The 61,880-nt window shown below is 40.3% G+C and overlaps 2 protein-coding genes across 2 annotated transcripts; both read left to right on the forward strand.

Moving 5' to 3' along the window:
- The first annotated feature begins 2,880 nt into the window (after positions 1 to 2,880).
- Positions 2,881 to 8,299, forward strand: LOC110530653 (carbonic anhydrase 4). Its single transcript, XM_036986282.1, has 9 exons — positions 2,881 to 2,960; positions 4,809 to 4,875; positions 4,967 to 4,993; positions 5,161 to 5,331; positions 5,490 to 5,638; positions 6,254 to 6,349; positions 6,463 to 6,541; positions 6,703 to 6,866; positions 7,643 to 8,299. The coding sequence occupies exons 2-9, from the start codon at positions 4,809 to 4,811 to the stop codon at positions 7,832 to 7,834; spliced, it is 945 nt and encodes a 314-aa protein (XP_036842177.1). The 5' UTR covers positions 2,881 to 2,960; the 3' UTR covers positions 7,835 to 8,299.
- Positions 8,300 to 46,846: 38,547 nt separating this feature from the next.
- LOC110530652 (carbonic anhydrase 4-like) lies at positions 46,847 to 59,554 on the forward strand. Its single transcript, XM_021613869.2, has 9 exons — positions 46,847 to 46,878; positions 50,613 to 50,679; positions 50,777 to 50,803; positions 51,487 to 51,657; positions 53,514 to 53,662; positions 54,095 to 54,190; positions 54,305 to 54,383; positions 54,548 to 54,711; positions 58,891 to 59,554. Exons 2-9 carry the CDS (start codon positions 50,613 to 50,615, stop codon positions 59,095 to 59,097), a joined length of 960 nt encoding a protein of 319 aa, XP_021469544.2. The 5' UTR covers positions 46,847 to 46,878; the 3' UTR covers positions 59,098 to 59,554.
- The last annotated feature ends 2,326 nt before the right edge of the window (positions 59,555 to 61,880 follow it).

Raw genomic sequence — 61,880 nt, forward strand, 5'->3', positions numbered from 1 at the left:
AATATGCTTTACAGCCAAAGCTAGACAAGCATTTGTGTAAGTTTATCGATAGCCTAGCATAGCATTTCGTCCAGCTAGCAGCAGGTAACTTGGTCACGGAAATCAGAAAAGCAATCAAATTAAATTGTTTACCTTTGATAAGCTTCGGATGTTTTCACTCACGAGACTCCCAATTAGATAGCCAATGTTCCTTTTTTCCAAAAATATAATTTTTGTAGGCGAAATAGCTCCGTTTGTTCTTCACGTTTGGCTGAGAAATCGCCCGGAAATTGCAGTCACGAAAACGCCCAAAAATATTCCAAATTAGCTCCATAATATCGACAGAAACATGGCAAACGTTGTTTATAATCAATCCTCAAGGTGTTTTTCAAATATCTATTTGATAATATATCCACCGGGACAATTGATTTTTCAGTAGGACCGATTGGAATAATGGCTACCTCTGTATTTTACGCGAGAATCACTCTGAGAGCCATCAGGTGACCACTTGCACAATGTAGCCGCTTACGGTATTCTTCAACATAAATGTGTAAAACTAAGTCACAATGCTGTAGACACCTTGGGGAATACGGAGAAAAGGTATTTATGACTGTCATAAACCTACCCCCTCCCAGGCCAATGTCATGACAGAGTGGATTGTTCAGAGTGACATTCTTTCATTTGTTATAGAATAGATGTTTCGGCGGTTGTCGTTCTTAGCGTTCAATGATACTGAATTCCTAGCTGCAGACTAGTAATTAATATCAAATACTTGTTTTATTCTGTCGGTATCAATAGTCTAAGAGTTTAACCACGTGGTATGGTTAAAAGATTCAGCAATGGTCTGCAATCTTTGTCCTCCCGTGATTGAGAGAAACATGGTCTACTGAGAATTTCTCAAAATTGGGGTTTTATTCGGAATTGCAGAAAAGGGCCTGTCCCAGGATGTCCGACCTAACTGGGCTCATGGGCGGTCCTCTGATTTAGTTGAACTCAAAAGGGAATTGGAGTTTCCTTCAATAAACAGTCCAAAATCACATTACACAATTTTACCAACAGTATCATCCTCACTCATTCATCTTATACAATGTCGTGGAATAATCAGAATTTGTTGGTAACATATGTAAGATGTTTTATAGTCATCATATGTTTGTAAGTTACTTCTCATCAATAATGTTATTTTTGTATAATACTGTGGCAGGGTTTGCAGTATCTGTTCTACGTCAAGACTAAGTTGTTTGGGCTAGAGAGAGGGGAGAGGTCAAGCGTGTATCTCTTGGCTCCACAATGTCTGTGTGCCGGTCAGTGTGTCTCTGTGATCTTGTCAAGATAGGATTGGTTGTATTTAGAGTTGGTTGTATCTAAATGACAATTTGATATATGCCTGTTGATATGGAGGATTGGTTTATGGTTCTGAGTTTGAGAAAGGAGACAAAGCTGAACGATGAATTATGCCGATGCTGTCTTATCCTGTGTGTGTCTTTGCTATAAAGGACCTCATTTGAAATGTAGAAGGGGCTCTCAGGGAATTCATTGTTAGACACACTGAATTGTCTGAGAGTCACAGGTTTGTGATAGAGCTCATATAATTAAAGATGGACTTTAAAAACTAACTCTGATTTGTGTTGTGGTTTGCTCCCATGATTTGGTAAATAGAGGAAATGTCCACGACAACAACAATTAGATGTAAACCCCGTATCTGAGGCTATTATATAAACAGCGTTATGGTAATGTGGACGCACCGTCTCCCATGAGCCTCACCAAAATGTAACAAACGGACCAGTTCGTGGCTGGATTCTTCACCAATATTTTATACCTTCCCCTGGAACATTAATGTTGTTCGGACCTCAAGTTCTGTGATGTAGAAGAAATTCCTTTGTTCTCTATGAAAATTCACTCTGTCGTTATACTGTGTGGCCATGAGGAGATCCTCTCCTCAGGAATTTACGACCTCTCCCTGACCACAGCAGTCTGGTTGTAGGAGCAGAGTGCTCGCTGTACCCAAAGAGGGCAACGTCATGACAGTAGGATGGTCATCTGAATCAGGGTTAGTTTGGCAGCTGGGATGAAAGAGGAACGATTACGATAGAGGAAACCAAGTCTAGATGTAACTTTAGCCTGTAACTTTAATATGTGCTGAGAGAAGGACAGTGTACCGTCTAGCCATACTCCCAAGTACATGTATGAGGTGACTAGATGGGCATTAGATGGGCAAGATGGGCATTCTTCTTACCAAACCACATGACCTTGTTTTGGAGGTGTTCAGAACAAGGTTAAGGGTAGAGAAAGCTTGTTGGACACTAAGAAACTTTGTTGTAGAGCAATTAACACATAAACAGGGTTTGAATTTTAGTAAGGTCAGGAAGGCTGGAAAGGAGGAAGGAGGAACACTTCTTTTGGAGCAGGACAATTTTTCTTCTGAGAAGAGCAAACATCCTTCTATTCAAAAGGGAGTCAAGGTGTGTGAAGAGATTCCCCCAATCTATATGTTCATCTATGCAGTTTGTTTCTATGTCAGGTTGCAAATAATGTTCCATTTTGGATGTATTTTGTCTGAAGCTGTTGTATAGTTTAAAACACTATGATGAACTGTAGACCAAATAGCCTACTGTTAAATCATGTCACTTTATCTAGGTTGACTGGTTGTGCTGCTATGAGGACTAGTCTGAAGCCAAGATTTTGGAGTTTGCTAAAGCTGACTGTTTCATTTTTCTTAAGGTCGAATTTAATCTTTCATTATTGTCATTGTCACAGGTACTGCATACATTTTCCTGGCAAAGCTCACCTAACCTTCTGCTTTCCAAATGGGCGTTGTTTTTACAGTATTACACAATTTTGAACACACAACTTGAAACCCACGGCTGAGTTAAAAAAGGAGGTGTGTTTATTATTTCTAGTTGAGGTGTGCCACTGAATATAAAGAGGAAGGATGGGAGGCTGAGCGCACAGGACTGAGAGGTGAAGACAGGTGTGGCTTTAAGGTAAGATGATTCTGGCATTGATGCTAACATACATATACATTTATGGAATAATATGACCGGCTTTTAAGATATGGTATGTTTGAAGTGACACACATCTCATTGACTAGGCTGGGCTAAGAAGTTACAGCTGTTTCACTGCATTTATGCCAAATCATGTGATGGGAAGTCAGTGTTTATTCATTTTTTTTGTTTTCATGCTTCCTAGTAGTTTACCAAGGGATGAATTACAAAGAGTGTGAGGTTGGGGTATCGAAAATACATTGTTTTGGTAATTGTTTCTACGGCCATATTTCAGCCATACATAATCACTTATATATACATGTCAACAAAGAAAGCATTATGTGCATGTTCAAAAGTAACATTTCCAAGTAATATAGGACTTCAGTGTGGAATAAAAGATCGCAGTAGGCCTATGGAATATTTAAAATTGCTCAAATCTGTCACTTGCCCAAAAGCATCAGAACTGGCAGTGGTCATGTGCAAAGTTCTGAAGAACCAACAGAACACTTCAACAACGGTTACAGAAACGTTTTTAAAAATGAGTGTTGGCACTCGGGTGACTGGTTAGGCCAGGGGGACTGGTTAGGCCAGGAGAAGAAATTGATGAACTAATAAGGTTTGGCAGAAGGAAAGTCACAGAGTTGGTTAGTCTCACTGTTGTTGACTTTTAATTGATTCAGAGTGTGCTGGAATGAAAATCTGAGAACAAACAATAATAAATAAAATGCCATAAAGCATAAATCAAACCATAAAGATAGTCACTATTCAATAATGGCAAACAATCAGAATTCATCAAGGTAGTTTCAACATGACATCATTTATTCTAACTCATGTCATAACTCAGACCAGAAATAATTATTTCTAATTAACAGAATGAATTCAAAAATAAAAGAGATAGGAAACGGAGTAATCAGCTCGATACTTTACCCGCCAACATAACAATGGAAAATGTGCTCCGGGAGCCGTATATACATTTACAAACAATCATGAGTCAACTCAAAACAATCACCCGCATCAGTGAAAACAGTCAAACAAAACACGTCTATTTACTCATGTTTGCTTCTTGGATGCACACAAAGTAAACAAAAAAGATTCAGTGTTGCTGGAGAACCTGACAGATGTCCAACAACAGATAAAGGAGGAGTTTTAATGCCAGCCTTTCCCAAAATACATTTTGGTCGCGTTCCCCTGCTTAGATGTTGCATGCATTAACCAATGCCATGTTAAAGACTGTCATCGACTGACGGATTGCTATAACATATGATGTGGTTATTTGGTATGTAAAAATCCTATCTGGGTCAAATTAAGATCTGCAGCCAGGACACCGGGGTTAACACCCCTACTCACTAGGACTGTGATATTGTATGTGGTTGTTTATCTCCCTTAGTTGATTGCACCAACTGTAAGTCACTTTGGATAAGGATCTTCTAAATGACCAATATATAACAATTAACATGTTCAAAGCACACTGGGTATTATACTAATGACCTCCGCCGCCAAACAAGACCAAATTGTTTTGGGTCGGTCTGGACCAAATCTGAACCAATCATAGATGTCCATGTTTCACAAGTTTGGAGAGCACAGTACAGTAGAGCATAGTAGACTACAGTAGTGTCCAAACTTGTGAAATATCAATGCCTATATTTGGGTCAAATCAAGGCCAGTACGGATTCGACCAAATCGGAACCAATCCTAGACATCTACGTTTGTGGACGTTGTGGATGAAGAGAATTAAGACCAGGGCGGACTGACCAAATTTCAACCACTTTTCTAAGTGCATGGATGTCTTGTGTTGGTCGGTGCTTTTAGTGGTCTCTCCATTCATAATTGCCTTTATCTCGCTTTCAGATGAATCAACTTGTGGTTATCGTTGCGACACTCTTTGTCCCCACTACATACGGTGCTGCAGGCGGTTGTAAGTGATTATTCTATTATTTTGTTGGACTGTGACTCTTCTATCAATGTTGTGACTCTGCATAACTTTTTCCCTTCTTCAATTGTAACAGTGTGGTGTTACCATGATCCTAGTTGTGGTAAGTATTGATTTTACCCACTGGTTACAGTGTAATTTCTACTCACAAATTGAAGTGATTGCGATAGCAGTGGATAATACACTAGAGAATTGATTTATTAGCATATTATATGACCCTTATAAAACGATGGTACATTGACACCATGGTATGATTGATTCCATGTTAAGATGACACCACCTGGTCCACCATTGCCAGTGAACATTGCAATGGATCCCGTCAGTCTCCCATCAACATTGTCTCTGCATCAGCAGTGGGCGATGAAACCCTGACTGCCTTCACCTTCACCAAATACGGAGACAATTATACAATGAAGAATATCAAGAACACTGGCAAAACTGGTGAGGAGAATTGCTTTCTCTTGCTTTCTTGCTTTCTTGCTTTCTCAATCCATACACACTAAGTCCCACTTGTGGATAATGTATGAACCAAACCAGGAACCCTTATGTGCAAAATGTAACCAATTCCTCTCCTATTGTTCCTCCTCTCTTTCTTTCAGTCAAAGTGGAACTGACAAGTGGTGTCCAGGTTACAGGTGGGGCACTGTCTGAGGCCTATGACAGCCTGCAGTTTCACCTCCACTGGGGGAATGGTACCTCAGTACCTGGGTCAGAGCACACAGTGGATGGAACCCGCTACCCCATGGAGGTATGAGAAGGTTCAACACAACATTACTGCATTCTTAACCTTTCTCCATTAGTGTCCCCCCCCCCCCCCCCCCACCCCCTTCAAGGATTAGTGCAAGCATGCCTGGAGGTAGTTTCCCACCATATTCCAAGCACTAATCCATTCCTATTAAATTAATGTGTGGAAGTGTATTAGTACACTTTGGGAGAAGGATTAAGATTCTGAATTTAGCCCATTTATCATTGGGTGACACTTCTCATACTGATGCACATATACCACACTGCAATGGATCAATGTCAAGGTCTTCATTTAGCCTTAGTCCAGAATTAATTAATTCCCCCCCAGCTCAACTGCAGCCCCAACACTTGGTTTACTAGAAAGCTGACAGGTGCGGAGATGTAACCAATCTCATATTCATAAATGGTGTAATAATCTGACTGTTGTACTGAGCTCATGAGGCATTTATAAGTTCTATTCCTTAAGAATCAGTGGGCATATATATATCATTCATTTAAATGACCCTTGAACAGCTGTATATATAGCAGATTGTAGTCTACCTTTTTAAATGTATCATTACAACGTTTTAATTTCCCAATGGATTCAGATAACTTTTTACTGTTATGCTCCACCTTTCAGTTGCACATAGTAAATGCCAAGTCTTCGCACGACGGTAACACGACCACGGCCGTTGCAGACAGCACGGGACTCGCTGCTCTTGGCTTCTTCATAGAGGTGAGAGGATGCTTTAACCTTCATAGAAATGGCATCCATTTTTTTACAGTAGATTAGGCATTTACATGTTTTATTGCTGTTTTTTATGACTAAAGTCTTTGTTTTTCAAACAGGCCATGCCAGGTAATGCAACTGGTTCACCAGCAGCCTGGAATACTCTGACATCCTACTTGGCCAACATCACACTAAAAGGTGAGAGGAGAGATTTGACTGGTTCTGACTACTTCCTCAAAATAAAGTTTGGAAGAGGATTTGGCATTAGTTTTCTCTTTGAATTCAAAATTAGTAATTTTCTTGTTCAATTTCAGTAGCATATGATTTTATTTACGTTTTTTCGTTCTCTCTTCCTCAAGATGATATTGTAAACATTACTCATGCTATTTCATTGGATGAGCTCCTGGATGGGGTGGACCGTAGCAAATACTACCGTTACCTTGGCTCCCTGACCACTCCAAATTGCAACGAGGCTGTAGTTTGGACCGTGTTCAAGGACCCTATCAAAGTCAGCCAGGACTTGGTGAGTTTGTGCAACAATTTCCCCAGAACCTGGACACCATTTCTACTTACCAGAAAATATTCATAGCTCCGACAATAAACATGGACTGTATTCAATTATCTTTAAGTGCAGGATCCACCTTTATTTATTCTGCTTATGAAACATTATAAAAGTAATGATTCAAGAATATTACCAAACATGATCTTTCATCTGGGGTGGTCCAACAAAAGAGATTGTGACGTGTTAATTGTCTCTTCAAGAAGTCATGAACATAAAGATCCGATATCTTAATAATTTGAGCCAGTTTCAAACAGCAGGAAATAGACCTGCAGCAAAAGGAAATGTGTATTGTTATGTGGATTATAATTAAAGGACTTTTTTATAGGGGTTGCTACATTTTTTGTTAGGGCAAATCAAGTCGGATAATTTAACGTGGCGATTACAAACTTTAGAAAAAACTGTAATACTCTAAAAGTTAGCATGACATGCTGTGCAGGAAATGTCATGCAACAGGATGTACGGCATATCTACACACATATAATACATTTCTTATTTTAATCACATTTTTAACCGGAATGAAATGACATGCCTTAAAGTTGTTGTTTTTGTGATCTATTTATGTATTTACTTGGAGAGCAATTGCCTCAAAGTTTAGTTGATTTCACGTTATTTGGCAGCTCAATCAAAACTAGATGTTGAACTGACATTTGTGCCCAGTGGGTAAAGCCATTGGGCCAGCTTGATGTCACACTTATGTCTATGATCCTATCTGAAATTAATTAACCTTTTCCCCTCAGATTGATCTCTTCAGTACAACATTGCACATTGACCACAACTCCACCTCTGCCTTGATGACCAACGTCTTCAGGAGCATCCAGCCTGTCAACGACTGGGTGGTGACGACCCAGGGCCGTCCAGCGTCGGGGGCTTCCACAATGTGCTCCTCTCTGGGCCTCATGGCCCTGGCCTGGATGCTGCTGAGGGTTTAGTGACGGCGAAATACTCCTTACCTGAAGTGCATTGCCATATCTCCATGAACCCTCAATCTACCAACATATTTTCCTTATATCGATTACCAACAAGGGTCATCTTGACCCCAAGGAGAAACTATTGGAATAAGCAACAATCATAGCGAAATGTGTTAAACTTATTTATTTTCAAAACATCATTATTTAGAAATGTAATGAATGTTATCTGATATAAAATGACCTAAACAAACAGTTTTTTTTTTCAAAAAGAAAACAAGGGTTTTCCTGTATATAATGTGCAGCTTGAGTACAATCAACCTTAGTACAAACATCATATTTATCATCATTTGATTAAAGTATCATTTCGTTTTCAGAATTTTGCAGTAAATATTAATGTTGTCATGTGAATATTGTAAAAATGACTGCCATTTAAAAAGGTTGTTCAATTCACTTTTAAAAGTGATCCTAAGAGACATTGACACAAAATATGACTCAGTGTTATTTTTTTCCTAACTCCACATGAGCATCGCTGCTGGTGAAACAATGGGAGTGGTAGGGGCTATGGCAACATGCTTCAAAATACATGTCACAATCCTTTAAGTCACTTCCGATCAAAGCGGTATAGCACCTACAATGTTATAAGTTGCACATATATAATACTGAGGAAGAAAGGAATTCAGGTATTCATTTAACATTTTCAGTAGAATAAAAACATCTATGAGAATACACACCAATAGAAACGGTGTACATTCCGAGTATAGCTGGTTTCTGTATTACAGTTCCTCCAAGTACTCAGACCACCGACAGACTTTAATGACTTGGTTTGATTGCAACTAAGCACACATCCAAGGTAGTATTGATTTTGATGGGGATTTTTTATTATTATGCTAATTCAATTTCTAAGGGGCTGCGGAAATCGACTCTAGGGCGTTAAGCAGTATAATCCAGCCAACCACCTGCAGCTGTGTGCAAGGTTCTTTATATCAAGTAGCCAGTAAAGACAGCAACATGTAGGCTATTGACCACACCTGACGTCTTCATAGCGAACTAAATGAGGCATGGTACTGGCAGGTAAACTCATTGCCATATAGAGCTCTCAATAGACCACCGAAGGTCATTATCACTATCAATACATGACCGTCTACTAGGCCTCTGTGTGGAAGCTAACTACATGTAGCATGAGCTAATGTAGCAGTAAGTCAATTTCTCATATTTGTTGTATTTTTTATTTTATTTCACCTTTATTGAACCAGGTAGGCTAGTTGAGAACAAGTTCTCATTTACAACTGCGACCTGGCCAAGATACACATGGCCGGGTACCCTAGATGAGGGAAGATGAGCTGTCATCTTAGTACATCAGAAATATTCTACCTAAATAATTAGGCAACTGTACATAGTGTGAATCCGCTTGCCATGAACCTAGCCAACCGCCGGCATTAAGTTGCACCGCCGAATGGCTTCACTGAGGCACGAAGAGCTGTCATATTGACATATCAGGATATTCTACCTATGCAACATAGCTACTGGACCACTTGGCTGACGCAATCATGATCATACAGCAATACTGCAGGAACTCATGTAGGTTCCACTATCTCAGAATCAATCATATGTAATGTTGTAGCAGCAGAGGATCATTGGCCCATGAGAAGCAGTAGCAGCGCCAATGTCGAATTGGGCAGCCCATAGCTCAGAGCTAGCCCGCAGTGCTGTCGAAGGAACCAGAGCTGTGATTAGTTCCAGTATCTAGTCATTGGTTACCAGCATCAATGTTGAAAAGAGATTCGCCCATGCTCAGCATCCAAGCAGCACAACATGAAAGAGAGGACAAAGCAGTGTTAGTTATGGTGATGACAGCTGATGTTCCATGCAAATTAATTCATCTACGGGTGTATGAGAATATATATTCATTATGGAAACATAACATCATGCAAGACTAAAGGGAAGGAACATTTAGTGTATTTCATACTGAAGAACCCATAAGTATCGCCTCTGGAAAAGCATAATGTTACACAGCGAAGGGTCCTGATGCCCAATATGAACTGCATCACTGCTATTGGAACATGATAAGAAAAGGCTGAATTTTCCTGACTGAAATTGTAATAGAAAAGATATTAATGGTTATATAACAGAAGACATTGTGCAGAGAGAAGAGCAGGCAGTAAATACACTATCCAAACAAATCCCCCAAAACCGCAACTAAACGTTAGCTAGGTAACCACCTAAATAGTCCTACTGATACTGCTCAGCAGCAGCATCTGCAGAGTGCACAGCGTCCACAGTGAGAGTGACATGATCATTTAAAACATACATATAGTCTACCTGAGCTAAATCTTAGGTCTAAAGGTACATGCCGGTATGCCATGAGAGTAGAATAGACTTGACAAATAGACCCCATAGATACTAGAACAAGCCTGCAAATAAGTGTCTGAAATAAGTTCTCTAACAGACATTTCCATTAAAGGCAATGAACACTTGATCAACCATCAGCTGATCGCAATGTGGGTGTTTAGCAAACCCACCGCATTCTAGGTAATGCCAGTATCAACGGCCCATCCAACATGGCTGAAAGATATGTGATAGTCAGTTAAGAAAACATTCTTATTTACAATGACAGCCTAGGAACAATGGATTAACTGCCTTGTTCAGGGGCAGAACAACAGATTTTTTTACCTCATCAGCTCAGGGATTTGATCTAGCAAACTTTCAGTTACTGGCCCAACGCTCTAACCACTAGGGTACCTGCTGGTTACTGGCCCAACGCTCTAACCACTAGGCTACCTGCTGGTTACTGACCCAACACTCTAACCACTACGCTACCTGCTGGTTACTGGCCCAATGCTCTAACCACTAGGCTACCTGCTGGTTACTGGCCCAACACTCTAACCACAAGGCTACCTGCTGGTTACTGGCCCAACGCTCTAACCACTAGGCTACCTGCTGGTTACTGGCCCAACGCTCTAACCACTAGGCTACCTGCTGGTTACTGGCCCAACGCTCTAACCACTAGGCTACCTGCTGGTTACTGGCCCAACGCTGTAACCACTAGGCTACCTGCTGGTTACTGGCCCAACGCTCTAACCACTAGACAACCTGCTGGTTACTGGCCCAACGCTGTAACCACTAGGCTTCCTGCTGGTTACTGGCCCAACGCTCTAACCACTAGGCTACCTGCTGGTTACTGGCCAACGCTGTAACCACTAGGCTACCTGCTGGTTACTGGCCCAATGCTCTAACCACTAGGCTACCTGCTGGTTACTGGCCCAACGCTCTAACCACTAGGCTACCTGCTGGTTACTGGCCCAACGCTCTAACCACTAGGCTACCTGCTGGTTACTGGCCCAATGCTGTAACCACTAGGCTACCTGCTGGTTACTGGCCCAACGCTCTAACCACTAGGCTACCTGCTGGTTACTGGCCCAACGCTCTAACCACTAGGCTACCTGCTGGTTACTGGCCCAACGCTCTAACCACTAGACTACCTGCTGGTTACTGGCCCAAAACTCTAACCACTAGGCTACCTGCTGGTTTACTGGCCCAACGCTCTAACCACTAGGCTACCTGCTGGTTACTGGCCCAACGCTCTAACCACTAGGCTACCTGCTGGTTACTGGACCAAAGCTCTAACCACTAGGCTACCTGCTGGTTACTGGCCCAACGCTCTAACCACTAGGCTACCTGCTGGTTACTGGACCAACGCTCTAACCACTAGGCTACCTGCTGGTTACTGGCCCAAAACTCTAACCACTAGGCTACCTGCTGGTTACTGGCCCAACACTCTAACCACTAGGCTACCTGCTGGTTACTGGACCAAAACTCTAACCACTAGGCTACCTGCTGGTTACTGGCCCAACGCTCTAACCACTAGGCTACCTGCTGGTTACTGGACCAAAACTCTAACCACTAGGCTACCTGCTGGTTACGGGCCCAACGCTCTAACCACTAGGCTACCTGCTGGTTACTGGCCCAACGCTCTAACTACTAGGCTACCTGCTGGTTACTGGCCCAACGCTCTAACCACTAGGCTACCTGCTGGTTACGGGCCCAACGCTCTAACCACTAGGCTACCTGCTGGTTACTGGCCCAACGCTCTAACTACTAGGCTACCTGCTGGTTACTGGCCCAACGCTCTAACCACTAGGCTACCTGCTGGTTACTGGCCCAACGCTCTAACCACTAGGCTACCTGCTGGTTACTGGACCAACGCTCTAACCACTAGGCTACCTGCTGGTTACTGGCCCAACGCTCTAACCACTAGGCTATCTGCTGGTTACTGGCCCAACACTCTAACCACTAGGCTACCTGCTGGTTACTGGCCCAACACTCTAACCACTAGGCTACCTGCTGGTTACTGGCCCAACACTCTAACCACTAGGCTACCTGCTGGTTACTGGCCCAACACTCTAACCACTAGGCTACCTGCTGGTTACTGGCCCAACACTCTAACCACTAGGCTACCTGCTGGTTACTGGCCCAACACTCTAACCACTAGGCTACCTGCTGGTTACTGGCCCAACACTCTAACCACTAGGCTACCTGCTGGTTACTGGCCCAACGCTCTAACCACTAGGCTACCTGCTGGTTACTGGCCCAACACTCTAACCACTAGGCTACCTGCTGGTTACTGGCCCAACACGCTAACCACTAGGCTACCTGCTGGTTACTGGCCCACACTCTAACCACTAGGCTACCTGCTGGTTACTGGCCCAACACTCTAACCACTAGGCTACCTGCTGGTTACTGGCCCACACTCTAACCACTAGGCTACCTGCTGGTTACTGGCCCAACACTCTAACCACTAGGCTACCTGCTGGTTACTGGCCCAACACTCTAACCACTAGGCTACCTGCTGGTTACTGGCCCACACTCTAACCACTAGGCTACCTGCTGGTTACTGGCCCAACACTCTAACCACTAGGCTACCTGCTGGTTACTGGCCCAACACTCTAACCACTAGGCTACCTGCTGGTTACTGGCCCACACTCTAACCACTAGGCTACCTGCTGGTTACTGGCCCAAAACTCTAACCACTAGGCTACCTGCTGGTTACTGGCCCAACACTCTAACCACTAGGCTACCTGCTGGTTACTGGCCCACACTCTAACCACTAGGCTACCTGCTGTATTATTTTGTAAACATTTTCTGTAAATAGTTTACTCAAGTTTATTGCACCATACTGGCCGCCTTCTTGTTGTCTTTCTCCCATCAAATCTAAAGAATTAGCTAAATAGACTTTAAGAAATGTCATATATTTTTGGAGAAATAGCATCGACACACGGGGGCGGCTTCATCTCAATGTACTTTTCAATTTTAGGCTTTTCAAATATATTCCCTTCTCTTTTCTCTTGTTTATAATATGGCTATATTCCCAATAATATTCCTTTATACAATTAAGCTTTTACATGTATATTTCTGTCTTTATTATAATAATAATTATAAATATGTAGAATGCATTTCCCATGCTCAATACACATGTGAAGCTTGTTGTTTCTTGCTTCTGTGCGCAAGTTGTTTGATGGCTGCAGTTTGAGATTATTGATTACATTTTATTTATGGAAAGAAGCAGATACTGGCCTTCATTATTTATGATTTTTTTCAGATGTTTTTAGCTTAATTCAATTGATTTATATTAAGGTGTTTCTGTTCCAAGAAAAAACGAAAATACATTTGACAGCCTATGTAATGGCTAACTAAAACATCCGTTAATACATTTGAAGTCCCTCGAAATGGAAACTATATATCCTAATGTTATATAGTAGAATATAAACTAGAGATAGGCTATTGTAGGTGGGGTAGGCTAAATCATTACAACTGAATAGACCTAATGAAACAATAGTGATAAAGGAAACAAAACATGCTAGGCAGAGCATGTCCAGAGTTTGTGGCTGAGCCGTACCAGAGCAAAATTGCAGTGGGAGAGAAGGCCAACCACATTTTTTTTACGCTCTGCTGTCCTCTCCAAACTCAACCACTTACATGCTCTGCATTCAAAAGCAGCCTTGCTTTAGGCTATAAAGGAAGTGTCAATTAATAATCATATCAATGGATGGAATCCGTGAATGAATGGCTGCAGCAACTATTAAACGGTCTGACAAGCTGCATAACAAATGATGCCTCGTTCTACAAAAGAACAGTTCAGTCGGTCAAACGAGACACAATAATATATCTTTTGAAATACGTAGTAAGTCATTCAAACAAGATACTAAGCTGTTCAAATGAGACCATAAGTTGTTTGAAAAACTTAATTTTTTGTTCATGTAATCCAACAAATGTAAACGCCTGGAGTTGATAAATGGCATTGGCACTTGGATTGGAACCCCACCTAAGGTCATGCCTTTGGTCATGCACACCTGCATTGGGATTTGCATCGAAAGAAAGTTATCTTCCAGCAAAACAATGAAATTAACACCAAAGAAATGATTAATGGACCACAAAATAAAAAAATCTCTGGACTTGAACCCCATTGAAAACCTGTGGTTTGAATTGTAGGTGGCAAACCATGAGCACAGATGAAGGATATCAGGAATCTTGAAAGAGTTTGTATGGAGGAATGGTCTAAGATCCCAATGTGTTCTCCAATCTCATGAAACAATTTAGAAAAAGGCTCAGTGACATTATTATCCTCGCAAGGTGAGGTATTGAAAACACTGGTGCCAATAATTTACCCCTATCTTTCTGAGAAAAAGTATTTATTGTTAATATCCTTATCTCTGAGCAATTGTATTAGTATAAAATTATATGACTTCCCTTTCTTTTTGCATACACTATAGTTCAGTAATTGTGTTATTTATTTTATACAGTCTTTTTTCTTCAACATTATCAAGAGTGACACTTTCAGACCTGAATGACCAGGGGAGCCGCAATCTGTTAGAGCCTGTGACATGGCAGACCAATCAGGACTCATCTCTCGGCATATCCAACCCCTCCATATGCTCAGCCAATCATGGCTAGCCTGGAAGGATCCCGCATTTCTCCCTATATACGGTAGCTCAGTGCCTTGGCTAAACTATTTCACATTTTTATTCATATTTACAGATCACATATGAGTTTGTAATTAAGGCAAATTAAAAATAACATATTCAAGAATACATTTCAGCCCCAAAAACATAATCTTTTGGAACTAGGGCCAAACGCCTAGAATCTTGTAACCAATGACAAATTGGCTAATTTTCAGGTGCTGCATTAAAATGAAAATGAATTTTCAATCAAAGATTTGTGTTCAAATTCACAGTGTCGTGTACACCTTGCTTTTCAACACAAGTAAGCTATGAGTATTCCTCTGAGGTGACCGATCTATCTCCTGCCTTTACATTCCAATCAATGACATTAGTATTTTATCTGGTCCTTGATCTCCTGAGTGTAATCTGTCTTTGTGGTCACGAGTCTCCCTCATGTATACTGTACTCCACCAGCATACTTTTCAGTGGAACACGCGCACAACAGAGATTCATGGCTCTCACAGGTGTCTGTGCACGTGTTCTCTCACTGGGCACACAGTGGCGGTCGGTGCCATTTAAGATGAGGGAGGACTTAAATGTTTTCATGTGGATGGCCTTAGTTCTGTTACAGCAGATTGGATAACTGTAATTTATATTCCATTCACCCAGCTCAATGTAACATCGATAGGTTCAGTTATGTATATCCCCATTTAGGTCCATTTGCTTCAGATTAAGAAAGGTTTTTCAACAGATACGGCGAATGACTACACCCCTGATTACACACACACACAGAATTAACAGCCACATATAAACCGCATGATCACTTTGCTCGTTGTATATATACTGAACAAGAATATCAATGAAACATGAAAAAATGTCAACAATTTTACTGTGTTACAGTTCATACAAATATAAATAAATGCATTAGGCCCAAATCTATAGATTTCACATGATGAGTAGGTACAAAGCCACAGTTGGGCCTAGGAGGGCACAGGCCCATCCATTAGGGAGCCAGGCCCAGCCAATCAGAATTTATGTCTGTAATTAAAGGTTTTGAGGCCGGTTGGACGTACAGCCAAATTCTCTGATACAACGTTGGAGGAGATTTATGTTAGCAAAATTAACATTACATTCTCTGGCAATAGCTTTGGTGGACATTCCTGCAGTCTGCATGCCAATTGCAAACTCCATCAATACTTGAGGAATTTGTGGCATGTCGTTGTGTAACAAAACTGCACCTTTTAGAGAGGCCTTTTATTGTTCCCAGCACAAGGTGCATCTGTCTAATGATCAGGCTGTTTAATCAGCTTCTTGAAATGCCACACCTGTCAGGTTGATGGATTATCTTGGCAAAGGAGAAATGCTCACTAACAGGGATGTAAATAGATCTTTGAAAGAACATTTCTGGGATCTTTTATTTCAGCTCATGAACAATGGGACAAACACTTTACATGTTGAGTTCATATTTTTATTCAGTATATAATTCCTTCTTGCATCTATGCACTTCTCCCACCTTTTCCCTTTTCTTGTAGACTTCAATGCACACACATCAGCTGTCTGTGGCCATGCAAAAAAAATATTTTCCAATCCAAACATTCAGACCATAACCGCTAATCGCAACACATAGCCAACATTGTTTTAACCATATTAACGTCATAGTCAACATAGCTACTAGAACTACCTTGTTAGGAAACCGCTACAATCATGCAGTACAGTGTACATCAAGCAGTTTAGCAGTTACACCACACCAGCGGCACCCCAGTGGAAATAAATTGATAAAACCAAAAGCTTACTTTGACTTGGAAGAGTTCCAGCGTTGGATAGCCACAGCCAACTAGCTAACATAGCATCACTATTTTTTTAACCGGGTGTTTGAATAGGCTAAACTAGCTAGCTGCAACTTCTAGCCAACTTACAAAATACAATTCAAAAATATATAGCTCCCTCTCTCGCTGTCTCTTGCTTCTCCTTCATTTTGGAAGAAATTAATTTGTTAAACTGTTCAACTATTGTCTTTCTCTTTGAGTCAACTACTCAACAAATTATGCTTTCAGTCCTAGATTCATTCTCTGATCCTTTGATCGGGTGGACAATATGTGAATTCATGCTGCAAGAGCGCTGATATGTTGATGGAAATCCTCCGGAAGTTGTCATAATTACTATGTAAGTCTAAGGAAGGGAGAGAGAAAAGTGAGTCTTCTAGGTTTTGTATTGAAGTCAATGTACTCAGAGGAGGACTGAAACTAGCTGTCCTCTGGCTACACCATTGTGCTACCCAACAGAGTTCTGTTGAGGCTACTGTAGACCATTGCAAAACAGTGTGTTTTAATCAAATATTTGGTGACATGAATATAATTAGTACAGTTTTATCTAAAAAGTTTAACTATTTTAATTATTCACTTTTTTATTTTTCTGTATTTCACTGACAATGGTACTCCCCCATTGCTCCTCTGAGGAGCATCCACTGATGTGGATAATTGGGTAATAATTTGTTGAGACATTGATCAATGGCATTACAATCTACATTCATCCACAATTGCTGTAATTCAACTGCCGAAAGTCAGTTTAATTACAGTAACTGTGAAAATCTACATACACCAGCAACGAACTATACATTCCATCTTGAATGTGAACTTGTATGATATAACAAGAAAGTTGTAGTTACAGTAACTTCAAAATGTTCCCATGGATGTGTTACTCATTTTAATGTTGAACGTTACATTAGTTTGTAAGATAGCCTTAACTGAACAGAAATATGATCGCAACATGTAAATTGATGGTCCAATGTATCACAAGCTGAAATAAAAGATCCCCAAAATATTTCCATACGCATAAAAAGCTCATCTCTCAAACGTTGTGCACACATTTGTTAACATCACTTGTTAGTGAGCATTTATCCTTTTCCAAGATAATCCATCCACCTAACAGGTTTGGCATATTACTCTTGTGATGGGGACAATAAAAGGCCACTCTAAAATGTGCAGTTTTGTCACACACAACACAATGCCACGGATGTCTCAAGTTTTGAGGGAGCTTGCAATAGGCATGCTGACTGCAGGAATGTCCACCAGAGCTGCTCCCAGAGAATTGAAAGTTAATTTCTCTACCATAAGCCGACCCCTAACGTTGTTTTAGAGAATTTGGCAGTACCTACATCCAGCTTCAAAAACGCAGCCCAGGACCTCCACATCCTGCTTCTTCACCAGCAGGATTGTCTGAGACCAGCCACCCAGACAGCTAATGAAACTGTGGGTTTGCATAACCGAATAATTTATGCACAAACAGTCAGAAACCATCTCAGGGAAGCTCATCTGTGATCCGTGAAGAGCACACTTTTCCATCGTGCCAGTGGCCATCGAAGATGAGCATTTGCCCACTGAAGTCGGTAATGACGCCAAACTGCATTCAGGTCAATACCCTCACCAGGGGTGTTAGTATTGGATAGAAAACACTCTAAAGTTTCCAAAACTGTCAAAATATTGTCGATGAGCATAACAGAACTGATATTGCAGGTGAAACCCTGAAGAAAAACAAAACAGGAAGTGGCTTCTATTTTGAAAGCATCATGTTCCATAGCCCCCCTTTGCTGGATTTAAAGGGATATGAACCAGATTCCTTTTCCTATCGTTTCCTCAAGGTGTCAACAGTCTTCAGACATAGTTCCAGGCTTTTATTTTGAAAAATGAGCCAGAACGATAACATCGCGTCAAGCGGTCACATGAGTTTTGCTCGCGCAACAGAATTTGGACAGCTATTGTTTTTCCCTCTCCTACTGTGAAAGACATTTGCGGTTGATATATTATGGATTATATAATTTTAAAAACAACCTGAGGATTGATTATAAAAAATGTTGACATGTTTCTGTGGACATTATGGAAATGACCGCTCTTCCCTGTGGATTTCTAAACATAACGCGACAGACAAACTGAGGTATTTTGGATATAAAAATCATCTTTATGGAACAAACTGAACATTTGTTGTGTAACTGGGAGTCTCCTGAGTGAAAACATCCGAAGATCATCAAAGGTAAACAATTAATTTGATTGCTTTTCTGATTTTCGTGACCAAGCTTCCTGATGCTAAGTGTACTTAATGTTTTGTAGTGCGATCGATAAACTTACCCAAACGCTTGGATTGCTTTCGCTGAAAGCATAATTTCAAAATCTGACACGACAGGTGGATTAACAAAAGGCTAAACTGTGTTTTCCTATATTGTACTTGTGATTTCATAAATATAGATATTTGTAGTAATATTTATTGAATGTAGTGCTATGCTATTCAGCGGTTGTTGATGACACGACGCAGCCATAACAAGTTAAAACCTTGGATGAGAGACCAGAGGTTAGCTGTAGATAGATCAATTCTCCAGTAGGAAGTGCTGCCCAGCCTATTGTTGTTTTCTAATAAAGGATATAACGTTGAAAATGTAATTCAGCATATCTTATACAAGCTTTGTCTTTGTTGAAATTTGGTTACAATTAGCTCTGCCCCCGTACATCACTGGGGCCGAGCTCCCTGCCATCCATAATCACTACACCGGGCATTCAGAGGAAGACCCAACATTTTTTCAAAGAAGCCACCCAAGCCACAGACTGTTCTCTTTGCTACCACAAGGCAACCAGTACCAGTGCATTACGTATGGAACTAACAGGACCCTGAACAGCTTCTGCCCCCAAGCAGTAATAATGCTAAACAAGACTGCTAAATAGCTAATCAAATGGCTACCCAGACTACCTCCATTGACACTGACTCTAGGCGCTCACACACTGGACTCTAACCACACACTCACATATAATTACACTGACACCCCAACATACAGTGCATTCTGAAAATATTCAGACCCCTTGACTTTTTCCACATTTTGCTTTGTTACAGCCTTATTCTGAAATGGATTTAAATAAATACAAAAATTTAACTCATCAATCTACACACAATACCCCATAATCTACACACAATAACCGAAAATGAAAGTAAAAACAGTTATATTTAGAAATGTTTTCAAATGTATAAAAAACAAAAAATGGAAATACTACATTCACTTAAGCATTCAGACCCTTTGGTATGAGAGTCGAAATTGAGTTCAGGTGCATCCTGTTTCAGGATTGTGTCGAGGCACAGATCTGGGGAAGGGTACCAAAAAATGTCTGCAGCATTGTAGATCCCCAAGACCACAGTGGCCTCTTAAATTGAAGAAGTGTAGAAACACCTTGACTCTTCCTAGAGTTGGCCGCCCGGCCAAACTGAGCAATAGGGGTAGAAGGTCCTTGGTCAGGGATGTGACGAAGAACCCGATAGACACAGAGAGCTCCAAAGTTCCTCTGTGGAGAAGGGAGAACCTTCCAGAACGACAACCATCTCTGCGAGTGGCCAGACGGAAGCCACTCCTCAGTAAAAGGCACATGACATCACGCTTGGAGTTTGCCAAAAGGCATCTAAAGACTCTCAGACACTGAGAAACAATATTCTCTGGTTTGATGAAACCAAGATTGAACTCTTTGGCCTGAATGCCAAGCGTCACCTCTGGAGGAAACCTACATTAGCACCATTGCTATGGTGAAGCATGGTGGTGGCAGCATCACGCTCTGGGAAATTTTTGATCGGCAGGGAGACTAGTCAGGACTGAAGGAAAGAAGAACGGAGCAAAATACAGAGCGATCCTTGATGAAAACCTAGTCCAGAGCGCTCAGGACCTCAGACTGGGGTGAAAGTTCACTTTCTAACAGGACAACAACCCTAAGCACACAGCCAAGACAACACAGGAGTGGCTTCGGGACATGTCTCTGAATGTCCTTGAGTGGCCCAGCCAGGACTCGAACCCAATATAACATCTCTGGAGAGACCTGAAAATAGCTGTGAAGCAATGCTCCCCTTCCAACCTGAGAGCTTGAGAGGATCTACAGAGAAGAATCGGAGAAACTCCCCAAATACAGGTGTGCCAAGCTTGTAACGACATATCCAAGAAGACTCAAGACTCATTTACTTATGTAAATGTGATATTTCAGTTGTACATTTATTATACATTTGCAAAAATAAAAAACATTTTTTTTTGCTTTGCCATAATGGGGTGTTGTGTGTAGATTGATAAGGGTGGAAAACTATTTAATACATTTTAGAATAAGGCTGTAACGTAACAAAATGTGTAAAATGTCAAGGGGTCAAGCACATGCATGCATTCTGATGCCACACACACACACACACACACACACACACACACACACACTGCTGATACCGTCTTATCTATCTTGTTGTCTAGAAACTTTACCCTTACTATATGTACAGTATACAGCTACCTCAATAACCTCAATAACTCCGCACATCGACTCAGTACTGGTACTCCCTGTATATAGAGATGTTTTTATCATTATTCGTTATTCACAGTATATTTATTCCTAGTCTCACTATTGTTATTTTTTTCTGCATTGGAAAATGACCCGTCAGTTAGCGCTGTTAGTCTACACCGGTTGTCTACGAAGCATGTGACAAATACAATTTGATTTGATGATGAAATGGTCCTGTGGTTGAAATTTCACCCTCATAACATCAGTTTACATTGTTATTTTTTTTAAATATCCAATTAGTAGTTTCCACCTCACAAAACATTGAAAAATGGTGTTGAAACAATGTTGATTCAATCAGTTTGTGCCCACTGGGCTGTTCCGCATGTGTACGGAACAGCCCAGCTCTCCATTGCTGTGCACTATGTGAGTTTTGTCAGCCAGGCTACAACACAGGAACATGAGCAGTCACTAAGGCCAATGTATTGACCACACTACAATGAACTTATCAATCACACCTCTCAAGTACATTGACATTTTTTATTGACGTCATGTTCTGGCTTAGTTTACAGTCATCATTGGTAGCAAACTCCGTAACTTGGGCCTATATTTGCCAACCAAGGATTAAACACTGTAGTACGTTTTAGTTACAGACACCTTGCTAGTAATCTGAAAAGAATGACTAACAACGCAACCAAAATGTCATTCAAGTTACGGAATATGGAAAGTGGGTGTCTGATGCATCTGCCTTGTGCCCTGAACTTAACAGTATGCTCTTGTTTTTAATGAAGTCTGAGACACTGTACTGATGGTTTAACACTATCTGCCCTGACTCAGATGATTGCAATGGATCATAAATAATATGATGACTTGCCAGTACTTATTGACATGCATCTTCAATAGGATCTACAAATCTCTGCCGAGAACCATTTCTTCTCATAAAAATCTCAGGGATGATTGATTCACTTGGCATATAATGGTGTATGCCTGGGTTTCCTTGTTTCTATTTCAATATGTTCTTTCAATTCTCCCCACAGTTCATATCAGTGAGTTGTGCAGGTTGTACTTCAATGGAAAAGGTGGAGACGAGCCAGCTAGGACATAAACTTCTGAGAACCAAATATTTATCAGAGCTTGGTGAGAGCCTGGTTGTCCTATGGTGATTTTTGGATACAACCTTCCCCCAACTTTCTGGGAATGATGCAGGATAGAGGTTTGGCTTTGGAACATTCTACATGTTTTAAATTGGTATTTCATGACTTTAACAGAAGGTTTCCTAAAAGTTATAAACATGGTTACATTTCATTTCTAATTTTGAAATGTTCTAGGAACGTTCTGCAATTGGTTTGACATTGGAGATGATATAAAATAGGTCAGAGAACGTTCAGAGAACGCTATGTTCTCTGTACTGAAATTTCAGTACTTTCCTAAAGTAATGGAAGTAACCAGGGTGAGTTTTAGCGAGGTTCGGGAAGGCTTGAAAGTAGGAAGGAATACTTATTTTGAAGCTGGGCAGTTTTTTTCTGAAGAGAACAAACATTATTTGTCCAAAAAGGATGCAAGGAGTGTGAAGAGATTCCCCCAATCTATATTGATCTATTCAGTCAGGCTGGTCTCAGAGCATTTCGTATTATTCTGTATGTGAATCAGAAACACCACATTTAGTATGTCACATTTGGTATGTTTACTTTAGACAGATGGTTACTTAAGGTAAAAATGAATGTTGGCTGGATGGTCAGGGCGGATGTACTGGATAATGCGGATGTCGAGCAACCCAAAGGCTGTGAGTTCAAATCTCATCATGGACAACTTTAGCATTTTAGCAACTTATCATTTACTTATTACTTTTTAGCTACTTTGCTAATACTTAGCATGTTAGCTAACCCTTCCCCTAACCCTAATCGTAACCCCTAACCTGGCTAACTTTAGCCACCTGCCTATAATTGATAAAATATCACACATTTTGTAACATATGTTTAGCAAATTCGTAACACATTGTACATTTTGGAAATTCATAAATATCATACAAAATGGGTGATGGACATCCACAGATTAATATAAATCATACACAACACGAACAAAAGTGTGTGGACACCTGCTCGTCTAATATGTCATTCCAAAATCAAGGGCATTAATATTGAGGTGGTCCCCCCTTTGCTGATGTTGGGCCCTTTAGGCCTGGCTCGCAGTCAGCCTTCCAATTCATCCCAAAGGTGTTCGATGGGGTTGAGGTTAAGGCTCTGTGCAGTCCAGTCAAGTTCTTCCACACCAATCTTGACAAACCATTTTCTATATGGACCTTGCTTTGTGCACAGGGGCATTGTCATGCTGAAACAGGAAAGGGGCATTCCCCAAACTGTTACCACAAAGTTGGAAGCACAGAATCGTTTAGAATGTCATTGTATGCTGTAGCGTTAGGATTTCCCTTCACTGGAACTAAGGGGCCTGGCACGAACCATGAAAAACAGCCTCATTCCATTATTCCTCCTCCACCAAACTTTACAATTGGCACTATGCATTGGGGCAGGTAGCGCTCTCCTGGCATCCGCCAAGCCCAGATTCGTCCATCAGACTGCCAAATGGTGAAACATGATTCATCACTCAAGCGAATGTGTTTCCACTGTTGCAGAGTCCAATAGTGGCGAGCTTGACAACATTCCAGCTGACGCTTGGCATTACTGCATGCTGATCTGCAAACCCATTTCATGAAGCTTCCGACCAACAGTTCTTGAGCTGGCGTTGCTTCCAGAGGCAGTTTGGAACTCTGTAGTGAGTGCTGCAACCTAATCACATTAACTTTTGGTTCTGGATGAAAGTTGAAAAGACGTCTATTCCAGAAGGTTGAAAATAACTTTTATTTATAATTGCTCCTATTTGTAACTTGCACTTATCGGAGCACACAGCGGATGGAACCTGCTACCCCATGGAGGTATGGGAGGTTCAACACAACATTCCCCCATTCCGATTCTCTACCCTTTTCTCTACCCCCCCCCCCCCCCAAAAAAAAAAAAAAAACTCTGACATTCTACTTGGCCAACATCACACTAAAAGGTGTGAGCAGAGATTTCACTGATTCTAATGTGATAATTAAATAGTTTTTGGGATTCGTTCTTCTCTTTGAATTCAAAATGAGTAATTTTCTTGTTCCATTTCAGTAGCATTTGATTTTAGTATACATTTCTCTCTCTTCCTCAAGATGATTGTGTGAACATTACTCATCCTATTTCATCATACCAAATAAATTACCACCGTTAAATTGGGTCACTGACCACTCCAAATTGCAATGAGGCTGTGGTTTGGAACGTGTTCAAGGACCGTATCAAAGTTAGCCATTTCTGCAACAATTTCACAATAAACAGAACACCATTTCTACTTAGCAGGAAAAATAACATGGGCTCCGACATGAAATATGGACTAAATTCAAATATCCTATAAATGCAGAGTACATTCCTTATCCATTCTGCTTTGGAAACATAATAAAAGTAATTATTCCCAACATTACCCAGAAATATTACCCAACAGGATCTTTCATCTGGGGTGGTCCAACAAAAGAGATTGTGATGTATTAATTGGCTCTGCAAGAAGTCATGAACATACAGATCATGTATCATAATTTAAGCTAATTTCACACAGTAGGATATTATTATTGCAACAGGAAAAATTGTTATGTGGATTATAATTAATGTATTTTTTTATAGGGGTTACTACATATTTGTTATGGAAAATAAAGTTAAACTTTTACGTGGGAATTACAAAGACTTTTTAAACATCAAATTAAAATTGCTATGCAGGAAAATACATGCAACAGAATTGATTTCAGGGTACTTCACAGCTCAGAGCATAAATATCGTCTGTCCTCGGTTGCAACACTCACTACCAAATTCCAAACTGCCTCTGGAAGCAACGTCAGCGCAAGAACTGTTCGTAGGGAGCTTTATGAAATAGGCCAGGCAGCCTAAGACCACCATGCGCAATGCCAAGCGTCGGCTGGCGTGGTGTGAAGCTCGCCGCCATTGGACTCTGGAGCAGTGGAAACGTATTCCCTGATGTGATGAATCACGCTTCACCGTCTCGCAGTCCGACAGACGAATCTGCTTTTTGCGGATGCCAGGAGTAAAGTTTGGTGCAGGAGGAATAATGGTCTGGGTCTGTTTTTCATGGTTCGGGCTAGGCCCCTTAGATTCAGTGAAGGAAAATCTTAATGCTACCACATACAATGACATTGTAGATTAATCTGTGCTTCGAACTTTGTGACAACAGCTTGGGGAAGGCTCATTCCTGTTTTAGCATGACAATGTCCTCGTGCACAAAGTGAGGTCTATATAGAAATGGTTTGTCAAGATCTGTGCAGGTCAGTCAAGTTATTCCACACAGAGTCCTGACCTCAACCCCATCAAACAACTTTGGGATGAATTGGAACACAGACTGCAAGCCAAGCCTAATCACTCCACATTCGTGCCCGACCTCACTAATGCTCTTGTGGCTGAATGTTCCAACATCGAGTGGAAATACTTTATTTTTTACCTTGATTTAACTAGGCAAGTCAGTTAATTAAGAACAAATTCTTATTTTCAATGACGGCCTAGGAACAGCGGGTTAACTGCCTTGTTCAGGGGCAGAATGACAGATTTTTACCTTGTCAGTTAAGGGATTCAATCTTGCAAACTTTCAGTTACTAGTCCAACGCTCTAACCATTAGGCTACCTGCCGCTCCACTCTCCTGCACTTCCCTGCTGAGGGTTAGTGACGGTGAGTAACGCCTCACCTGAAGTGCACTGCCATATCTCCATTAACCCTCAAGCTACCAACATATAAATTACCAACAGGGGTCATCTTGACCTCAAGGAGAAACTATTTGGAAGTTACATTTTAACTTATTTATTTTCAAAACATAATTATTTAGGAATGTAATTAATGTAATCTGAAATTAAATACGACTTTAGCAAAAATAAAAAATTACACAAGCTAATTTACCATTTGATTAAAGTATCATTTAGTAGTTCAGAATTTTAAAGTAAATATTAATGGTGTCATTTGTGACTTGTTTCACTTCACAGGAGAGCCCTTTGAAAGTAAATTTAAATTATAATTGTTTTAATCTATGCATTGTTTTGGGCAGAAATGCCTTTTTGAACATGTGAACTTTCATGTTCTTTAATAACAAACTTGTATACCATCTGGTAAATACAAATAAAATTGTTAAATTACGAGAGTAGTTGGTTTAGCCACAGAAAAAGCCATGAATTACGAGAGTAGTTGGTTTAGCCACAGAAAAAGCCATGCAGCACGCTTCTGTCTATATCATGAGCTGGTCAGTGTATATATAGGTAATCCTTTCTAATGTGGATTTTTTTAAATTTCATATAATGTAGTAGAACTGCATACTGTAAGTGTTGCTCTTCACTTTACTCTCCACTCTTCACTTATGGCTAAGTTGATCGGTACTGTTTTGGTGGAGGAGACATTCCTCTCGGACAGAGAGGCTGATGAAAGCTGCTACGGGTAGTGTGGTAAGTCCCATAGACGTGAAACTGAGGGAGTTAAAACTAAAGGCATAGCTGGAGCAACATAAAGTAAAGCTTTTGCAGAAGGCTAGAGAATGTGAGGAGCGATTGACACAACACACTTAAGTTACAGCACAGGGAAAGATGAGATGAGCGTGCAGACAAACAAGATCAGGAACATGAGCATGCCATTTGATTTAAGAGAGATGGAATTGGAAGCATGACGTATCCAGTCAGGCCATCCTGCACCCTCAACTGAGTTTGACTTTGGTCTGAACAGCCGGCTTGTGCCACCTTTCAAGGAAAAAGAGGTGGTTGTATATTTTACTTTGTTTGAGCGGATTGCCACATCCTTAAAATGGCCGTGAGAGATTTAGTCACTGCTCCTCCAAAGTGTTCTTGTGAGAAAAGCTCTTGACCAGAGCTCAGATTATGACACTTGTCACGTTCGTCGTGTCAGTTTCCTAAGTTGAAACATAAAACTTAGAGCACAAAAAAGCAGATTCTTCTTGTGGGATTACTCTAGCCCATTAAGTCTTTGGTTGGGACTGGGGTATCAGGTGCGTATGAACCCTTTGTTTCAGATGGGTTCGTGTCTCCGCAGAGTGGCGACGCTTTTAAGCCGGTGAAGATACTGCGAGACACTGGGGCGTCCCAATCCTTCATTTTGGAGTGTGTTTTGCCTTTGTATGACACTTCAGCAACTGGTTACAGTGTATTAGTACAAGGTGTGGAGATGATGTTCCTTTGTATTATGTGGAACTCTAGTCCTTCTTCTGGCCTGGTCTGAAACAGGATGTTGTGGCTTACTGTAAGTCCTATCGAGTTTGTCAGTGGACGGGTAAACCAAACCAAGTTGTGCTGGTTCCACCTTTGCAGACTAGTCCTGCTTTTGATGAACCTTTCAGCAGGGTTCTGGTGGATTGTGTTCGTCCTTTGCCCAAAGCAAAGAGTAGTAATCAGTGTCTCTTGAGCATTATGTGTGCTGCCACTCGTTTCCCTGAGGCCATTCCACTGAGGAAGACGTTTAACTGATGTCTAATTGTGGGGTATTTGGTAAACAAAACTGTTACAACACATGGGGGTATATTTATCAATCAGGGCAATTGAAGCCATGCAGATTCCTTCTGCCAAACCTGGTCTGATATCGCAAAGATTTGTCCTGTCCCTTTGGGCATTTAGATAATTCAACTGTATTTTAGGGACTGCAGGTTACCGACATGGAGCTGTTTTTAAGCACCAATAGTCTGTTAGATTACAGGCTAATGCTGTTTTGTGGGGTTTGTATGGAGTTGCTTACAGAACATCTGATAATTTAGTTGCCTGAGTACTTCAGTCTGATAGACTGTGTAGTCTTGTACAATAACAGCACCTCTCTTGTCCGGATGACTATAGAGGTGGCATTCTGGAGAATTAAGGCCTTGTTTCTCACAGCAGGTAAAGTTATTCCTGACAGGGGATATAGGCCTCTAGCTTGGATAGGTATATACACAGTCTGTAGTATGTATCCACAGCTGGGTCAATAGGTCCAGGTGGAATGAACATTGTCCCCGCGAAAAGTTCTGAGAGGTTGCAATCTCTAAGGAACCATTTGAGATGCACAGTGCGTATGAATGAGGAATATTTAATTAAACAAGTTCTAGTGTCCTGATTCAGGCTGATTTTCTTCTATATGTATATATTTTCTGGTCACCTATTTGTTTTCTTTCTCCCATCAAATCTAAAGAATTAGCCAAATAGATACGAAGAAAATCCACACACTGGGGCAGCTTCATCTCAAAGTACTTTTCAATTTTAGGCTTTTCAAATATATTCCCTTCTCCTTTCTCTTGTTTATAATATGGCTATATTCCCATTAATATTCCTTTGTGATCAAACTTTTACATGTCTATTTTTCTGTCTTTATAATAATAACAGTAATATTGAATACGTATAGTGCATTTCCCATGCTCAATGCATATGAAATTAGGTTGCTTCTTGCTGTCGAGACTTCCGTCGAAGTCGGCTCCTCTCCTTTTTCCGGAGGCGTTCGGCAGTCGACTTCACCGGCTTTCTAGTCATCGCTGCTCCATTTTTTATGTATCCATTTGTTTTGTCTTGTTCCTTGCACAACTGGTTTTCATTCCCCAATTACACTACATGTATTTAGTCCTCTGTTCCTCCTCATGTCTTTGTGGAAGATTGTTTGTGTGTTAAGTGTTTTTGAACGCACTAGGCTTGTGTGCATTTTTCCCGTGTTATTTTCACGAAGCCTGTTTTGTATACATTTGATGTGTTGTGACTGTTTTGCGCATTATACACTTTGCCTCGTTGGCTGGAGGTTTTGGACGCAATTGCGTCCGTCTGTATATCTCTCCTGACGAAATAAAGTGTGTGCCTGTTCACAATTCTCTGCTCTCCTGCACCTGACTTCAGCACAAGTACGCACATGCCGGACACTAGCTTCTGTCCGCAAATCCTTTGACGGTGTCACGGAATCCTCCGGTACTGCTGCTCATTCCGTGCACCAGTTCCGGAGGTCTACGTCACCGGCCTCTAGGCGTCACTGAACTGTCTCATTATGCACACCTGATTCCAATTCCCCTGATTACCTTTGTTCACCATTGTCTTGTCGGTTATTGTTCCAATGTCTGTTGGTCTGTGAGTACCTCTGCTTTGTTATTTCGGCTTCCGTGCTGCCTTTATTGTGCACTTGTTATTGCGGGTCTCGTCCCGTGTATTGTTGTGCATTTGTTATTACGGGTCTCGTCCCATGTATTTATTAGGGGTTTTGCATCAAAATAAAGTTATCTTCGAGCAAAACAACAGCCCCAAAGAAATGGTTAATTGACCTCCAAAATAAACATTCTGCTGTGGCCATCTCAGTCTCCGGATTTGAACCCCATTGAAACTTGTGTTTTGAATTGTAGGGGGAAATCCATAATTGCAGACAAAGGAAATAAAGGATCTTGAAAGATTCTGTATGGAAGAATGGTCTTAGATCCTAATGTGTTCTCCATGTCATGAAACAATTTAGAAAAAGGCTCTGTGACATTGTTATCTTCGCAAGGTGAGGTATTGAAAACACTGGTGCCAATAATTGTCCCTTTCTGATAAAAAAGTATTACTTGTTAAACAAAATCCTTATCTCTGAGCAAATGTATTACTATAAAATAATATAATTTCCCTTTTTTTTTGCCTACACTGTTGCTCAGTAATTGTGTAATTTATTTAGTATTTTTTATTAATATTTTGTGACTTACAAACCTGACTGACCTGTGAAGCCGCATTCTGTTAGACAGAAGCCTGTGACATGACAGACCTTGTTTTTCAACATAAGTAAACTATGCGTATCATCTGAGGTGACCCATCTATCTCCTGCCTTTATCTACATACCAATCACTGATATTAGTATTTTATCTGGTCCTTGATCTGCTGAACGTCATCTGTCTTTGTGGTCACGAGTCTGACTTGGTACTGTACTCCACCTGCATACTCTTCAGTGGAACACACGCGCAATAGAGATTCATTGCTCGCACAGGTGTCTGTTCATGGACACATGTGTTCTCCCACTGGGCATAGTCACCTACTCAAAGACAGCCAAAAGTTAGTTGAATGTCCAATGTCTATCACTATGCTTTCAACTATCTAAAAGTACAACTAAATTCCAATGGAAAAATGTCTGATTTTTGGTTTATTTCTCCCCCAAATGCCTATCACTGCGCTTTCAACCATAAAAAAAAAATGTCACATGAATTCAATGTCAGATATTTGGTTTATTTATACAATAGATTGTGCTTCATCTAATAGCAGAACCAAATTATTTGGATTGCAGATGAGATTACATTTAAAAGTGCATGGTACAAGTGATCAACGTCATTTGAGTTTCTGTGCAGATCATTACAACAATTGTGAAAATCTCCACAGACCTGCAATGATATATGCATGCTATCTTTATTATATGATTATATAACAAGAAATGTGGCCATTGAGGTATTACTCATTTTGAGGTTGAATGTTACATAACTTTGACTAAAGCCATAGGCTATTTTACAATCTAGCAAGTAGTGTTTCCCCACCATTTTTCTGTCCTGCTAAGCATTCAAAATGTAACAAGTTCGTTTGGGTGTCAGGGAAAATGTATGGAGTAAAAAGTACATCATTTTCTTTAGGAATGTAGTGAAGTAAAAGTCAAAGTTGTCAAAAATATCAATAGTAAAGTACAGATACCCCAGAAAACTACTTAAGTAGTAATTTACATTGCCCCTGACCCGCTGTTCGCCGAAGACATGGATGTCGATTATGGCAGCCCCCACACCTCTCTGATTCAGAGGGGTTGGGTTAAATGCGAAAGACACATTTCAGTTGAATGCATTCAGTTGTTCCCTAAACTATTTTTTACTGAAGTACTGCAAGGGGCCTGGTGAGCTGGGCATACAAAAAAAAATAATACTAGTAATAATTTGACAACCAAACACAAATCAAGATGAATAAATATTACCTTTTTAATCAGAAAAGAACCCGCGAGTTAGTATTTCAGTGTTAGTCTTCACCAGTTGTTTACGAAACTGATGATGACATGATCCTGTGGTTGAAATTTCACCATCAAAACAACAGTTGCTAGCTTTTTTTCAATCAAATGTTTTTTTGTACGTAGATTCCAGTCACAATATGTTGACAAATTAGGTTGAAACAAACATTGATTAAATCAGTTTGTGCCCTGTGGGCTGTTCCATATGTGTGCGTCAGGTACTCTGAAAAACACACCAGGGTGGTGGTATCTTACACAACTAACAGCATTTTTTGAATTCCATTTTGTTCCTTTTTTTCAGTGACTTCGATACAGTTTCTGTAGAGATAAATCCGATCAAGCCTGAACTGTGTGATATATTAGGGGGTTGTAGTTTCCAACAGGACAATATTCTAAATAGTTTAGCTCAAAAAACATTTTATTTAGACATTTTACAATGACCATAATCAATTGTGCACCTGCTGATTTGTCTAGTCTGTTTGGAGCAGACAGAAACGGAGAAGAGAGAGCTAGCAATGACAGAGATAGAAAGTAGTTGCTTCGCGAAGTATCTCTACCTGAAAATACATGATCTACTTACTATAAGTTACTGATAGTTGGTATTCAGCAGTCGTAAAAGTATACTGTCACGCCCTGACCTTAGTTTTCTTTGTTTTCTTTATTATTTTGGTTAGGTCAGGGTGTGACGAGGGTGGTATGTGTATTTTTGGCTTGTCTAGGGTTTTTGTACTTCTATGGGGTTTTGGTATTGTCTAGGTATATTTGTAGGTCTATTGTGTTCCCAATCAGAGACAGCTGTTTATCGTTATCTCTGATTGGGGATCCTATTTAGGTTGTCATTTTCCATTTTGGTTTTGTGGGTTATTGTCTATGTGTAGTTGCATGTCAGCACTTGTGTAATACCGTCACGTTCGTGTTGTTATTTTGTTTAGTGTTCTTCGCTTAAATAAAAAATAAAGTATTCATATCACGCTGCGCCTTGGCCTCCTCGTTATGACGAAGTTCCTTATATACCTTTATTTACATTAAAGAAATACTAAAATACTGATTTTGGCAGACAGTATAGGAAGTAACTTTATAGAGATGATGACTTGGATTTAAATAAGTAATCAAATAAAACAAATATGTTATTAAAGTCATGTGAAATGTGAAGCAGTAATGAGAAGTCACTACCAACGCATAGTGCAATTATTGTAAAAAAAAAAAGAAGCAAATATCGAAACCGAAATCGGAAACCGTGATATTTTTTTTAAGTGAACCTGAAACCGAACTGACCTCAAAAAACACCAATCGCTCAACACTACTACTATTGATGCACCCACAGCATGGGCCACATCTCAACCCACAGCATGGGCCGCATCTCAACCCACAGCATGGGCCACATCTCAACCCACAGCATGGGCCGCATCTCAATCCACAGCATGGGCCACATCTCAATCCACAGCATGGGCCACATCTCAACCCACAGCATGGGCCGCATCTCAACCCACAGCATGGGCCACATCTCAACCCACAGCATGGGCCGCATCTCAACCCACAGCATGGGCCGCATCTCAACCCACAGCATGGGCCACATCTCAACCCACAGCATGGGCCGCATCTCAACCCACAGCATGGGCCACATCTCAACCCACAGCATTGGCCACATCTCAACCCACAGCATGGGCCGCATCTCAACCCACAGCATGGGCCGCATCTCAACCCACAGCATGGCCACATCTCAACCCACAGCATGGGCCGCATCTCAACCCACAGCATGGGCCGCATCTCAACCCACAGCATGGGCCACATCTCAACCCACAGCATTGGCCACATCTCAACCCACAGCATGGGCCACATCTCAATCCACATCATGGGCCACATCTCAATCCACAGCATGGGCCACATCTCAATCCACAGCATGGGCCACATCTCAATCCACAGCATGGGCCACATCTCAACCCACAGCATGGCCACATCTCAACCCACTGCATGGGCCGCATCTCAATCCACCGTTTGGGCTACAGACTAATATGACCACACTATAACCCATAAAAATGATTGGAGGTACGGATGTAGTTTTGTGTCAACAAAAGAAGGGTTTGAATATGTGTCAAAAAAGAAAACAATATTTTCTTATATCTCCTAGATATAGGAGAGACACTTCAACCCACTTTGCTGTGGGTTGAGATGTGGCCCATGCTGTGGGTGCATCAATAGTAGTAGTGTTGAGCGATTGGTGTTTTTTGAGGTCAGTTCGGTTTCAGGTTCACTTAAAAAAAATATCACGGTTTCCGATTTCGGTTTCGATATTTGCTTCTTTTTTTTTTTTTACAATAATTGCACTATGCGTTGGTAGTGACTTCTCATTACTGCTTCACATTTCACATTACTTTAATAACATATTTGTTTTATTTGATTACTTATTTAAATCCAAGTCATCATCTCTATAAAGTTACTTCCTATACTGTCTGCCAAAATCAGTATTTTAGTATTTCTTTAATGTAAATAAAGGTATATAAGGAACTTCGTCACAACGAGGAGGCCAAGGCGCAGCGTGATATGAATACTTTATTTTTTATTTAAGCGAAGAACACTAAACAAAATAACAACATGAACGTGACGGTATTACACAAGTGCTGACATGCAACTACACATAGACAATAACCCACAAAACCAAAATGGAAAATGACAACCTAAATAGGATCCCCAATCCACCGTTTGGGCTACAAACTAATATGACCACACTATAACCCATAAAAATGATTGGAGGTACGGATGTAGTTTTGTGTCAACAAAAGAAGGGTTTGAATATGTGTCAAAAAAGAAAACAATATTTTCTTATATCTCCTAGATATAGGAGAGACACTTCAAAACCATATCATTTTTTGACTGTCTTTTTTGCCATTTTATGAAAGTGTTATTCAACAACTTTCTGTGGGCTGTAGTGGAACATTTATTTTATAAAAATTCCAAATCAAATAGTTAATTGATCTATGGTATGACCATCTCACAACAATTCCACATGTTAGCTTAGTTGAAATTATCAAACCACAAAGTCAAAATAATCTAACCCAATCCTAACCTGAACCCCAACGTTAACCACACTGCTAATACCTACCCCTGACGTTAAATTAAGTCCCAAAAGCTCATTTTTGTTTACATGCATCTTTACAATATAGCCAATTTTGACTTGGCAGCTGGACCAACTAGCGTACATCGCTAAGTTCTGCCTCCAGAGCAAGATTCATCACAATAAACATTGACCTGCGTCTTTTTCTGTCTTTTCATTAACCTTCTTTACCTCTTTTCATTTTAAAGGCTAGCTGGTGATCACAAAATTTTAAAAAAAGGTTCCTTGGGATGTCCCCACTATAAACCCTAACCCAAATCTTAATTAACCCCTAGCCTAAACCCAACCCCAACATGAACCCTTACCTAACCTTACCCTTGCCTTAATCTTTTATATTTCAATTTCATTGAGATGACGTCAGAGGTGGGACGTCCCAAGAAGTTTGAAAATCAAATCTAATCGTTCTATTTAATTGTTCTTTGTCACGCCCAGAATCATTTCCAAAGGCCAGACTGCAATCAGTATGTACCTTACCAGAAATATGTTAATGTGATTCCTTACCTGAAATAAGTTAATGTGATGACATTGAATCAACATGAAAACTGATTGGATTTGCAAAAAGTAATCAACAAGGGAATTTAGTCTTTTTTTTTAACCTAAATTCAATTACATGTTGACATTTTGTTTATTTCACGTTAAATTCACATAGTTGACAAATCAGCCGAATGTGAATGAAAACTAGAAGTTGAACTGATGTCTGAACCCAGTGGGCTTAGACCATTCCTCCATACAGAATCTTTTTAGATCTTTGATATAATTTCTCTGCGTTTGTGGACTGCCCTATTCAATTCAAACCACATGTTTTCAATGGAGTTCATGTCTGGAGTCTGAGATGGCCATTGCAAAATGTTGATTTGTAGTGACTTAATTAACTACTTTTAAATTTGGTGGTGGATCTTTGATTTCATGGGGCTATTTTGGATCCACTGGTCCTGGGCACATTAAGGTCAACGGCAATTGGGCGGCAAATGGGGTTTCAGTTGGGTGTTGTTTTTACAGTACCGCACAACTTTGAACCCACAACTTGATCCACCCCCAGGCAAATGTGGCACCACAGATCTCAGAGTTCTGGGGCAATTCATTTATTCTTTGATGGTAACCAGGTGAAACTCAAACCTAGCTTTAGCAAGGACCTGAAGGGTTGAGCCTGCTCTAAATGCTCCAATGAGGGTAAAGTGATAAAGAATTCCACATGATTCATGGACATGAGAGTAATAGGAGTGATTTGGTGTAACTAGAGGGACTTTGTCTGCTGTCAGGACAAAGCTGTACCAACTCTTCACACTCATTTGAACAAAGAGCAACATAGCAATTTAGATGTGGAGTAAAAATGACCTTAGACTTATTTGAGCTCTCAATCTGAAGCACTTGTCATTCACACAAAACAGTTTACAGACTGTGAATTAGTGCAGTTTGGGTTCAGATTTCTTGGCATTGCTGTAAGTAAAATGACGCTTGTACTTATCACATGAAACACACCCACAGTATCCCAGAAAGCAGATCAACTTGATAATAATTGACTTGGAATGTATTTTCACTTTAGAGACTGACAATCTAACATCAAAGAGGACAGGTGTTGATGAATGCCGGGTGTCATAAGTAAAAAATGCATCGTTACCGCCTTTCTGCCCCACAAACCCTTATCTAAATCCTAATCTTGATCTCGATCTGTTACGTGTTGACTCACATTTGAGAAGTAGAGCATGACACGGGTAGTCTGACTGACATCTAACTTGAAATTCTCCTGACTTCAGAGTCTGGAAAGGCTAGCATTGCCTTTAAATTGTTTAACTTGGGTCAAATGTTTCGAATAGCCTTCCACAATAGGTTGGGTGAATTTTGGCCCATTCCTCCTGACAGAGCTGGTGTAACTGAGTCAGGTTTGTAGGATCCTTGCTTGCAAATGCTTTTTCAGTTCTGCCCACAAATTCTCTATAGGATTGAGGTCAGGGCTTTGTGATGACCACTCCAATACCTTGACTTTGTTGTCCTTAAGCCATTTTGCTACAACTTTGGAAGTATGCTTGAGGTCATTGTCCATTTGGAAGACCCATTTATGACCAAGCTTTAAATTCATGACTGATGGCTTGAGATGTTGCTTCAATATATCCACATAATTTTCCGTCCTCATGATGCCATCTATTTTGTGAAGTGTGCCAGTCCCTCCTGCAGCAAAGCACCCCCACAACATGATGCTGCAACCCCCGAGCTTCACGGATGGGATGGTTTTCTTCGGTTTGCAAGCCTCCCCATTTTTCCTCCGAGCATGACGATGGTCATTATGGCCAAACAGTTCTATTTTTGTTTCATTAGACCAGAGGACATTTCTCCAAAAAGTATGATCTTTGTCCCCATGTGCAGTTGCAAACCGTAGTCTGGCTTTTTTTTATGGCGGTTATGGAGCAGGGGCTTCTTTCTTGCTGAGCGGCCTTTCAGGTAATGTCCATACAGAACTTGTTTTACTGTGGATATAGATAATTTTGTACCTGTTTCCTCCAGCATCTTCACAAGGTCCTTTGCTGTTGTTCTGGAATTGATTTGCACTTTTCCCACCAAAGTACGTTCATCTCTAGGAGACAGAATGCATCTCCTTCCTGAGCGGTGTGATGGCTGCGTGGTCCCATGGTGTTTGTACTTGCATAATATTGTTTGTACAGATGAATGTGGTGGTTTTAGGTGTTTGGAAATTGCTCCCAAGGATGAACCAGACTTGTGGAGGTCTACAATTTTTTTCTGAGGTCTTGGCTTATTTCTTTTGGTTTTCCCATGATATCAAGCAAAGAGGGCACTGCGTTAGAAGGTAGGCCTTGAAATACATCCACAGGTACACCTCCAATTGGCTCAAATTATGTCATTTAGCCTATCAGAAGCTTCTAGAGCCATGACATCATTTTCTGGAATTTTCCAAGCTGTTTAAAGGCACAGTAAACTTAGTGTATGTAAACTTCTGACCCACTGGAATTGCGATACAGTGAATTATAAGTGAAATAATCTGTCTGTAAACAATTGTTGGAAAAATTACTTGAGTCATGCCCAAAGTAGATGTCCTAACTGACTTGCAAAAACTTTAGTTTGTTAACAAGAAATTTGTGGAGTGGTTGAAAAGCGAGTTTTAATGATACCAACTTAAGTGTATGTAAACTGGCGTGGCAGGCACCCCCTTCCAATACAACTGTTGGATTTTCAAATTTATCCCAGGAAAATGTTTTTACGTTTGAGAAAACCAATCAAAGCTCAAGCCAACTTCTGCATGAATATTGCACTAACAAGGGACTCTTGTCCAGACCAGAGTGTCACAGCTCTCCCTCACTGTGTACCGAGTCAGCCAGGCTACAACACAGGCACACGAAAAGTCACTATAGCCAACAGAATAACACAACTACATTGAATTTATCAATCATACCTCTCAAGTACGGTGACATTGTTCTCTGGTTTATTTGACAGCCATCTTTGTTACTTGTGAGGATTCTGTGTTATGCACTATAGCCCGTTACCATATATGTGATTGAATATTATCTGCTGTTGGCTTGTGTGGATGTATGTGTTATGCAACATAGCTGACTTGAGACGTTCTTAACAGTTTCAGGGCCATGGGCCTTTCTCGTGATGGAAAAATACAGAATAACATGAAGTCAGGACCTGTGCAATGAGTTGTGGGTGCACATTCAGAATGTAGTGTTGCGGGAACAAACTGTATTTTGTTAGATAACAGGAACCAGGTGTGATAACTGTATTGAGTGTGTGAGCGCATAGACATTCTACACAACTACAACGACTGACCCCTGAAGCGCTTAGGGGGCTGGGACCAGCTCAGGCGCCAACAATCAACGATAGGCTGAGTGAGTTTAAACAACGCCCAGTCTCTACTCTGACAGGCCGGCTCAGAAGCAGGAACTACTTCTGTCAAGAGTATATTATAATATCTTTGTCAGGAACAAGTCAGTTCTCTGTTTTGCCCTGCGAGGTGTGATAATTTTTGCATTTACAAAAAATTGCATTTACCACTTATTGCTTAACTAATAAAAAATGCATAGCATACAATGCGGTGACTCATATTTATCCTGATACCAGATTCGATTGACGCAACCCTAACATATTAAACGCCGTATTTTTAAACACTGTAGTAAATTTTAGTTACAGCTAATTAGTCACTGACACCTTGTTAGTAGTCTGAAAATAATGACTAACAAGGGAGCCAAAATGTCCTTTAAATCGGGGAATTTGGAAAGTGGGTGACTGATGCATCTGCATTGCTTAGAGATTATAAAGTTTAATAGTCACATGTACCGGGTTGCAGATGTAATTACAGTGTACAGTGACATTTTTAATCTCAGAACTCCAACATTGCAGGACAATGTGAATAAAAATAATAACAAAAATGTAAATAATATATACATATTAACAACTCTAGCAATGATAAATGACCGTTGGGTGAAGGATAAATGTCTGATGACAGAGAGAGGGGGGCGGGGGTCCATAGAAAGAGCAGTAGAGGCGAGGGGGGTGTAGGAAGGGGGTCCCTGATGATCTTCTTGGCCTTCCTGCAACAACCTGGTGCGACATAGGTGTCAGAGCTACAGTGGCTTGCAAAACTATTCACCCCCTTGGCATTTTTCCTATTTTGTTGCAACCTGTAATTTAAATTGATTTTATTTGGATTTAATGTAATGGCAATACACAAAAAAGTCAAATTTGTGAAGTGAAATGAAAAACATTCATCATTCTCTCGTTCACAGGTTAGCGTTTTTCGTCATGATTCTTGTTCTGGAGGTAGCTCTGCATAGTGGTCACTAGCTGACCAAGCCAAAAAGTCCAAAAACTCTAACCCAATCCTAACCTTTACCCCAACTTTTACCACACTGCTAATACCTAACCCTAATGTTAAATTAAGTCCCAAAACCTCATTTTTGTTTACATACATCTTTACAATATAGCCAATTTTGACTTTGCAGCTGGACCAACTAGCGTAAATCGCTAGATTCTGCCTCCAGATTAAGATTCATCACAATATTAATATTTTTCTGTCTTTTCATTAACCTTCTTTACCTCTTTTCATTTTAAAGGCTAGCTGGTGATCACAAAATAAAAAAAAGGTTCCTTGGGATGTCCCCACTATAAACCCTAACCCAAATTTTAATTAACCCCTAGCCTAAACCCAACCCCAACATGAACCCTTACCAAACCTTAACCTTAACCTTTTATATTTCAATTTCATTGAGATGACATCAGAGGTGGGACACCCCAAGAAGTTTGAAAATCAAATCTAATTGTTCTATTTAATTGTTCTTTGTCACGCCCAGAATAATTTCCAAAGGCCAGACTGCAATCAGTGTGTACCTTACCAGAAATATGTTAATGTGATGATTCCTTACCTGAAATAAGTTAATGTGATGACATTGAATCAAATGAAAACTGATTGGATTTGCAAAAAGTAATCAACAAGGGAATTTAGTATTTTTTTCATTACATTTATTTTAACCTAAATTCAATTACAACCAATTCAAGGTTCATGTCTGGAGACTGAGATGGCCATTGCAAAATGTTGATTTTTAGTGACTTAATAAACTACTTTTAAATTTGGTGGCGGATCTTTGATTTCATGGGGCTATTTTGGATCCACTGGTCCTGGGCACATTAACCTGTTAGATCTCTAGGGGCGCTATTTCATTTTTGGATAAAAAAACGTTCCCGTTTTAAGCGCGATATTTTGTCACGAAAAGATGCTCGACTATGCATATTCTTGACAGTTTTGGAAGGAAAACACTCTGAAGTTTCAGAATCTGCAAAGATTTTGTCTGTAAGTGCCCCAGAACTCATTCTACAGGCGAAACCAAGATGATGCATCAACCAGGAATTAGCAGAATTTCTGAAGCTCTGTTTTCCATTGTCTCCTTATATGGCTGTGATTGCGCAAGGAATGAGCCTACACTTTCTGTCGTTCGCCCAAGGTCTTAGCAGCATTGTGACGTATTTGTAGGCATATCATTGGAAGATTGACCATAAGAGACTACATTTTCCAAGTGTCCGCCTGGTGTCCTGCGTGGAATTCGGTGTGCAATTGCCAGCTGCTCGTACCTATCCATTTGATATAGGGGAGAAACCATTTGTCCAAGAACGATGTATCAATGAAGAGATATGTGAAAAACACCTTGATGATTGATTCTAAACAACGTTTGCCATGTTTTCAGTCGATATTATGGAGTTAATTTGGAAAAAAGTTCGCGTTTTGAGGACTGAATTTTCGGATTTTTTTTGGTAGCCAAATGTGATGTATAAAACGGAGCAATTTCTAATACACAAAGAATCTTTTTGGAAAAACTGAGCATCTGCTATCTAACTGAGAGTATCCTCATTGAAAACATCAGAAGTTCTTCAAAGGTAAATGATTTTATTTGAAGGCTTTTATGTTTTTGTTAATGTTGCGTGCTGGATGCTAACGCTAATGCTAACGCTAAATGCTAACGCTAAATGCTAATGCCAGCTAGCTACTTTTACACAAATGATTGTTTTCCTATGGTTGAGAAGCATATTTTGAAAATCGGAGATGACAGTGTTGTTTACAAAAGGCTAAGCTTGAGAGATGGCATATTTGTTTCATTTCATTTGCGATTTTCATGAATAGTTAACGTTGTGTTATGCTTATGAGCTTGCTGATAGATTTACACAATCCTGGATACAGGGGTTTTTTCATAGCTAAACGTGACGCAGAAAACGGAGCGATTTGTCCTAAACAAATAATCTTTCAGGAAAAACTGAACATTTGCTATCTGAGACTCTCCTCATTGAAAACATCTGAAGTTCTTCAAAGGTAAATGATTTTATTTGAATGCTTTTCTGTTTTTTTGTGTAAATGTTGCCAGCTGAATGCTAATGCTAAATGCTACGTTAGCCATCAATACTGTTACACAAATGCTTGTTTTGCAATGGTTGAGAAGCATATTTTGAAAATCTGAGATGACAGTGTTGTTAACAAAAGGTTAAGCTTGAGAGCTAGCATATTTATTTCATTTCATTTGCGATTTTCATGAATAGTTAACGTTGCGTTATGGTAATGAGCTTGAGTCTGTATTCACGATCCCGGATCCGGGATGGGGAGATCAGAAAGGTTAAGGTCAACGGCAATTGGGCTGCAAATTGGGTTTCAGTTGGGTGTTGTTTTTACAGTACCACTCAACTTTGAACCCACAACTTGAACCACCCCCAGGCAAATGTGGCACCACAGATCTCAGAGTTCTGGGGCAATTCATTTATTCTTTGATGGTAACCAGGTGAAACTCAAACCTAGCTTTAGCAAGGACCTGAAGGGTTGAGCCTGCTCCAAATGCTCCAATGAGGGTAAAGTGATAAAGAATTCCTCATGATTCATGGACATGAGAGTAATAACAGTGATTTGGTGTAACTAGAGGGACTTTGTCTGCTTTCAGGAGGAAGCTGTACCACATTTTCACACTAATTTGAACAAAGAGCAACAAAGCAATTTAGATGTGGAGTAAAAATTACCTTAGACTTATTTGAGCTCTCAATCTGAAGCACTTGTCATTCACACAAAGCAGTTTACAGACTGGGAACAAGTGTAACATACTGTACAGGACAGTTTGACTGCACAGCCTTGCATTGATGCTACTGCAGCTTGTGTTCAGATTTCTTGGCAGTGCTGTAAGTGAAATGATGTTTGGGTTGGCGCCTCCCCTTGGGTTGTGCCGTGGCGGAGATCTTTGTGGGCTATACTCGGCCTTGTCTCAGGATGGTAAGTTGGTGGTTGAAGATATCCCTCTAGTGGTGTGGGGGTTGTGCTTTTGCAAAGTGGGTGGGGTTATATCCTTCCTGTTTGGCCCTGTCCAGGGGTGTCATCGGATAGGGCCACAGTGTCTCCTGACCCCTCCTGTCTCAGCCTCCAGTATTTATGCTGCAGTAGTTTATGTGTAGGGACCTTGGGTCAGTTTGTTATATCTGGAGTACTTCTCCTGTCCTATCCGGTGTCCTGTGTGAATTTAAGTATGCTCTCTCTAATTCTCTCTTTCTCTCTTTCTTTCTCTCTCTCGGAGGACCTGAGCCCTAGGACCATGCCTCAGGACTACCGGGCATGATGACTCCTTGCTGTCCCCAGTCCACCTGGCCGTGCTGCTGCTCCAGTTTCAACTGTTCTGCCTGTGATTATTATTATTTGACCATGCGGGTCATTTATGAACATTTGAACATCTTGGCCATGTTCTGTTATAATCTCCACCCGGCACAGCCAGAAGAGGACTGGCCACCCCACATAGCCTGGTTCCTCTCTAGGTTTCTTCCTAGGTTTTGCCTTTTCTAGGGAATTTTTCCTAGCCACCGTGCTTCTACATCTGCATTGCTTGCTGTTTGGGTTTTAGGCTGGGTTTCTGTACAGCACTTTTGAGATATCACCTGATGTACGAAGGGCTATATAAATACATTTGATTTGATTTGATACTTATCACATGAAACACACCCACAGTTTCCTAGAAAGCAGATATAATTGACATGGAATGTATTTTCACTTTAGAGACTGACAATCTAACATCAAAGAGGACAGGTGTTGACGAATGCCGGTTGTCATAAGTTTAAAGCCTTCCTGCTCCACAAACCCTTATCTAAATCTTGATCTCGATCTGTCACATTGTGTTGAGTCACATTTGAGAAGTAGAGCATGACACGGGTAGTCTGACTGACATCTAACTTGAAATCCTCCTGACTTCCGAGTCTGGAAAGGCTATTTGCAGTTGAAGTCGGAAGTTTACATACAGTGGGGAGAACAAGTATTTGGGTCGTTGTCATGCTGGAAGACCCAGCCACGACCCATCTTCAATGATCTTACTGAGGGAAGGAGGTTGTTGGCCAAGATCTCAGGATACATGACCCAATCCATCCTCCCCTCAATACGGTGCAGTCGTCCTGTCCCCTTTGCAGAAAAGCATCCCCAAAGAATAATGCTTTATGGTTGGGATGGTGTTCTTGGGGTTGTACTCATCCTTCTTCTTCCTCCAAACACAGCAAATGGAGTTTAGACCAAAAACCTCTATTGTTGTCTCATCAGACCACATGACCTTCTCCCATTCCTCCTCTGGATCATCCAGATGGTCATTGGCAAACTTTAGCAGGGCCTGGACATGCGCTGGCTTGAGCAGGGGGGCCTTGCGTGCGCTGCAGGATTTTAATCCATGACTGCGTAGTGTGTTACTAATGGTTTTCTTTGAGACTGTGGTCCCAGCTCTCTTCAGGTCATTGACCAGGTCCTGCCGTGTAGTTCTGGGCTGATCCCTCACCTTCCTCATGATCATTGATGCCCCACGAGGTGAGATCTTGCATGGAGCCCTAGACCGAGGGTGATGGACCGTCATCTTGAACTTCTTCCATTTTCTAATAATTGTGCCAACAGTTGTTGCCTTCTCACCAAGCTGCTTACCTATTGTCCTGTAGCCCATCCCAGCCTTGTGCAGGTCTACAATTTTATCCCTGATGTCCTTACACAGCTCTCTGGTCTTGGCCATTGGGTTGGGTGAAGGGTAAATGTCCGATGACAGAGTGAGGGGGGGCGGGGGTCCATAGAAAGAGCAGTAGAGGGGAGGGGGGTGTAGGAAGGGAGTCCCTGATGATCTTCTTGGCCTTCCTGCAACAACCTGGTGCAACATAGGTGTCAGAGCTACAGTGCCTTGCAAAAGTTTTCACCCCCTTGGCATTTTTCATTTCATGTAATGGCAATACACAAAATAATCCAAATTGGTGAAGGGAAATGAAAAAAATGACTTGTTTCAATTATTATTTTTTTTATGTAAAAGTGGTGGGTGAATATGTATCCACCCCTTTGCTATGAAGCCCCTAAATAAGATCTGGTGGAACCAATTACCTTCAGAAGTGACATAATTAGTTAAATAAAGTAATCTGTGTGCAATCTAAATGTCACATGATCTGTTACATGATCTCAGTATACATACACCTGTTCTGAACGGCCCCAGAGTCTGCAACACTACTAAGCAAGGGGCACCAAGAAACTTTGAATATCCCACGGAGCACCATTAAATCCATTATTAAAAAAAAATTGAAAGAATATGGCACCACAACAAACCTCAAGCACCAGGCAAGGAGGGCATTAATCAGAGGCATCAAAGAGACCAAAGATAACCCTGAAGGAGCTGCAAAGCTCCACAGCGGAGATTTAATTATCTGTCCACAGTACCACTTTAAGCTGTACACTCCATAGAGCTGGACTTTATGGAAGTATGGCCAGAAAAAAAGCCAATGCTTAAAGAAAAAATATTTTGAAAACCCATTTGTTGTTTGCCAAAAGTCATGTGGGAGGCTCCCCAAATAAATGAAAGAATGTACTCTGGTCAGATCTGAGCATTTTGGCCATCAAGGAAAATGCTATGTCTGGCGCAAACCCAACACCTCTCGTCACCCTGAGAACACCAATCCCACAGTGAAGCATGGTGGTGGCAGCATCATGATGTGGGGATGTTTTTCATCGGCAGGGACTGGGAAACTGGTCAGAATTGAAGGAATGATGGATGGCGCTAAATACAAGGACATTCTTGAGGGAAACCTGTTTCAGTCTTCCAGAGATTTGAGACTGGGACGGAGGTTCACCTTCCAGCAGGACAATGACCCTAAGCATACTGCTAAAGCAACACTCGAGTGGTTTATGGGGAAACATTTAAATGTCTTGGAATGGCCAAGTCAAAGCCCACACCTCAAACCAATTGAGAATCTGTGGTGTGACTTAAAGATTGCTGTACACCAGTGGAACCCATCAAACTTGAGGGAGCTGGAGCAGTTTTGCAATAATGAATGGGCAAAACTCCCAGTGGCTAGATGTGCCAAGCTTATAGAGACATACGCCAAGAGACTTGCAGCTTTAATTACTGCAAAAGGTGGTTCTACAAAGTATTGAGTTTGGGGGGATGAATAGTTATGCAAATTTCTTCAGCATCCTGAGGTTGAAGAGTCGCTGTCAAACCTTCTTCGCCAAGGTGTTCGTGTGTTTTGACCATTTTAGCTCTTCAGAGATGTGTACGCCGAGGAACTTGACATTTTTAACGATCTTCACACTGACCCCGTTGATGAGGATGGGGGGTGTGTCTAGCCTGGTTCCTCTTGAAGTGCACAATCAGCTCCTATGTTTTGCTGACGTTGAAGGAGAGGTTGTTTACTGTACCTGGCACAACGCCGTGAGAGTGCCTACCTCCTCCGTGCAGGCCGTCGAGTTCGTTGTTGGTAATCAGTCATACTACTGTTGTGTCGTCAGTGAACTTGATGACGGAGTTGGAACTGTGAGGCCACACATTAGTAGCTATGCAGGGAGTACAGGAGGCGACATAACAATACACTTTGTTTTGTTTCTAACACACTGTACTGGAGGGGTTGACTCTCTGCCCTGACGACGACTCAAATTATTACAATGGATCTTAAATAATACGATGAATTACCAGTATGCATCGACATGCATCTTCAATAGAATCTACAAATCTCAGCCGATATATTTTTCTCATGAAAACCTCATAAAAATCTCAGGGATGATTGATTCACTTGGCATATAATGGTGTCCGCCTGGGTTTCCTTGTTTCTATCTCAACATGTTCTTTCAATTCTCCCCACAGTTCATATCAGTGAGTTGTGCAGGTTGTACTTCAATGGGAAAGGTGGAGAGACTACCCAGCTAGCGCATAACATTCTGAGAACCATATATTTATCAGAGCTTGGTGAGAGCGTGGTTGTCCTGCAGTTATTTTGAGTACAACCTTCCAACAAATATCTTGGAACGGTGCAGGATAGATGCTTGGCTTTGGAACATTCTCAGCACAAAATAAATACATTTTTTGGGGGTATTTCATTACTTTAACAGAAGGTTTCATAAAAGTTCACATTTAAATTTTATTTCAATTTTGGTAGTATTCTAGGAACGTTCTGCAACTGGTTCGACATTGGGAATGTCCTAAAATAGTTCTGAGAACGTTAAGAAACAATGTTCTTCTGTGGGACTTTCAGTACTTCAGCATAACATTTTCTACAGGCAGAGACGTAACCAGGGTTTGAGTTCTAGTGAGGGCCGGAAAGAATGCTTCTTTTGAAGCTGGACAGTTTTTCTTCTGAAGAAAGAACATGCTTTTATCCAGATTGCCCCAATCTATATTTTCATCTATTCAGTCAGGTTGCAAATAAATTGCCATTTTAGATGAATTTTGTCTGGAGCAATTGTACTGTTTAAAACACTATGATGAACTGTATTCCAAATAGCCTACTGTTAAATCATGTCACTTTATCTAGGTTGACTGGTTGTGTCACTATGAGGGGCGGCAGGTAGCCTAGTGGTTAGAGCGTTGGACTGGTATCCAAAAGGTTGCTAGACCGAATCACCGAGCTGACAAGGAAAAAGCTGTAGTTCTGCCCCTGAACAAGGCAGTTAACCTGCTGTTCCTAGGCCGCCCCTGTAAATAAGAATTTGTTCTGAACTGACTTGCCTAGTAAAATAAAAATAAATGAGGTCCAAGTTAGTCTTTCATTAGGTACTGCATATCTTTCCTGGCAAACCTCACCTAACTTTCTGCTTTTCAAATGGGTGTTCTTTTTACAGTATTACACAACTTGAAACCCCCCAAGCGTATTGAAAAAAGGAGGCGTGTTTATCATTTCTAGTTGAGGTGTACGACTGAATAAAATGAGGGAGGATGGGAGGCTGAGTGCACAGGACGGAGAGGTGAAGACAGGTGTAGCTTCAAGGTAAGAGGAGTCTGGCATTCATGCAAACATACATTTATGGCACAATATACCCTGCTTTTAAGATATGACATGTTTGAAGTGGCACACACCTCATTGACTAGGCTGGGCTAAGAAGTAACATCTGTTTTAATGCATTTATGCCATTTAGAGCCACATCAGGGAAAATAGTAAAAAAAAAAAAAAGTATATTTACTTACGTTTGCTGCTGGGACACACGAAGGAAACTAAAACAATTAATTGAGTTTTGCACTAGAAGCTGGAAGATACCCAACAACAGGTGAAGGTGGAGTTTTAATGCCAGCCTTTCCCGACAAGCATTGTGTCCATGTTCCCCTGCTAAGACGTGGCATGCATCAACCAATGATTGGGTACCACATCTACTGTGTCATCGATGTGGATAGCTGATACTTAAAATACCTATAAAGGCGTTGTAAGAGCTGGCATGCGTCAGCAATGCCTGGGCGGAGGTACAGTACATGCCCATTAAGTCATAGGAGCATTAGCAGCTCTTAAAGTGCCAGAACCACATTTTGGCCTTTGTAACACAGGCTCTGCTGAGTTATACCTACTATAATACGCTTAACTTACTATAATAACTAAATCATTTTAATTGATTGCATTTATATATTGCCTTTCCAGCTGCCCAAAGTGCTGTAATGGGGGGCAAACTCACCTCATCCACCATAAATGTGTAGCACCCACAAGGTTTGAAAGAAAAGCAATTTTTTTTGTCCGTCTAAAATAACATCAAATTGATCAGAAATACAGTGTAGACATTGTTACTGTTGTAAATGACTATTGTAGCTGGAAACGGCTGATTTGTTTATGAAATATCTACATAGGCGAACCGAGGCTCATTATCAGCAACCATCACTCCTGTGTTCCAATGTACGCTGTGTTAGCTAATCCAAGTTGATCATTTTTATAAGGCCTTTCGCAATTACGTTAGCACATCTGAAAACTGTTGTTCTGATTAAAGAAGCAATACAACTGGCCTCCATTACACTAGTTGAGTATCTAGAGCGTCAGCATTTGTGGGTTCAGTTACAGGCTCAAAATGGCCAGAAACAAAGACCTTTCTTCTGAAACTCGTCAGTCTATTCTTGTTCCGAGAAATTGCCAAGAAACTGAAGATCTCATTCAACGCTGTGTACTACTCCCTTCACAGAACAGTGCAAACTGGATCTAACCAGAATAGAAAGAGTGGTGGGAGGCCCCGGTGCACAACTGAGCAAGAGGACAGGTATATTAGAGTGTCTAGTTTGAGAAACAGACGCCTCACAAGTCCTCAACAGGCAGCTTCATTAAATAGCAACCTCCAAAACACCAGTCTCAACATCAACAGTGAAGAGGCGAATCCGGGATGCTGGCAGCAGGGGTTCAAACTCTAGAACCCAGTTCCTACATTTGAAAAATACATTTATTTTGTCTAACAAAACTATGCTACAATTTATCTCTGGGACCCTCAGGATGACAAATCAGAGTAAGATTACTGAATGTAAGTACATTATTTACTTTCAGAGGTGAATGTATCAAACCAGTTGCCGTGATAAATGTTTTTTGTTGTTGTGCACTCTCCTGAAAAAATAGCATGGTATATTTTCATTGTAATAGCTACTGTAAATTGGACAGTGCTGTTAGATTAAAAACCTCTTTAAGGATCGGACCCTTTGTTTCAATATTCACCTAAAATGACATACCCAAATTTAACTGCCTGTAGCTCAGGACCTGAAGCAAGGATATGCATATTCTTGATACTGTTTTAAAGGAAACACTTTGAACTTTATGCAAATTTGAAACGAATGTAGGAAAATACAACACATTAGATCTGGTAAAAGATCTGGTATAATACAAAGGGAAAAAAAAGTTTTTTTATCAGATTTTTTCTATCCTCTTTGAAATGCAAGAGAAAGGCCACAATGTATTATTCCAGTTTAGGCACCATTTAGATTTTGGCCACTAGATGGCAGTAGTGTATGTGCAAAGTTTTAGACTAATCCAATGAACCATTGCATTTCTTCCCAAATGTGCCTAATTCGTTATTTAATACATTTTTAAGTTCATAACTGTTCACTCTCCTCAAACAATAGCATGATATTCTTTCACTGTATTATCTAATGTAAATTGGACAGTGTAGTTAGATTAACAATAATTTAAGCTTTCTGCCCATATCAGATGTTTCTTACAACCTCATGCTAATCACGTTAGCTCATGTTAGCTCAACCGTCCCATGGAGAGAATTGTAAAAGTTTCTAGCAATGATTGTATCTAAGGAAGGAAATATATCTATTCCCAAATATTTTAAGTAGAAATGTAGTCCTCTATCTGGGTCTTAAGAGGCAGTAGGGCAGATTTGGTTGGATTTATTTTATAACTTGAGATGGAACTGAATTTGAACCAGCGTTTGGGTGGGATTGAGATATATTGTCTAGATAAAGTAAGATATCATCGCTGTATAATGAGATAATGTGATCTGCAGAATTGAGAGATATTAGTGTAATTTCTTTCGATTGTCAAATTTGCCTAGGCCAGCGGTTCCATAGACAATAAAAAACAGTGGTGAGATGGGATGACCTTTCCTGCTACTTCTAGTTATTTGGAACCGAACAGAGCAGGTATTGCCTGTTATTACTATGGCTGAGGGATTGGCATACAGTATTGTAATCATATCAATGAAATTGGAGCCAAGTCCCATACTGTACGTTCCAAAACTGACCAAAGATGTGACCATTCTAATTCATCAAAAGCTTTTTCTGCGTTGAGAGAGAGAACTGCCCAGGGAGCTTTGGTTTCTGATGAAGCATGTTAGATATGTAATAGACAACAGAGGTTATCGGGGATAATCATTTTTTACAAACCCGCTTTGGTTCGGATGTACCAATTTGGGTTTTGAGTTTTGAGACGGGACGGCATGATTTGAGAAAATAGTTTAATATCTGTTAAAGGGAGATAGTGAGAGCACTTGTTGGCCTCCTTACCTTTTTTTACGAAAGCGAAATTAGTGCTGTATTTACATCCCTTTGTGAACGGCTATGTTAATCATTTCAACTAACAGTGGACCTAATTGGTTCCAAGATTTTAAATAGACCTCAGGAGGAATACCATCCAAACCAGGTGATTTGCCTTTATTCATGTTATGCAATGCCCTTTTGAGTTCAAGGTGAGAGGTTCAGGCTCCCAGCAAGCCGTTGAAATGTGGTTGTTTATCTACCTTACTTGAATGCAATGACTGTAAGTCACTTTGGATAACGTGTCTGCTAAATTACCAAGATTTAAATGTAAAAATGAACAAAGCACACTGGGTATTATACTAATGAGCTTCACCACTAAACAAGAGCAAATTTGGTCAGTCTGGACCAAATCTGAACCAATCATAGATGTCCATGTTTCACAAGTTTAGAAAGCATAGTACAACACAATAGAGCCTAGTAAAGTATAGTGGAGTACGGTAGATTCCGAACATGTGAAATGTAGACGTCTACTTTTAGGTCAAATCAAGGCTGGTTCGGACCGGGACAGATCTGAACCAATCATAAACATCTATCTTTGTGGACGTTGTGACGTTGAAGTCAAGGCCGGTCCGTACCGGACCAAAAATCTGCATTTGAAGATGTGCAAATCAAAGCCAGGGCGGACTGACCAAATTTCAACAACTTTTTAACATCCATGGACATCCAACGTCAGTCGCTGCTCAGTGGGCTCTCCATTCATAATTGCCTTCATCTCGCTTTCAGATGAATCGACTTGTGGTTATCATTGCGACTATCCTTGTCCCCACTGGATACAGTGCTGCAGAAGTTTGTAAGCGATTATTTTATTATTTTGTTGGCCTGTGACTGTCTTCTGCTATACATTTTGTGACTCTTTGCATAACTTTTCCCCTTTTCAATTTGAACAGTGTGGTGTTACCATGATCCTAGTTGTAGTAAGTATTGATTGGTTACAGTGTACACTGAGTATACCAAACATTAGGAACACCTTCTTAATATTGAGTTGGACAGCCTCAATTCATCGGGGCATGGACTCTACAAGGTGTCGAAAGCATTCCACAGGGATGCTGGCCCATGTTGACTCAGTTGTGTCAAGTTGGCTGGATGTCCTTTGGGTGGTGGAACATTCTTGATACACATGGAAAACTGTTGAGCATGAAAACAAATCAGCTTTGCAGTTCTTGACACAAGCCGGTGCTCCTGTCACGTACTACCATACCCTGTTTGAAGGCACCTCAATCTTTTGTCTTGCCGATTCACCCGCTGAATGATACACAATCTCAATTGTCACAAGGCATAATAAACCTTCTTTAACCTGTATCTTCCTTCTTTAACCTGTCTCTTCCCCCCATCTACACTGATTGAAGCCATTTTAACAAGTGCTATAAATAAGCTTTCACCTGGATTCATCTGGTCAGTCTTTGTCATGGAAAAAGCAGGTGTTAATGTTTTGTATACTCAGTGTGATTTTTATTCACAAATTGTACATTAAGTATTTGCTTGAAGTGATTGTAATGGCAGTGGATAAGAGGCTATAGAATGTATGTATTAGCATATTATATGACACTTATAAAACAATGGTATATTGAAACCATTGTATGATTGATTCCACGTTAAGATGACACCACCTGGTCCACCATTGCCAGTGAACATTGCAATGGATCCCGTCAGTCTCCCATCAACATCATCTCCGCGTTGGCAGTGGGCGACGCAAACCTGGCTGAATTCAACTTCACCAAATACGGAGACAATTATACAATGAAGAATATCAAGAACACTGGCGAAACTGGTGAGGAGATGCCTTGCCTTCTCAATCCATCAGTGGTGGAAAAAGTACCCAATTTTCATAGTTGGTAAAAGTAAAGATACCTTAAAAGAAAATGACTCAAGTAAAAGTGAAAGTCACCCAGTAAAATACTACTTGAGTAAAGTAAAGTCTACAAGTATTTAGTTTTAAAGTATAAATCATTTAAAATGTCTTATATTAAGAACCTGACAACACAATTATTATTATTTTTTTAATTTACGGATTGCCAGGGGAACAGTTCAACACTCAGACAAAATTCATAAAGGAAACATTTGTGTTTAGTGAAGTGCGTGAATTAGACAATTTTCCTGTCCTGCTAAGTATACAAAATGTAACAAGTACTTTTGGGTGTCAGGGAAAATGTAAGTAAAAGTACATTATTTTCATTAGGAATGTAGTGGAGTAAAAGTTAAAAAAATATATAAATAGTAAAGTTAAATACAGACTTTACAGACCCAAAAAACAGACCCCAAAAAACTACTAAAGCAGTACTTAAAAGTATTTTTTAATTAAGTACTTTAGACCACTGCAATCCATACACAGTCCCACTTGAGGATAATGTACAGTACCAATCAAAAGTTTGGACACACCTACTCATTCAAGGGTTTTTCTTTATTTTTACTATTTTCTATATTGTAGAATAAGTGTTGACCTCATAACTATGAAATAAAACATATGGAATCATGTTCTTACCAAAAAAAGTGATAATCAAAGAAAAATATAATTTATGTTTAAGATTCTTCACAGAAGCCACTCTTTGACTTGATGACAGCTTTGCACACTCTTGGTATTATCTCAACCAGCTTCATGAAGTAGTCACCTGGAATGCTTTTCCAGCAGTCTTGAAGGAGTTCCCACATATGCTGAACACTTGTTGGCTGCTTTCCTTCACTCTGCAGTCCAACTGATCCCAAACCATCTCAATTGGGTTGAGGTTGGGTGATTGTGAAGGCCAGGTCATCTGATGCAGCACTCCATCACTCTACTTCTTGGACAAATAGCCCTTACACAGCCTGGAGGTGTGTTTTGGGTCATTGTCCTGTTGAAAAACAAGTGATAGTCCCACTAAGTGCAAACCAAATGGGATGGCATATTGCTGCAGAATGCCGTGGTAGACGTGCTGGTTAAGTGTGCCTTAAATCACAGACAGTGTCACCAGCAAAGCACCCCCACACCATAACAACTCCTCCTCTGTGCTTCACGGTGGGAACAACACATGAAGAGACCATCTGTTCACCTACTCTGCGTCTCACGAAGACACGGCGGTTGGAACCAACTGCACTTGAAGAAAACTTCAAAATGATTTTCTTAAAGTAATGATGGACTGACATTTCTCTTTGCTTATTTGAGCTGTTCTTGCCACAATATGGACTTCGTATTTTACCAAATATTGCTATCTTTTGTATTGCACCTCTACCCGGTCACAACCCAACCGATTGGCTCAAACGCATTAAGAAGGAAATAAAGTCCACAAATGAACTTTTAAGAAGGCACACCTGTTCAATGAAATACATTCCAGGTGACAACCTCATGAAGCAGTTTGAAAAAAGGCCAAGAGTGGGCAAAGCTGTCATCAAGGCAAAGGGTGGCTACTTTGAAGAATCTCAAATATGAAATATATTTTGATTTGTTTATCCCTTTTTTGGTTACTACATGATTGTGTTATTTCATAGTTTTCATGTCTTTACTATTATCCAACAATGTAGAAAATAAAATAAAAACTGGAATGAGTAAGTGTGTTCAAACTTTTGACTTGTACTGTATGTACCAAACCAGGAACCTTAATGTTCGAAATGTAACCAATTCCTCTCTTTTTGTTCCTCCTCTCTTTCTTTCAGTCAAAGTGACGCTCACGAGGGGTGTCCAGGTTACAGGTGGGGCACTGTCTGAGGCCTATGACAGCCTGCACTTTCACCTCCACTGGGGGAATGGTACCTCAGTACCTGGGTCGGAGCACACAGTGGATGGAACCCGCTACCCCATGGAGGTATAGAAAGGTTCAGCGCAACCCACCCCACCACCCTTCATGGATTGGAGCATGCATGGCTGGAGGCAGTTTCCACCATATTCCAAACACTAGTCCATTACATTTGTTTGTTTATTTGAATCACCATTAGCTTTTACTGAAGCAGCAGCTACTCTTCCTGTGGTCCTTTTAAATTCATGAGGAGAAATGTATGAGTGTACTTGGGGCGAAAAGTAGAGAATCTGAATGTAGCCCATGTTACATGTGGTGAATTTTTATACTGATGCAAATATACCACACTGCAATGGGTCAATATCAAGGTCTTAGTGACCTTTGAAGAGCTGTATATAGAGCAGATTGTAGTCTACCTTTTTAAATGTCTTATTCCAACGTTTGAATTTCCCAATGGATTCAGATAACTTTTTATATCAACTGTTATGCTTCACCTTTCAGTTGCACATAGTAAATGCCAAGTCGTCGCTCAATGGTAACACGACTGCGGCCGTTGCAGACAGCACGGGACTCGCTGCTCTTGGATTCTTCATAGAGGTGAGAGGATGCTTTAACTTTCTTAGAAATGGCATCCATTTTTCCACAGTAGATTAGGCATTTAAATGTTTTATTGCTGTTTTTTTATGACTAAAGTCTTTGTTTTTCAAACAGGCCATGCCGGGTAATGCAACTGGTTCACCAGCAGCCTGGAATACTCTGACATCCTACTTGGCCAACATCACACTAAAAGGTGAGAGGAGAGATTTAACTGGTTCTGATTTGATCAAGAACTACTTTCTCAAAATAAAGTTTGTAATGATTTTTTTCTCTATGAATTCAAAATTAGTAATTTTCTTGTTCAATTTCAGTAGCATATGATTTTAGAATACGTTTTTTCTTTCTCTCTTCCTCAAGATGATATTGTAAACATTACTCATGCTATTTCATTGGATGAGCTCCTGGAAGGGGTGGACCGTAGCAAATACTACCGTTACCTTGGCTCCCTGACCACTCCAAATTGCAACGAGGCTGTGGTTTGGACCGTGTTCAAGGACCCTATCAAAGTCAGCCAGGACTTGGTGAGTTTGTACAACAATTATACCATAAACTCAACACCATGGACTATAATCCCATATCGGTAACACTTTAAAATAAGGTTCCATTTGTAAAGAATTTATAAAGGGGTTATAATTATGTTATTAACAATTGTTGAATAATTTGTAAATGCATTATAAACCAATAAAAAGTTATATCGAATTGGTCAAAATAGTGCAATAACTGGTCAGTGTTTGCAAAATATTGAGCCAGCATTTACATCCAGTTATTAACCATTAATGAATGCACTTAGAAAATGCTTCTTAGATTAACCCGTATGTGTTATCATATAACCTCATTTTCAATATTTGCACAGTTGAACAGTGATTTTCTCACTTTTGGGTGTGATGCATAGGTGCTCTGTCCAAGGAACATAAGAGGTTTCTTTTAATGATGTGTCTAGACCACAAGGTTCCCTCGGGGACTGCTGCCCAGAAGAAATATCAGCATGTGCAGAGAAGCACGAGATTGAACTTCACTCAACTTTCTAGAGTTTTCCCTTTAGTTAACACTATCAACGTTTCCCTTTACTGTGGGAATTGTGATAGAATCAACGCAATATTAGCCACTTTCAATGCAACATACCGAAACATAACGAACTATGCAAGACTTAGTATGGAAAATAAACTATGCAAAATATTTTGTTGTAGGCAGAAGGCAGAAGGCATCGGAGTAGAATTCTATTGCATTGACAGGCACGACTCAGGCCCATACTCTAGGTGCGGTCTGGTGCGCCATAACCAATCAAAGCTGCAGTAGGCCTACATGAAAATGGACCAATGCCATTTACTTTGAACGGGACTGTTTTTACAACATGAGCGGTTGTGAGTCGATGTGCTTGTTTTGAGATCAAAGTGAGAGCAACATGTAGCAACCTGTGCACATTTGTTAATATCCTTTGTTAAATAGTGAGTTATTAGCCCATTTATAGATAGTTTGTAGTCAGCAATGGGGGAGTGATTGCTTCTTAGAAGAGCACACGTCTGCATTTCTAGACATCTTTGAAAAGAGAGTCAGGTAAAGAGCATTTTTTTTGCCTTAACATTCTCTGAATTATTTGAGAACATTCCTAATGTCAAACCAGTTGGAGAACATTCCTAGAACATGACCAACATTTAAATGACATGTAAAACCATGTTTGAACTTTTAACAAACATTCTGTTAAAATAATGAAATACCAAGAAAATAAAGTTTCCTTAAATGTGCTGAGAATGTTCCAAATGCACTATTCCCAGAACGTTGTGGGAAGTTTGTATGTAAAATAATCATGGGACAACCACACTCTTGCTGTCAGAGTCGTGTGTATAGGTGGCAAGGAAGTCAGGCGCAGGAGAGTCAAACGGAGTGTAATTGGAGTCTTTTAATATAAGTCCACTTAACATGCTCCAAACACTAAATATGTACATACACAAACGAACATGGGTATGAGGACCCGTTGCGCACCTCAAAATCAAATCAAATCAAATGTATTTATAAAGCCCTTCGTACATCAGCTGATATCTCAAAGTGCTGTACAGAAACCCAGTCTGAAACCCTAAACAGCAAGCAATGCAGGTGTAGAAGCACGGTGGCTAGGAAAAACTCCCTAGAAAGGCCAAAACCTAGGAAGAAACCTAGAGAGGAACCAGGCTGTGTGGGGTGGCCAGTCCTCTTCTGGCTGTGCCGGGTGGAGATTATAACAGAACATGGCCAAGATGTTCAAATGTTCATAAATGACCAGCTTGGTCGAATAATAATAAGTCAGAACAGTTGAAACTGGAGCAGCAGCACTGCCAGGTGGACTGGGGACAGCAAGGAGTCAACATGTCAGGTAGTCCTGGGGCATGGTCCTAGGGCTCAGGTCCCCCCCGAGAGAGAGAAAGAAAGAGAGAAAGAAAGAATTAGAGAAAGCACACTTAAATTCACACAGGACACCGAATAGGACAGGAGAAGTACTACAGATATAACAAACTGACCCTAGCCCCCCGACACAAACTACTGCAGCATAAATACTGGAGGCTGAGACAGGAGGGGTCAGGAGACACTGTGGCCCCATCCGAGGACACCCCCGGACAGGGCCAAACAGGAAGGATATAACCCCACCCACTTTGCCAAAGCACAGCCCCCACACCACTAGAGGGATATCTTCAACCATCAACTTACCATCCTGAGACAAGGCTGAGTATAGCCCACAAAGATCTCCACCATGGCACAACCCAAGGGGGGGGGGGGGGGCGCCAACCCAGACAGGACGACCACATCAGTGAATCAACCCACTCAGGTGACGCACCCCTTCCAGGGACGGCATGAGAGAGCCCCAGTAAGCCAGTGACTCAGCCCCTGTAATATGGTTAGAGGCAGAGAATCCCAGTGGAACGAGGAGAACCGGCCAGTCAGAGACAGCAAGGGCGGTTCGTTGCTACAGAGCCTTTCCGTTCACCTTCCCACTCCTGGGGAACTCACAAGCATATAATGAAAATAAAACATCTTATCTATGTTACCCAACTAATTCTGATTCATCCCCAACATGCCCCTCTCAAGGGACCAAGTCCCTTGTGAAGAATCAGAATAGTAACATGGTACCTTACTAACAGTAGTTACAGAGTATACAATACAATTAAAAAATCCATAATCAAAATTGAAAGATAATAAAGAATCAAATCCCTTCAATGTAAGTATTCACCCTTCAGAAACTGAGTTTACAATGTTTAAACCATAATACAGACTTGCACCTGTTTAATCATATAGAATAATACATTTGTTAAGTAAAAATAAAAATAACAAAACATATAAATGCTCCCAAAATTACAAGAGAACCAGTGTCTAAACACAGACCTCATTACAACCTACAGGACAGTCATCCCTCTAAGTCCTCCTGCTTAGAATTGGGTTCCCCACTATCAGAGATATAGTCAGGAATAGGGAATAGGTCAGGGAAATCATTCATATACAGTGAACCCTCTCTATCTACACTGTCCAGTGAGAATATTTCACTGTGTTCACCTGATTGTTGTCCATCAATCTCAGATTCCTCATCTACACCTACTTCATTTGCAAGCAAGGGCATAGTAAGAACAACATCAACCACTTTATTAAACAATTTCTTCACACAAATGATAATTAGCAAGAGAGCAATCAGTAATATTAGACCATAGATGAACCAGTGGAAAATGGTCGCAGCCCAAGAACCAAACACTGACTGAACCCATCCTAACGGATTCCAGTTGATATCAGGCTGGTGTTCACTTTCGATACCACCCCTAAGCTCTTCCAAATGTTCCACTACAATAGTCAAACTGTCATCTCCCTGGGGTATAAATGTACAACAGTGATCTCCTATAATTTGACACACCCCTCCTTCACGTGCTAGCAACATGTCAAATGCCACCCTATTTTGTGTTGCCATGAGTTGAGTGGCTGGTAATTTTGGTCTTATCATAGAAAACCCTGCAGTGGTCAAATTTACCAGGGATTCCAAATGATATCCTAGCCTATCCAACTCATGTGCATTCTCTGATACCAGGGGATTAAACAACGCCAGAACTTTTCCAATTTTGAGGATCGTCGAGAGGCACTAGGGACATTATTGTATTGTGAGATGTCCCTCTTAATTAGTCTTAACCTGCTTGGAATAGAGGAAATAGTTTTATGCATTACCACAAGGGAGACTTCATGATTGTGTCCCACTTGTTGTTGATTCGTCACAAAAAAATACAGTTTTATATCTTTATGTTTGAAGCCTGAAATGTGGCAAAAGGTCGCAAAGTTCAAGGGGGCCGAATACTTTCGCAAGGCACTGTAGATATATAATAAAGAATTTCAACAGAAGTTGTACCGCTAGAATAAATTTGTGGAGTGGTTGAAAATGAGTTTTAATGACTCCAATCTAAGTGTATGTAAACTTCCGACTTCAACTGTACACACATTTCAGGAATTTGTCTGGTTTTAATCTAACTTTTAATCAAAATGCAATTACATGCCTCAAAGTTTTTGGGGGGTGATTTATTTATTTACTTGGAGAGCAATTTGCCACAAAGTTTAGTTGATTTCACGTTACTTGGCATCTCAAATAAAATTAGATGTTGAACTGACGTCTGTGCCCAGTGGGTAAAGCCATTGGGCCAACCTGATGTCACACTTATGTCTATGATCCAATCTGCAATTAATTAAGCTTCTCCCCTCAGATTGATCTCTTCAGCACAACATTGCACATTGACCACAACTCCACCTCTGCCTTGATGACCAATGTCTTCAGGAACATCCAGCCTGTCAACGGCAGGATGGTGACGACCCAGAGCAGCCCAACCACAGCCCCGCCAGTATCAGGAGCCTCCACAAAGTGCTCCTCTCTGGGCCTTATGGCCCTGGCCTGGATGCTGCTGAGGGTTTAGTGTCGGCAAGTAATGCCTCACCTGAAGCGTACTTCCATGTCTCCATTAACTCTAAAGCTAAATACTGTACATTGATTACCACATGGGTAATTTTGACCCTATGGAGAAACTATTGGAAAAAACAACAATCATAGCAAAATATACACTTATTTCACATCAAAACATCATTATTTAGACATGTAATTAATATTATCTAAAAAAATACATTTAAATACCAAAACAGAAGTACAGTCAATTTGCAGACACTAACAAACTAATATACAGTGCCTTCGGAAAGTGTTCAGAAATCCTTGACTTGTTCCTCATTTTGTTACATTACAGCCTTATTCTAAAATGTATTACATTGTTTTTTTCCCTCATCAATCTACACATAATACCTCATAATAACATAGCAAAAATAGGTTTTTAGAAATGTTTGATAATATATTACAAATTAAAAATGGAAATATCACATTTACATAAGTATTCAGACCCTTTACTCCGTACTTTGTTGAATCACCTGGCAGCGATAACAGAATTGAGTCTTCTTGGGTATGACACTACAAGCTTGGCATACTGTATTTGGGGAGTTGCTTCAATTCTTCTCTTTATTTCATAGTTTTGATGTCTCAGTATTATTCTACAATGTAGAAAATAGTAAATATAAATAAAAACCCTTCAATGAGTAGGTGTGTCCAAACTTTTGACTGGTACTGTATATCCAAACATATTTTAATGCTCCATTCTGCTTTTGAATTTTTTTTAAAGCAATGATTCAGAAATATAGTACCCAACATGAGCTTTGTAAGGGATTACACAAGAAGGGAAATGACAACATAGAAATATTTTTAAACAATTCCTGCAACAGCAGGATGATCAAAAGATACGGCGTATGTACACACATTTCAGAAATGGGCTTTGTTTTAAGGTAAGGGTAGATGTTGTTTTCACTTAATATGTTCACCACAAGGTGTCACTGTTAGAAAGGCCAAGATGAATTACTTGTATGGATAAAGAGGTGAAGCAATGCAGACTGGGAGAATGATAAGACGGATGTGAGTAAAAGCATTGTTAAAACTTACCTCTCTGCCTGGACCTTTTGTTACTAAGTAAAGTCTTTAGTTACTATACACAACAGCTAGCAAACTATTTAACTGTAGAGTCTGACCTGCATATCCATTGATTATGATTCATCATGGCAGACTGACACACTTTCATCATATCCTTCCCACTGGGCATCAACCAGATGATGAATTCTTTCCACAGTGAAAGTTCACATGTTCAAGAAGGCATTTCTACCAAAAAAAGATGCATTTTGATTAAAATATATATATAGACTGACAATTTAATTACTGTAACTGCTAGTAGAGCAACTGACTGTCTCCAAACAATTACTTCTTACTTCAAAGAAAGACGTAATCACTATATGTAATGAAAATAACAATGAGTTTGAGAATTTGTATAAAATAGTGTGAAAACTATTTGAACAAACAATGTACCTCTATGATGATATTAAAGAAAGTGAGGGGAAGAAATGGATGGGTGAACACAGAGAGAGCAAGGTAACTGCATTTGGAGGTTTTATTATTTATTTAACCTTTATTTAGCTAGGCAAGTCAATTAAGAATAAAGTCTTATTTGCAATGGCAGCCTGGCCAGAGACAGAAGGCCTCCTCTGGGGTCAGGGGGCTGGAATAAAAATAAAGAAGAAAAAAAACATTTTAAGGCTAAATGGCCAACACAGACAGAAGACACTGGCAACAGCACAAATACAACAGCAAACAAATAGTGGATGTGTGTGTGCATGTAGGCTATTGAACGATGGAGGGGTTATGAACATTGGAAATGTATGAAATGTATTTGTAGCATTCTGTATTTGTGTTGTTGTTTAAATGATCCAATCACCTCCAATACAATAAGCCAAGAAAAAATATTGCTTTCAAAAACTAAAACAGCCAATACATGGAATTTTGAAAATCAAATCTAATTCTTGTTTTGATTGTCCTTTGTCATCCCCAGATTTGTTTTCAAATTATTATTTATTTTTAAAGGGTAGACTGCAATCTGTATACTTTAGCTGAAATAAATGATACTATGGTGGATTATGTCATTATTTTGTATGGTATAATAATAATAATCATTATCATCATCCATTGGATTTATATTTCCAGTCCTGATAACTAGAGGGACTTGGTCTGCAGGAGAAAGATGTACCAAATGTGGAATTGTGGTGTAGATATTGGGGTGGAGGAACAGTAGATGGTGGTCCGGGGAGTCATCCGCAGATTCGTTTTTTTCCATTTTATAATGGAATGGCATTTCCTGCAATTCTATTATATTTCGCCGTGGGGCAAAGAGAAAATGTTGCAGTTTTAAAGTAACTGCAGTTTTTATAATGCTATTCTACACTTTTTATCATGAATCTGAGAAGAATTGTAGCAGTTTTAAAGCAAATTTCCTGCAATTCTGCAAATAAAAAATATCTCATCTCTTGCTATTCTTTACATGTTGTGATGAGGATGAGAGAAGGTTCTGTGGTATTAAAGCACATTTCCTATTACTCTACACATTTGCCATGAGGCTGAGAGAAAATGTTGCAGTTTCAAAGTAACTGTCCAGTGAAAATCTCACTTTTAAAGTTCATATTCTGTTAATTAATTCCCAAATAATATTATTGACTCATGCTAAACTTGGATTTGTGACCAAAGCAAATATTGGAGAGAAAAAAACACTTAAAAAAACGCACCTTAAACTTGAAACAAAAGTGCTTGCTAGTTCCTCATTGAGGATGATATCATCCTCCT

This window comes from Oncorhynchus mykiss, chromosome 8 (assembly GCF_013265735.2).
Source record: "Oncorhynchus mykiss isolate Arlee chromosome 8, USDA_OmykA_1.1, whole genome shotgun sequence".
Lineage (NCBI taxonomy): Eukaryota > Metazoa > Chordata > Actinopteri > Salmoniformes > Salmonidae > Oncorhynchus > Oncorhynchus mykiss.

Bases quoted from the DNA above. Each gene is read 5' to 3' on its own strand.
- LOC110530653 (XM_036986282.1), top strand. From the start codon at position 4,809: ATGAATCAACTTGTGGTTATCGTTGCGACACTCTTTGTCCCCACTACA. The intron at 4,876-4,966 runs GTAAGTGATTAT...CAATTGTAACAG, and splicing joins ATACGGTGCTGCAGGCGGTT to TGTGGTGTTACCATGATCCT. The intron at 6,867-7,642 runs GTGAGTTTGTGC...TTTTCCCCTCAG, and splicing joins TCAAAGTCAGCCAGGACTTG to ATTGATCTCTTCAGTACAAC.
- LOC110530652 (XM_021613869.2), top strand. From the start codon at position 50,613: ATGAATCGACTTGTGGTTATCATTGCGACTATCCTTGTCCCCACTGGA. The intron at 53,663-54,094 runs GTATAGAAAGGT...TTCACCTTTCAG, and splicing joins GAACCCGCTACCCCATGGAG to TTGCACATAGTAAATGCCAA. The intron at 54,712-58,890 runs GTGAGTTTGTAC...TTCTCCCCTCAG, and splicing joins TCAAAGTCAGCCAGGACTTG to ATTGATCTCTTCAGCACAAC.